This window comes from Episyrphus balteatus, chromosome 3 (assembly GCF_945859705.1).
Source record: "Episyrphus balteatus chromosome 3, idEpiBalt1.1, whole genome shotgun sequence".
Lineage (NCBI taxonomy): Eukaryota > Metazoa > Arthropoda > Insecta > Diptera > Syrphidae > Episyrphus > Episyrphus balteatus.
In genome coordinates, this window is record NC_079136.1 from 16732682 (window position 1) to 16804770 (window position 72089).

At 33.4% G+C, this 72089-nt stretch overlaps 4 protein-coding genes across 4 annotated transcripts in view; 1 reads left to right on the forward strand and 3 right to left on the reverse strand.

Moving 5' to 3' along the window:
* Positions 1-14150: 14150 nt before the first annotated feature.
* Positions 14151-16053, reverse strand: LOC129913255 (2-succinylbenzoate--CoA ligase-like). Its single transcript, XM_055991840.1, has 2 exons — positions 15610-16053; positions 14151-15548 (listed from the first exon to the last, which is right to left on the reverse strand). Exons 1-2 carry the CDS (start codon positions 15944-15946, stop codon positions 14239-14241), a joined length of 1647 nt encoding a protein of 548 aa, XP_055847815.1. The 5' UTR covers positions 15947-16053; the 3' UTR covers positions 14151-14238.
* Positions 16054-22027: 5974 nt separating this feature from the next.
* On the forward strand, positions 22028-27600 carry LOC129913606 (acetyl-coenzyme A synthetase-like). Its single transcript, XM_055992367.1, has 4 exons — positions 22028-22364; positions 22424-23517; positions 25824-26208; positions 26273-27600. The coding sequence occupies exons 1-4, from the start codon at positions 22028-22030 to the stop codon at positions 27577-27579; spliced, it is 3123 nt and encodes a 1040-aa protein (XP_055848342.1). The 3' UTR covers positions 27580-27600.
* A 564-nt stretch (positions 27601-28164) lies between these two features.
* On the reverse strand, positions 28165-34295 carry LOC129913607 (putative acyl--CoA ligase YdaB). Its single transcript, XM_055992368.1, has 3 exons — positions 33920-34295; positions 32563-33855; positions 28165-28334 (listed from the first exon to the last, which is right to left on the reverse strand). The coding sequence occupies exons 1-3, from the start codon at positions 34254-34256 to the stop codon at positions 28165-28167; spliced, it is 1800 nt and encodes a 599-aa protein (XP_055848343.1). The 5' UTR covers positions 34257-34295.
* A 37486-nt stretch (positions 34296-71781) lies between these two features.
* Positions 71782-72089, reverse strand: part of LOC129913254 (2-succinylbenzoate--CoA ligase-like) — a 2344-nt gene continuing 2036 nt past the window's right edge. Inside the window, exon 2 of the mRNA XM_055991839.1 lies at positions 71782-72089. This exon is cut by the window's right edge and continues 1005 nt beyond it. Within this exon, the coding sequence (XP_055847814.1) occupies positions 71788-72089 (302 nt within the window). The 3' untranslated portion in view covers positions 71782-71787.

Sequence of the window (72089 nt, forward strand, 5' to 3'; positions counted from 1 at the left end):
CAAATTAAACTTTTTTTGCCACAAGAACCAACATATACTTTTCCGAAGGTTTTTGGGTTGCTGAGCTCGAATCCGCAATCAGAAAAATTTTATTAGCCTTAGTTCTTGAAATATTACCGTTATAAAATGCAAAATAAAGGTTTTTTTATAACGGTTATATTTCAAGAACGGAGGCTAATAAAATTTTTGTGATTGCGGATTCGAGCTCAGCAACCCAAAAACCTTCAGAAAAGTATATTTTGGTTCTTGTGGCAAAAATTCTGTGACCAGTGACTTAATCTTTAAATTAAGTTTAGTTTGTCTTTGGCTTATTAACTGAAACTTAAGATTTCTCGAGCAATAAAAGGGATATCGGGAAAATTTAAACAGTTTTTGAAAGTAGAATATCAGTTCTTATAATAACCGTTACAAATTTGTTTATAATGAATTACCCCACATAAAAACAGAACCTCGAAAACAGCCAAAATGACGTTTTTTAGCATTTTATAACGGTAATATTTCAAAAACGGAGGCCAATAAAATTTTTCTGACTTCAGATTCGGATTCAGCACCCCAAAAAATACTAGAAAAGTATATTTTGCTTCTTGTGGCAAAAAAAAAGTCAAATTTTGTTGACCAGTGTTATTAATATTCGTATGCGACACAGGAGCTAGAACCAAAGTGCTCTTTCTACATCTTTATACATCCACGAAAAGCTAATTCACAAAGGATAAACACAAAAGTATGAAGATGGAGTGGGCTTACGCTTCTCATGTGTGTATGGTTTCAGATTAATGGAACATTATAGTGATGTGAAAAAAAAAAACTTTTTGTTAAAAAAACTGTGTTGGTGATTTACATTCGTTTAGACCTTTTGAATGAATCAATTCTAAGTTTTGGACGACCGAGCTGGTTTTGTCATGTAAGTATACACCAGAAAATTAACAAGTTAATACTAGAAATTAAGGAAGCAATCGCTACAGAACTTTAGTCGATTATAAGAAAACCTTATAACAAGAACACTTCCTGAGTCACTTTTTTTTTTTAATACGGGGTCATACATTTTTTTAAAGCACAAACAAAAGAAAAAAACACTACTTGTTTGCCAGCTAAAAGGCCATAACAAAGTGAAATGCTATGACTTTCTTAGTTCGGCCCAAACTCTATGTATCAAATAAATCAATGTCTTTCTAGTTGATAAAAGGTAGTTTTTCTATGTTTCAGTGCTCGATAAGTAATAAATTGAAGCAGTTTACTCTATAAGTTTTTTTAAACCTTTTTTTTTCCAAAATTTGACTTTGAAATCGATTATTTCGAAAAAAAAAAATTGAACTGGACTTCAAAATTATAAGTTAGTATAAAATTCTGATTTTTGGAAAAGTTACAACTGTAGGTTTTGCCATTGTTTAAATTTTTTTTTATTTACGACATTTAAGAAAATCGCCCCCTTTTCGTAGTGAAAAATTACACTGGTCAACAAAATTTAACTTTTTTTTTTGCCACAAGAACCAAAGTATACTTTTCTAGTAGTTTTTGGGGTGCTGAATCCGAATCTGAAGTCAGAAAAATTTGATTGGCCTCCGTTTTTGAAATATTACTGTTATAAAATGATAAAAAATTTAATTTTGGCTGTTTTCGATGTTTTTATGTGGGGTAATTCATTGAAAACAAATTTGTAACGGTGATTATTAGAACAGATATTCTTCTTTCAAAAACTGTTTAAATTTTCCCGATATATCTTTTATTGCTCGAGATATCTTAAATTTCAGTTAACAAGCCAAAGAGAAACTAAACTTAATCTAAAGTTTAAGTCACTGGTCACAGAATTTTGCCACAAGAGCCAAAATATACTTTTCGGAAGGTTTTTGGGTTGTTGAACTCATATCCGCAGTCAGAAAAATGTTATTAGCCTTCGTTCTTGAAATATAACCGTTTAAAAAAAACCTTTTTTCTGCATTTTATAACGGTTATATTTCAAGAACGAAGGCTAATAGATTTTTTCTAACTGCGGATTCGAATTCAGCAACCAAAAAACTTTCAGAAAAGTATATTTTGGTTCTTGTGACAAAAAAAGTTTAGTTTGGTTGGCCAGTGCTGTTTCTGAGTCAAAGACCGCAACTTAAATTTTAAATATCTCGGGCACCAAAAGAGATATCGGGAAGATTTAAACATTTTTTGACCGTTACAAATTTATTCACAATTAATTGCCCCACATAAAAACATAACCTCGAAAATAGCCAAAATGACGTTTTTTGGCATTTTCTAACGGTTATATTTAAAAAACGAAGGCCAATAAAAAAATGTCTGAATGATGAAGTGAACAAATTATGATGTCTACCTAAAACACTCTGCTCTTCAGTGTTTCTTATTTTCTAGGTTTAAAATATGAATTAGAACTTATCGTTTCTATATCATTATAGTCATGCAACGACACATATTTCTTTTTTTTTTAACCACTGTTTTATGTTATTATTGGAAATAGTCTTTTTCATTGTAAAAATTAAATGAAAATTTGTACCTCTTAAAAAAAAATCTTTCATTCTATCTTCAAAACTAGTTGAGAATTGCGTGAGAGAGGAAAATAAATTAAACATAAAAAAAAAATAATGGTAGGTACTTCCCATATGACAAAAATAAAACAGCTTGTATTTCTCAAAACTGTATTTACAATTTTGATTTAAGAAAAATCCTTAATAAAATTTAAAAATTTGTTACCTATAAGAAACTCAACTGATTTTATAATAAAAAAAAAAAAATTGAACAGAAATGTTTTAGTATTCATAATTTTAAGATTCAAAAAAAGAATTAGGTATTTTTGGATTGAAAAAAAAAATTAAAAATAATTATTTTTTTGAGAAATCAATTTTTTTCCAAAAACCGATCAATGCATATTTTCGAACTTTGTTTTTATCTGTCGATTAATATTTTCTCCTTAGGGCCAATTTTTCAATTATCAGATAAACGTCAGATAGAGCTTATTCGTAGGAATAAATTTTTTTTATATTGACATTTATTCTTTTGATGGTCTAACTGACGATTGAAAAATCAGGGTTAATAACATACCAAATTTTGTTTTGAATTAAAAAATTTTTGACGTGATAACGTCTTATAATTCGATGAACCATGGCAGCCACCACAAAATAGTGACGCCATTTTCTCCCGTTCCACTCTCGCACTTTCACAGTGCGGCAAAAATTTCAATTCAATATTAAAAATAAAAAACATATTAGAGATACAAAAATCTTCTATAGCTTATTTGAAAATAACCTAAAGTTGTAAAAAACTTGCGAAATACCTCAAAACACCTGTGCAGATCTGTTGATCATGAACAGCCACCAGTGTGGGAAGTACCGTAATCTCAGTTTGGAAATTCGACATGGTTGGCTTTAAAAAATTTTGGATTTTGGATCTAGGCATAGCAAAAATAAGATTGAAACGTCATTTGAAAGGTGAAATAATGAGCTTTCACATGATACAAAAGTTTTTATAGGTTGTCATTGAAAAAAATTGATTCAATAGCGTTAGAACATAACATTATATGTTTTTTTTTTGCTTTTTCTGATGAAAATTGATCGAGTTTAAAAAATTCTAGCTCTTTTTGTAGATGCCTAATAGACATGATCGATATATATATTTTGAGCTGAAGCAAGTATAAAATTGGTATAAAATTTATTATAGGTTGTTTTATCAAAAAAAATTAATTTTTGAGTGATGGAAATGATTTTTTCACTTTTTTCAAAAGAAATGATTGTTTTTAATAATTTATTTTAATACTTTTTGCACATTGTAAGAAATTAAAAATTGTTTTATATTTAGTAGAAATATTTGACTTTTTAATGGTATAATTTTTTTTGTAAGCTTTTAAAATAAAAAAAAATTAATATAATGAAAAAAGAAAAAAGGTAATTTTTTTTAGCTTTTTCTTTTAAATTATGATTCTTTGAAATAAATAAACGCTTCAATTGACTCATTTTAATAGCACACAACCTGTTTTCTTACGACGTTAAGTAAGTAAAATCATAGTCCATAAACCGGATTTACAGACAACCTCTTTTTTTTATTTTGAGTAATTCTTCAAAAAAAAAAAAAACCAGAAAATCTCAATTTATGTTCAAAAACAAACAGAAACTAAAACTAATTTCTACACAGCACTGTATAAAGTGTAGTGCACAAGCATATGAACACATATTACTCCCATATCCTAAGATTGTGTTCAACTTTTCTCCTTCTTTTTCCTACCTTCCTACATGCAATACAATTTACGTGCGTAACTCATCCTGTGGGATAAAAATAACTTCATCTAAGCTCAACATGTTCCACAGCATCCAATAGCAACAGCATCTATACAAAAGGCAGAAATATTAAAACGAGATGAAAGAAAGCAAAAAACAAAAAAAAAAAAACAAAAAAATATTCCACAGGATCTATCAGGGATTTCCTATTCTATTATTGGTATTAGGCCGGGTCTTGTGTGTTATGCATTTAAATTGCGTGCTTTTCTGGAACACGATTGCTTTTATACTTTATTAAGGTGGAAATCCATATTAGTCTAGGCTGTGGTGGCTCTTATATACGAATATAATGGTTTTTAGCTTTTGCTCATAATATACGTTACGAGTAGCTCATTTTGTTTTTTGTCAATGTTTAGCTTTGTGTTAAAAAAAAATTAATGTATTCTGAAGAAAATGTGCAAGTAAAATGAACTTTTTTATGACAAAAATGACAGAACGGATAATTGCAAATGATGCATCCATAATTGTTGCTAATATTTCAGGAACTTTATCTATTTATTTGTCCTTAGAGTTGTCCATTCAAAAACTTGGGTTGGGAATTTGTGTCATAGTACAAAAACAATTAGTAGAGTAACTAAAGCAAATTTAGGGAACCCGGCCGAACAGCTCTGATTTTGACGATTTTTTTTTTCAAACGTAGGTAATTAAAAATACTTTAAAGTCTATAGATTAAAAATTGCCGGTGTTGCCATATCGTTTTTTAAAATTAAAATTAATTTTTTTTTTTAACAAAACCATTTTTTTTGCTTAAATTCCATAAAACAAATGATAGCAAAAGATTCTCTAGGTAATTTAAGGAAAATGTATGTATAAAAGGCAGTAAGGGACAATCTTCCATCGTTTAAGCGATAAATGCAATTTTCTAACATTCTGACCTCAAACACAAAAAAAAATATTTTGAAAACAACGGCAACACCTACAATATTTTAAAATACATTTTTAAAAAGCCAGAAGCTCATTCTTATCTCTTAAATTTAAATCCACTAAATTTAATCAAGATTTTTTGAAAAAATGATCCTCAAACTCAGAATTAAAAAAAAAATGTTATTAGAAAAATTTAAAATGACTTTTTTCCAAACTTTTTCTAATAAAATATGAATTTATTTAAAAAAAATTTTTGGCCATAAATATTATCAGTTGAATTTCGAAGCAAAAAAGGTAAAATATATCACACTTTTGAAAAAAAAAAAAAAATGAAAAATTACTTCAATTTCAATGGTTTTTTTTTATTAAAACTGAATTTTTGCATTTAAATAATTAATTTTCTCAAAGACTGTGGTAAATAGGAACTTTAAATTTTTGCTATTTAACTTTCAACAGTTATTACAAGGGTTATTAAATGAATAAAAAATAATTTTATGGATGTTGAACTTTAAAAAAAAAAATAAGTTACATTTTTTTTTCAAAACTTTTATTAAAAAAAGTTCTTCGAAAATGAAATACTTTTTAATTTTTTTCATAAACCGTAATACATATTGACATTTCCTTTTATAATTTGAAATCATAAAAAATGCGGCCAAGAAAAATTTAAAATAAATGCATTTTATATTACGACCAAGTTTAAAAAACGACATGTTAAAATTTTTTCAATAATTTTTTTTTCAAAAATCTGAGTTCAATTACCATTCTTTCAAAAGTCGTTCATTCAATTAACTTAATTTTGGTTTTACATATATGACTAAGCTTCTAGCTTTTAAAAAATTTATATTTGAATATTGTAGGTGTTGCCGTTGTGTTCAAATATTTTTTTTTGTGTTTGAAGTCAATTAATAAGAAAATTGCATGGAAGATTGTCCCTCACTCACATACATTTTTTTTCCTTGAATTTCCTAGACAATCTTTTGGCATCAATTAATTTATGAAATTTTAGAAAAATGTTTGAAAAAAATTTGTTTTTGTTCACAAAAATCTTCAATTGAATTTAAAAAATCAAAACGGCAACACCGGCAATTTTTAATCTATAGACTTTAAAGTATTTTTAATTACCGACGTTTGAAAAAAAAGATCATCAAAATCTAAGCTGTTCGGCCGGGTTCCCTAATATTGCCAATTTTTGAGCTTTAGTTACTCCACTAAATAAGAGAGTTCAAAAAAGTATGAAAAAGAGCAAAAACAAAAATTTAAGCGTCAAACGGGGAAATCATTTATAAAATCAAACACCTGCAATGGATCCCAAAATTTATTTACTTTCCTCAATTGTTTTCATCACAACTTGGAAAAATGCCAAAGGGCCAGTCCAAGAATCACGAGAATAAGAATAGATTTTTCTTTTGTAATTCCTTCTGCAAAATTACAAAATAATCTTGACATGTGCACGCACTTGTCATGAAAATTGCAAAGCTAAAGCTGTGTAAAGTGTAGATACATGAGCAATCATCAGAAAGTAATTTCAAACTAATTACAAAAATTGCTTGGAGCTGGGAGTAAGGTATAGAACTCGAAACAATGTGTCCATAACTATATTTCCAAAGATATGTATAAGTACAAGCTATATCACTCAAAGAAGATAGTGCCTCGAGGGCATGAAAAAAAAGAGTTGGAATTCCATTCCATCGAACCGAATCACACACACCACCAAACTACAATAACTGTGGCCGCATTGATAAGCGCAGCGCACGCGACACTAATTGGCTCAAAGCCATATTCGCGAAGCATTTGTACCTAGAGCTGGAAAACTGCACAATCCACCTGGCAGGCTTCACATGCCAATCAAACCAGGATGCATGGCGCTAATTCATTGTTTTCCACGTGAAATGAGTGCGCTTTTAGCTTCATCATAATAAACTCTATATAAGCCTTGTTGTACACTATAAAACTCCAGGAATGAGAAACAATATATTCGATTGTGCCTTACAATCGCCACCATAATCATAATGCACCCAATTTATTATTATTGCACTCTCTCTTGATTCTAACAACAACAAAAACGGGCTCAAATTATTAGGTGATGTAAGCCAAAAACTCCACTTAACCTTTTCAAAAGAAAATTGTGTCATTATTGCACAATCGCACAATGCACCACATGCGACCAGTCCAGAATATATGGGGATGAAATTCCTTGACTTTCGTGTTTTGATTGCAAAATAGTAGTTTTGATTGTTTCTAACGAATATTAAATTAAAAAACAAAAAGTAGAAAAATAATGTTTGTTGGCGTTTTGGCTTAATCGCATGGGAATACCTGCAGAAGTTATAATCAATTATGTAGGTTGAGGTTGATTGAAGGCTTAAATAATTAATTTTTGTGAAGGTGGATAGAATTTTTTGTTTTTTTTCTTTCTTTCTGTATTAAAAGTCAACATGCGTTTGTTATTGTTTTCTTTTTCGTTTTACAACAAAGTAAGAAAAAATGATGGGGAAGGTGTCTTCGATGAGGACGTTGAAGAATGCTAAAAACAATAGTATATTGAAAATTGTTTAGGCATGTATGAATCTCGCTAAGGGCTCAATTCTAAAGGGCGATAGTTACAATAAGGTATAATGGAAATTGTATTGTTTGTCCGCTGGGTATAGGCTTTTCGAAAACAGTGATCTTCAAAGGCAAAAGTTAGAATTGATAAAAAAGCACTAATCTACGAAAAGATGCTGAGATCCAAAGACGAAGGGCCATATTTATTAATAAAAAGGTCTTGCCAAAGACTTGAAAGCCACGTTAGTCTAAATAACCTTCCAAAGCTCTTTCTCAGCAAATTTACCTATTTACTTCATGAATTAGCCCACTTCCCAAAAGTTCTTACATTATATTTTATTACATCAAAATTTAAAGACTTGAGACTGAAAAATTTTTATGAATGAGTTTAAAAAAAGTCTTTCCATTTCTGAAAAAAAGAGTGTGTGTACACATGTACCTACACGCGACTGAAGTTATACTTCTCATTCAGTTGGGTGAGCTGAGCTGTTGGGTGAGCTAAGGTAAAGTGAGCTGGGCTGAGTTGTGAGGGGATACATTGATTTTTATTTGGAAAGTATGGAAATTATAATGAAATATGAAGATATTTTAAACTTTTATAAAACACCATAGCTTAAGATGTTTGGTTCTAGTTATTAATGGAATTATTTATAAATAAAACAGATAATTTTCTGTGATCTTTTTTCTTGGTTTTTTAATAGTAAATATATTTCTATTTTTTTAGTAAAATATTTCTTTTTTTATCATAAAAAAAATTCCGGTACAATTGGGGTACATTTTTTTTTTCGAAAAATCCTCCAATCTTTGAACGCTCCTGGAAGCTAAACCGCTTGAGAGCAATTTTTGGGAGTGAGGCCAAATGATAGCTTGTGTCATAGGCCTACGCTTTGCACATTATCAGATTATTAAAAAAACGCCTTCCATGTTAAACCACCACATCATGCCTTTTTTTTCAGAATCGTGCCTATTTTTTTTTTTAGTTTTAAGTTCTCCCGGTTTGAGAACGCGTGGACCTACAGGGATGGGAGTTGTACCCAAATGTAGGTTAGAGTCCTCGCTACCTTTTGGCATCAAAAAAATTGTTTTCATTTTCTTCAAAATTCCGCGATATAGGCGTTCGAACGCTTTGATCTAGAGACAAGGGAATGGTGCCATATGAAAGCTTATATTCTCAGCTACCCGATAGTGGTTTAATCCGGTTTTTCGATTTTTTTCAAAATTCCGAGAAAATCGCCGTTGAAAGTTGGGGTAAATTTTTTTTTTCGAAAAATCCCCGAATCTTTGAACGCTCCTAGAATCTAAACCGCTTGAGAGCAATTTTTGGGAATGATGCCAAATGATAGCTTGTGTCATGGGCCTACGCTTTGCACATTATCAGATTTTTAAAAAATCGCCTTCCATGTTAAACCGCCACATCATGCCTATTTTTTCAGAATCGTGCCTATTTTTTTTTTACTTTTAAGTTCTCCCGGTTTGAAAACGCGTGGACCTACAGGGATGAGAGTTGTACCCAAATTGCATCAAAATTTTTTTTTTTCATTTTCTTCAAAATTCCGAGATATAGACGTTGGAAGTTGGGGGCGCTCATTTTCAGCTCACCTCACTTTCAGCTCAGCTCAAATGAGCTGAGCTATGGTACCTAGCTCAAAAGTGAGCTAGCTCAAATTTGAGCTGAGCTGAAATGTGAGCTTTTTGCAACCCTGGCAACTTGCCACATGGAAATTACCACATGCAACTTGTCACATGCAACTTCCCACATGCAACTTGCCACACGCAACTTGCCACATGCAACTTGCCACACTCAACTTGCCAAATGCAGCTTGCCACATGCAACTTGCTAGACGCAACTTGCCACATACAACTTGCCACATGCAACTTGCCACATGCAACTTGCCACATACAACTTGCCACATGAAACATGTAACTTGCAACGTGTTGTGTGTTTTATGTTTGCCGTACTGCGGCGTACTGCATTTTTAAATACTAAAGTACTGCCTACTCTAAAGGTGAAACGACAGCCCTGCTACCCAGGGTGATCGCGTCATATTCCCTTTGACATTCTTGTCAAAAAGTAAATTTTCATACTCACCCTTCCATAACTTCAAAAAAAAATATAAAATCAGCACACAAGAGAATTGACAGCACCAGTATTTGCTATTTCCAACGCCATGGAGATATTTGCAATAACTTAAAATGAAACTTTTCATAACGGTTATAACGGTTCTAAATTTCAAGGTATAAAGTGTTTTAACAGCCAAAACTTTTTCAGGAAAGTCCGATTGTCTTGTTTTAAATTCCATGAAATGCAGCATGGAAAAATACCCTAAAACCATGTGCCATAAGCTAAGGTTGATTTTTAACCCTGGATGGTTATGCTTCGTCGAATCGACGAACACATTTTTCAAATTTTGAAATTTCCCTAAAAACATCCCAAAATAATATTAACTTTTAGTGAATAAAACATTACGATATCTGCACAAAATCTGATTTTTTGATTAGAAAATATGTTGAAAGGTTTTAATGCGAAATTTCAGAATCAAATTCACTATAGTTTGAGTAGAGCGTAGGTGTTAAGATGGGCTTCGTCGATTCGACGAAGGATAACTTTAGTGTGCGTTAAATATGCATAACCATCCAGGGTTAAATGACGCTGTTAGCTTTCTTGTAGACCCAGGTGAGGCAACCCCAAAAATGAAGTGCATCAACACCGCCGTTTGTTTTAAATAAGGCTGGCACCTAGAAAAAAATTACCTAATCATTGATTTTTCTTGTCAGATACGACAAAGTAAAGTTCAAGATGGTTTAATTGTTGCCTTCTGGTCAAAAAATTCAAAACGCATGTATTGTGATTAGATGAATACATAAAAACTTTCAAAAACCACAGAATTTGGTTTGAGAAGGAAGATGGGAACAGTTTTTTTTTTCAATTTTTAAATGCACTTTATTATTTTGCACTAGGGGCTGCAAAAATGATATAAAGGAGATGGGGCGTTTTTGGGCCATGAGCGTACATTAATGAGACTAGTCTCGAATTGAAGCTGGAGCTTAGTATATTCAATATATGAAGTTTTTTTTTAAATCGAAAGTCAGGGTCCTGAGATATAAGGCTCCAAAGTTCGTTCTGATAACCATTTTCTGTCCCTTTTATATGCAAATATCATTAGAACTATAAGAGCTATATGTATGTTTTTGATGTCAAATGAAAGGTTGTTGTTGTGCCTTTTCAACAATATATAACACATATTACACATAAAAAAGAAACGGCGAAAAAATAAAGAAAAAGTAAAATATTAATGAAAAAGAGAGTAATCCTGAACAAGTTTAAGGTTGACCTGAAAAAAACGACAAAAACTAAGGATGAGGCTTTGTTCCTGAAAGCCTCTGCAATAATAATCCGCTTTTACAAAAATCGGATTAGATATTTTTTCGAGATATCCCCATAAAAGGGTTTTTTTTTGTGAAAAATTCATACCAAAGCAAGACACGAGTACGATAACTTAGGCGCCGAGAATTGACAACGGCTATTTGTAGAGGTGTTCAATACAATTATTTTTTCTTACGGGAGGGGGGGGGGGTCAATGTCCCTCCTTTTATGCGGGAGGGGCAATTTTCAAAAGAAATACTTGAAATCATAAAAAAATTTAAAAAACAACGGCAACACTTACAGTTATCAATGATACTTTTTTCAAAAGCTAGAGTTATACACTTGATTTTAATTTTTAAATCAAACATTTCAATCAATCGTTTTTGAAATAATCGATTTCAAAATCAAGATTTGGGAAAAATAAGATTAAAAAAATACATTGGATACTATTTTTGTCAAGTTTTTCAATGAGAAATTGATTGATGAGTAAATTGTATCAATAATTTCCTAATCAAACACTGAAAACCATATCTTCTTATGCCTTGCTTCTACTTTTTGAGAAAAATGAAAAAGAGAAAAACTAATTTCTTAATCAGATTTTTATTTTCTTGGCTGTTTACCATTATCAAAAATCAGAAAAGATCGATATTCATACATAGAGAAACTAGATTCCCATTGTACGCTCACCGCAGGAGAGCCCTGATGGTGCAGAGAATAGTCCCCAAAAACTTAATCCACTGAAGGATTTGAAAAAAGTTTTCTTATTTTACAATTTTCTCAAAAACTAGAAAGCATAAGAAGATATGGTTTTCAGTGTTTGATTAGGAAATTATTGATACAATTTACTCATCAATCAATTTCTCATTGAAAAACTTGACAAAAATAGTATCCAATGTATTTTTTTAATCTTATTTTTCCCAAATCTTGATTTTGAAATCGATTATTTCAAAAACGATTGATTGAAATGTTTGATTTAAAAATTAAAATCAAGTGTATAACTCTAGCTTTTGAAAAAAGTATCATTGATAACTGTAAGTGTTGCCGTTGTTTTTTAAATTTTTTTATGATTTCAAGTATTTCTTTTGAAAATTGCCCCTCCCGCATAAAAGGAGGGACATTGACCCCCCCCCTCCCGTAAGAAAAAATAATTGTATTGAACACCTCTACAAATAGCCGTTGTCAATTCTCGGCGCCTAAGTTATCGTACTCGTGTCTTGCTTTGGTATGAATTTTTCACAAAAAAAAACCCTTTTATGGGGATATCTCGAAAAAATATCTAATCCGATTTTTGTAAAAGCGGATTATTATTGCAGAGGCTTTCAGGAACAAAGCCTCATCCTTAGTTTTTGTCGTTTTTTTCAGGTCAACCTTAAACTTGTTCAGGATTACTCTCTTTTTCATTAATATTTTACTTTTTCTTTATTTTTTCGCCGTTTCTTTTTTATGTGTAATATGTGTTATATATTGTTGAAAAGGCACAACAACAACCTTTCATTTGACATCAAAAACATACATATAGCTCTTATAGTTCTAATGATATTTGCATATAAAAGGGACAGAAAATGGTTATCAGAACGAACTTTGGAGCCTTATATCTCAGGACCCTGACTTTCGATTTTAAAAAAAACTTCATATATTGAATATACTAAGCTCCAGCTTCAATTCGAGACTAGTCTCATCAATGTACGCTCATGGCCCAAGTCCCATATAATTTTGCCCCATCTCCTTTCTCATATGCCTCAAAATCAAAGAACCATCCAAGATACTAATCATTTTATGTTATCACTCACTTCGACTAACTTCTCTCACGGTCGGTTGATTAAATCATCACCATGTCTCAAGTTTGCGCTAAGTGCGACCAAAGTATAAAACGATCCAAAGAAATTAAATACGTACAATGCGAATATTTCTGCGGTCGTTTTTTTCATAAAAATTGTGTCGATATAAGTGATAACGATTTTGGTATAATTGCCGAAAAAAGATTATTCTGGAAATGTAATTCTTGTCAAAGTATTAATCTTTCCCAGTTTATTAACAGTTTTAATGACCTTTCCGAGAGTTTAAATGATCTCAAAAGAGAGTTCTCTTCCTTCAAAGTGTCTCAGTTAAATTCCCCACCTCGCAAATTAGCGAAAAAAATCATGTCTGACTCTTCACCAAGTCAAATCGACAATAGCAATGATTTGAATCGCGAAAATAGTGATATGCCTGGTGTCAATAACAATTTAACTGAAAATTCAGAAATGGAATTTATTTCAATCAATGACCCTTCATTAAATAATAATAATCCCGGACCTTCAAATAAAAATGATTCCAAAACCGCCGAGTTTGTTGTTGTGAGTAAAAAAAAAAACCCCCCCAAAAAAAAAAAGAGAAATGAAAATTATTGGCACCGATACGTCAACAGATTTAAGTGCTATACCAAAAATAAAATGGCTTCATCTATCTCGTTTTGCTAACACAACTACTCCCGATGACATTGTTAAATTCATATCTTCAAAAACAAACATTCCTACAAATTCATTTAAATGTTTTATGTTAGTAAAAAAGGATGCAAATGTTTCTGAACATAAATTCGTTACATTTAAATTGAGTGTGTCACATGAACATTTATCAACAGTCATGGACTCTTCGCTCTGGCCCATTCATGTTCAAGTTAAATATTTTTTAACTCTGGACAGGAAAGAGAAAACGCAAATAAATCCAATGGGTCCATTTTTTGACCAAAAACAAGCTTACAACGTCATTTAAAAATTAACCTCTGCTTATGGCACATGCATCTCATGGAACTTAGACCAAGACGAATCCAATATACTGTTTCACAAAAATTCTGCAAATCCATTATTCTGCTTTTCGCAATTTTATAATTTCAAACTTCTGCAACTGAAAAAATCAAAATTCTGTACCTAAATTAAAAAAAGAAAAATTGTTTTGATAATGAAAAAAAAGTACGCGCTTTTTATCTTTACCAAAACAATTTTGTGTTTCATCATTTACAGAAATTTAGAATACAGAATTTTGAAATCCATAATCAAAACACATATGTAATTATTCTGGTATGCAATGATTGCAATCAATAAATTATACTTCATACACAAATGATATTTTATTAATACTTAAATATGTTTTTGTTTTTGCTCAAGCCTATACATATATCAAAAATAAAAATTAAAACATTAAACTTTATTCTAAATTTTAAATTTCCAATCCTCCATCAATCAGCATTCTTTTCAAAGCTATTCTATCAACTTTAAAACAAGTTGTCCTCGGTAATTCTTCTAAAACTTTCAAATACTTAATAATCTTCAATTGTTCTTTACTTAATTTATTTCGTAAATAATCTCTTAAGTTATTTTCAATTTCAATTGAATGAGTTGAATTTTTGAAAACAACAAAAATTGTTCCAATATCTTCTTTAGAATTTTCTTTACTGGACTGTCCAACAAGAGCTGATGAATGAACACCTTCGAAGTTATTTACAATATTTTCAATAACATTTGGCATAAGTATTTTCCCATCAGCATAATGTAAAACATACTTTTCTCGGGTAAAAACATTTAAAAGACTACCCGAATCAACTAAACCCAAATCTCCAGTACTAAGCCAACCTCCTTCGATGAAAGTCTCTTCATTGGCTTTATTATTTTTCAAATATCCCGAAAATGGAGCTAATCTTTTTAAACAAATTAGTCCCATTTCATTTGGGCCAAGAGAATTTTGATTCCTGTCAATTATTTTCACCATAACACCTCTTGTCAAAATACCTCCATTCACATTCTTTCTGCTAGTTAACTCAGTTGTTGCAATAGCACCAGCCATTTCGGTCATTCCATATAATCTTTCAACAGCACAATTTGGAGTAATCTTTTTTAAGTAAGCAGCATATGCTTCACCAATACTTTCACCACCAAGCATTGCCATTTTAAGTGAACTTAAACTCGATGGGTCTTGAGATTGTTCGGCAGCTTCCAATACGGTCATATAGAATTTTGGTACTTCAAAGTAGTGCGTTACTTTGTGGGTATCTATCATATTCTTTACAAATTCTCCTGTCAGTTCATTTGGTGGAGTTGAGCTGTAGACACGTTTGACATCGAGAAAAGCTGGTTGCATCATTATCGACACCTGACACAACCAACGGATTTCACTAAGAATCATCACAACACTTCCTGGTTTTGCATACCATCGACTGTAGACACCTTCTCTCATCATTGTGTGCGAATGGATTATAATTTTTGGCAACCCTGTGGAACCTGATGTAAAGCCCAAAATAGCGGTTTGAGTATCTGGATCTCCAATTTTAGGAACTTGGAAGTTTACAATGTCGACATTTGGTCTAAAGATTAACTCATCAACAGATTCTTGACTTTCTCCGTCTAGACTCAGAACTAGTTTTAGATTTGATAGACTAACACCTTTAAGACCTTTCAAGACCATAGATTTGAATTTTTCTTCATAAATTATCACAGCTGGATCAAGCATTGCCAAATATTGTGGAACAAATTCTAAAACAAGAAAGATGATACTAAGCTTTTGAACTTTCTCAGAAAATACAATAGCTCTTACCTTCTTCGAGATAAGTTTCAAAGAAACATACCGGAGCTCCAATTGTGTAACAAGCAAATGTGAGTGGTGTAATTTTTAAATTTAGAAAAGTGAAGAATACAACAGTGTCATTCTTTTTCACACCAAGATTCAATAAGTTTTGTGCTGCAGTTATAGTCTGATCATAAGTTTCCTTAACTGTCACATGAGAATTACTATCATGAAGTATTTCGTACACTTTTTTAGGGTCACTTTGTTTGAGATTCTCCAAAATAGCTTCACCCAAACCAGCTTTTTTTATATCAAGCTTTGGGGCTCGCCAAAACTTCTCCGACTTAACGTACTCAATATTACTCATGTTGATTCCGTATCGACTAATTTTATTACAACTTACACCTGATAATGTTAACTCTTACAAATGTCATAACTGAATAAGATACGTTTATTTATAAGATTTCAAATTGCATTTATTTATATGTTTAAACTAGCAGATTAGAAAGAGACGGTGAGAATAAGATGTGACTCTTTTGACATAATTTGATAAATCATTCTGCTTAAACTAAACTTATAATATTTCCATATAATTTTTCTTGAGAAAATAAGATCGAACTGTGCAATAAAGTTGTTAATTCTAAAGCTATTTAGAAACAATCAAATGTCTAAAAAAAAAAATCCCCCACTTAGCTTGAAATTGACTTGTTCTTACTAAGGTGTAACGTGTTGTTTAAACTGGTTGGGGAAATATGTAAACAGAAATAAATAAATTTTTCAAAGAAATTGATTCAATTTACATTTTACTATGTATCGGACTTTTGTACTTTTCTTATGTTAATAAACTGCAAAATTGCATCACAGGTTTCTTTCTTCAATTTTGTACTTGTCAGCAAACGGCTCTGATATCTTACTTTAGTAGGTACAGGTAAAAAGGCATTAAAAAAAAAAAAAATTGTTACACTCATGAAACTTGGCAAAAAGTTTGCTTTTGGGTTAAGAACCAAGGACAAAAAAATTTGGGTGGAAGGGTGTTTTTTCGAGGACAAGAGGGAGGGGGTGAAGGTCAAAAATATACTAAAAAAAATTGTTAGTCGAATATCATCATATTACACATGTTTTCAAGGTATATTTTTAATGCTGAATCTAATGACATAAAAATAAAGTCAATACGATTGCTCTAAGAAAAGTTATTGCCGATTAAAAACAAGTGTGCTTGTTTTTTCACTAAAATCCATGTAAAAAACATGCTACAATGATGAAATTCGGGATAAAGGTTTAAAATAAAGCAGGGACAAAAGATTCATAAAGTTCTTAAAATAATTTTTGGTGAAATGGTGTTTTTTTGATAGGTTAAGTTGTGTGTGAGAAAGGTATCATAACAGTTAACTTAAATTTTATTAATTTTTAAAACTTGGTGAAAAAGTTTTTGTTGGTATAAGAATTAAGAATCTATAAAAAGTACAAAATTATCTTGAGTGAAAGGGTTTTTTTTTTTTTAAGAAATGATGAAATTCGGAATTAGTACCTAAAAAACTGGGAAAAAATTGTTACACCAATGAAAATTGGTAAAAATGTTTCGTTTATAACACAAACCAAGTACAAAAACAGTCTATACAAATACTTTAGGTTAAAGGGTGTTTTTTTTTTGGGAAAATAGGGAAAATCGTATTGACTTTATTTTTCTGTCATTAGATTCAGCATCAAAAAATACCTCGAAAACATGTGTCATATGATGATATTTGACTCTCCCTCTTGCTGGCGAAAAACACCCTTCCACCCAACTTTTTTTTATAGACTTTTTTTGTCCTTGGTTCTTATCCCAAAAGCAAACTTTTTGTCAAGTCTCATGAGTGTAACAATTTTTTTTTGTATTTCTTGACTTTATGTACTATTTTACCTGTACTATTTTGTTTGGCTCACTGTATATTAGCCCCCGGAATTTTTTTTTTTTGTATTTTCAAACTTTTACAATTACAATTTTTCCTTTCGGAAATGGTATCATTTATTACTGTAAGTGTTGCCGTTGTTTTTTAATAATTTTTTGTTAGAAAAATGCCCCTCCCACCTAAACGGGGGGAGATAGACCCCCCTCCCAAAGAAAAAAATGTTTGTATTGAGCTCCTCTACAAAAACCCGTTATCAAATCCTTTCGCCCAAGTTATCCTACTACGTGCCGAAACAACATGTTTGTTCTATACCTAAAAGTTCGAATTTCTGTATTTGGGTTGAAATCGAAAATTTTTTTTTTTTTGAGCCAATTTTGAAATGATTTTCATAAAAAATACCTCGATTGATTGAGAAATAGATATAGTTTCAGAATATATTTTTTAAATAGCATGTTGTTTTGAAAACATAGACTTTAAATTGATGCCGAAGTTGGGCAAATGACGAAAAAAATGGAATTTTTGAACTTTGACAGCTTATAAATTCTAAGTGGTTTAACCGAGTTACATGTTTTATACATTGTTGAAAAGATATATTTATCTTCTATCAGAAACTGTAAAAAAATCGAAAATGGGTAAAAAATTGTCGAAGCTAGAATTTTTTCAATGGGTGAAGGTCCAAAAAACCGTTTTTTGCCGTAACTCTAGATTTTGGGGGTGTTAGGGGATTTTCAAATACCGTTCCGTAATCAGTGCGACTAGCTCTACAAAACCTGATAGGTCTCCGCCCGCGTATATTTTGAAACCTCATTTTTGTAACACCGTGTAATAGAAGAAAATTGTTCGATCATATATTACTAATTTATTAGTTATTTAATATTTTTAATTAATTTCATTGCCAATTCACTTGAATTCTGTTGATTTTGTTAGTATGCAATGTTTTTTCTTATGAATGAATTAAAAAAATATTGAAAAACTAATTTATTGTAGTTTTAAGTAATCGCTGCCGCAGCCGTTTAAAGTTTTTATTTTACAACTTTTTGTATGAAAATGAGAGAGATTTGGGGAAAAAATCTAAAGATAATTTTTAAACTAATAGCTTTAGATGAATGCGGATATGTAATACTAAAATTTAATTTGTCATTTAACACTTTTATCCGCTTAAAAAAAAAACTTTTGGAATAAAAAAAAATTTTTTTCACCGTTACTAACGGTACCCGCCAAGAACTTTTTTTTGTTTTCTGAATATCTCGTACATATCTTATCCGATTTCAATTAAAATTTTTATGAAAAAGTGTTTATTAACGTAGGTAATATTAAAATTTTCAAAAAACACATTTTTGGATTTATTTAAAAATATTTCAATTTTTTTTTTTTTTTTTTAATTTCATGTTGAAGTGTTATTCAATTAGTTCTTCAAAATGGCATAGGTACCAACTTTTTTTTTCAAAAATTTTGGAAAATGTTTCTATATATACAAAAAATTATTAAAAAAAAAGAACATACTTCGTTTTGTGAACCAAAGTCATCAAAACGGTGTTTCATTTATTATAAAAACAGATTTTACGTATTTTTTTACATTATCAAAAAAACTTAAATAAAATAAAATTATAATTTTCTCAATTTTCTTTCATAAAAAGCTTTATGACAAGAGCTTCTTTTTGCATAAGAGCAAGTACGTGCTACCCAGTCGTGCATTTTCTTTAAATTTATATTTGTTTCCGCAAGACACTATATAATTTATTTTTTTAAATTACATTTTTAATAATTTTTTTTTTGTAACTATTATTAGTAATTTTTATATTTTTTCCAAATTCTAAAAATGTCAAATCAAATACTGTAGTTATGAAACAAAAGCACACATTTAAGGTAACACAATTTTAATACGTCGACCTCTGAGCACAACACTCTCGCCAGCTCTCGATTGTAGCAAAAAATGAAGTCGGAATTTTTGCTAAAAGCTTATAAAATTTGTTGTTCATTTTGACTGGACTACTAATAAGCGTGTTTTTTCTTCAACTCAGTGTATGTAGGTATACTAATTTTTTGATCTTATACGCAAAGCAAAAACAAAAGAAATACTTAGGTACTTGTGTACCTAGTTTGATTTTGTGTTTTGTTTAAATTTAAAAGTGAGTAAATACTGAATTGCAGAAAGACTAGTACAGCTAAGTTCAGACTTAATCGAAAAATCATGACAGTAGCCACTTGGGTGTTTCGCTTAACTTTTTTGTAAATGGTATAGCCCAGTCGAATTAAACATTTCAAATGAAAAAATTAGATTGTGCAATTTTTTTTTCAGAGAGGATCACTGAGAGCTTAAAACCAGTTCTTTGGGAAAATCGACCTTGAGCCAAGGCCGCCATCTTGGATCAAAGGTAAAACACGTTTTAGTGAATAACTCGGCCATTTTTGATTTTTGACAAAAATTATCTGGATAAAACTTGCAGAAAATTTTATTTTCTATAACTTTTATCTTAATAAAATTTTCTATATGACCCATATTTTTCGAGTTAATTTGAAAAAAACTATACCCCTACTCAGCTTAAACCTTAAACCCGTTTAGATTATAGATTTTTTTTAAGATCAACGCAATATGGGAGTGTTTTAATATGTTTTTGGGGATGAAAAATCTAGCTGCAAATTCCTGACATTTTATAAACAAAAGGAACTATCTCAAAATTATTATGGGTCATTTTAAACAAAGTGAGTAAATATTATAATTGATGTCTAGCAAGACAATTAACTATTTGAATTTTTTAAATCGGTTCATTAGAATGCCTGAGATATGACCAATTGTTTATAATAAATGATTAAAAGAGAGAGTGAGTTATAAATAATTGGTCATACCTCAGGCATTAATGAACCGATTTGAAATATTCAAAGAGTTAATTGTCTTGCTAGACATCAATTATAATATTTACTCATTTTGTTTAAAATGCCACTTACCAATTTTGAGATAGTTCCTTTGATCCAAGATGGCGGCTTTGGCTCAAGGTCGATTTTACCGAAAAACTGGTTTTAAGCTCTCAGTAATCCCCTTTACCGTATTATGAAAAAAAAATTGCACGATCTAATTTTTTCCATTTCAGCTTAATTTGTATGCTTGTATGGATCGAGACGAGCGAGAACAACACCTGTGGAGATCGTTTGCCGACAACAGCCAGTGAAGGAAGTACCGTAATCTCAGTTTTAATTTTGACATGGTTGTCTTTGAAAAATTGTATTTTTTTTTTGTAGGTGTAGTACAGATATGGTTGATGCATATTTCAAATGGTTAAAAAATTAACTTTCCAATGATATAAAATTTATTATAGGTTGTCATGTAAAAATATTGATAAAATATGATGTGTAAAGAAACAAAAGGAAATTTTTTTTTACTTACGAGGGAGGTAAGTACCAAAAAGCCAACGGTTACACCAACAACAATGTACTGTATCTTTTTGTAAGGTCAAAGACAGACTTGTTCTTATAAATTGATTAATCAATTAATAATAATTAATTAAACAAAACAAAATATATGGCTTTAAAAAAAAGGAGTTTTGGTTTTTAATCAATTTTTTTTGTTCAAAATTTTGATTTTGAAAATTAATTTTTCTATCTATTACCTAAACATCAAAAGACATAGTTTTCGGCCTTACAAAAAGACACAGCACGTTATCACAGGTACAATCGTTGATTTTTTATCATTTTTTTTCCAAATTCCAAATTCAATACTCTAATTTCTTTTTGAACATAAACAAAAAATAGGATTCAAAAACGTCTTGTCGTTTTCAATAAATTAAAAAATAAAACTACTTTCTTTTAGAAAGCCCTATATTTGTGTTTTGAAAATTAATTTAAAAAAAAAACTACTCCATCAAACAGCTTTATTCAAAAACAAGATACAAGAACAAGTTTCTGACCTTACAAGTTTTAACCTAACCAACATCCCATATATCGTTCCTCTCTATGGTTGCTAACCCAAAAACCACGTTTTATATCTTTGGTGTTCATGGCTCTGGTTTTTCATAACTTCGGTTGTTCATAACTTTGACGCGCATAACTCTGGTCTGGTATTCATAACTTTGTCGGTTTCCCGAATTTATGCTAAAGGTTTATAAAATTTGTTGTTCATTTTGACTGAACTACTTAACTTATACTAGTAGGCTCATTTTTTCTTCAACTCTTCACAAAGCAAAAACAAAATAAATAGCTACTTATTTTTGTGTACCTAGTTTGTTTTTGTTTTTTTTTTTTGTTTAGAAGAAAAAGTGATTAAATATTGAATTGCAGAAAAAAACAAGTATATCTAAAGTTCTAACTTTACTTTGGAGAAAATAGTAAAAGAACAGACACATTTATCTTGAAAAAAAAAACAACACCTTTGTTTGATGAAACGTAAAACGTGCAAATAAACTAAAAGATAAAAAAGTGTCAACATTAAACAACACACGCATTGAAAAACTGTGATGAATTCCAACGTCTATAAAAAATGTGTTCCTTTAAAAATTAGGAATCATTCACTAATTGTATTCAAAAGTTTTAACATTATCAAAAGAAAGTAAAAGTACGAAAACAATATGAATAATATTGAATATGTAGAGTCAGAGAAGTTTTGGCGTGCTCCAAGGCTTGATGTGAAGCCTACTGGTTTGGGTGAAGCTATTTTGAAGATACTCAAGGAAAAAGACCCCGAACAAGTTTATGAAATATATCACGATAATGGTACTCATGTAACAAATAAGGAAATCCGTGAACGAACTATAATTGCCGCACAAAACTTATTGAATTTGGGAGTGAAAAAAGGTGACGTTGTGGTGTTTTTAACTTGTTCGAATTTAAATCTCACACCACTATCATTTGCTTGCTATACAATCGGAGCTCCAGTATGCTACTTTGACACACATACCGAAGAAGGTAAAAGAGATCCAAGTTAAAGGTTCGAAAAGTCTTCTAATATAATTGTTTGATTTCAGTTAACGTACCTGAATATTTTGTAAGGCTTGATCCAACTGTGATAATTTATGAAGAAAAATTCAAGTCGATGGTTTTTAAAGGTCTAAAAAGTCTCACTTTACCAAAACTGAAACACATTCTAAATTTTAATGGAAGAGAACAAAATTCTATTGACGACTTAATTTTCAAACCACCTGTTGACATTGAGAACTTCCAAGTTCCCAATATTGGAAATCCAAATGATCTTCCAGCCAATCTAGCTTTCACATCAGGTTCAACAGGGTTGCCAAAAATTGTAATGCTTTCTCACTCTATGATGATACGAGGTGTCTATAGCCCTGTTCAACCAAACCCAGGAAATGTGTTAATAGTTCTAAGTGAAATTCGTTGGTTGGCCCAAATAAATAGTATGTTGCGACCAGCTTTTACCAATATCACACGAGTTTACAGCTCAATTGTACCACCAGAGCTGACAAGTGAAATTGTTCGAAACATGATAGACACCCACAAAGTTACACATTACATTGGAGTCCCATCATTATTTTTAGGAGTATTAGAAGCTGCCGAACAATCTCAAGAACCATCGACTTTGAGTTCCTTAAAAGTGGCATTTGCGGGAGGCGAAAATATTGATGAAGCATTTGAAGCTTATTTAGCAAAGATAACTCCAAATTGTAGAATAATTAAATTCTATGGCATGACTGAAGTTTCTGGTGGTATTGCTATATCAGACTTGGGCAGAGATAATGTAAATGGAGGTGTTTTGAAGACAGGCTTGAAAGTGAAAATAATCGATAAGAATCAAAATCCTCTTGGCCACTATGAAATAGGACAAATTTGTGTGAAAATATCATTTCCATTTTTGGGATATTTAAAAGATAAAAAGGCTAACGAGGAGACTTTTATTGAAGATGGTTGGCTCAATACTAAAGATTTGGGTATGTTCGATTCGAATAATCTTTTAAATGTTTCTACCAGAGAAAAGTATGTTTTGCATTATGATGACGGGAATATACTTTTGCCAAATATTATTGAAAATATTGTGAATAATTTTGATGGAGTTCATTCATCAGCTCTTGTTGGACAAACAAGTGAAGAAAATCCTAAAGAAGATGTTGGAATTATTTTTGTTGTTTTTAAAAATTTAACTCATTCAATTGAAATTGAAAATGATTTAAGAGATTATTTAAGGAAAGAATTAACTAAAGAACAACTTAAGATTATTAAGTATTTGAAAACATTAGAAGAATTACCAAAGACAACTTGTTTTAAAATTGATAGAATAGCGTTGAAAAGACTGTCGATTGATGATGCATTAGAAATTTAAAATAAAGTCATTTAGAACCATTCATAAGTTTTCTTATATAAAAAAATAAGGTCCGAAGTACAGCATTTTCTAACGGTAATATTTCAAAAACGGGAGCTGATTAATTTTTTTTTGACTTCGGATTCGAGTTCAGCACACCGGAAACCAAATTGACCTCCAAAACAAGTATGCAGTTCTTATTGATACCTATATTAAGATGCATTTTTAGAAAAAATATTTTCAAAATTGTTAGAGGCGTTTTTAAAAAATCTAGTTTTTTATAAATAATTTTTTGGAAAAAAAGTTTTAAAATAAAATTGGTACCTATGCCATAAAATCGGTTTTTTAGATCAATGAAACACCGTTTTAAATAATTTTTATCACAAAAAATAGAATGCCATCTTATTTCTTGTATGAAAAGGGTTTTCTAGAAATACATATTTGAAAATCGTTAGAGCCGTTTTTTTGTTTAAATAATTTTTTAAACTAGGTAGGTACATCTACCTACCGGAATAACAAAATTTTCGAAGATTAAAAAAAAATGGTAGGTTTGTCATTTTTGAAGTAATTAATCAATACTTAAAAACGAAATATTTCACTGATCCGTTTTCAAAAATTGGCTTTAAAACCGATCAAATTAGACTAAAAAAAAGGGGGTGAGGTTACATAAATTCCCAGCAACCTGAAAATTGGTAGGATTGTTGGAAACAACATCATAAATTAAATCTAAAAAGTCCTCATCGATCCGCAACCTGGAAAAAAATTAACATGGGGTCAAAGGTTACAAAAACGGGTTTTTCATAATTTTTAACAAAACGGTAAGGCTTATCAAAAAAATTTTCATACAAAAATTGTAGACCAGATTATTATCTACAAAAAGTGTCGTAACACCTTTTTCCTAAGACAAACCGTTTTTGAGATAATAACGATTCGAAAAAGGTGAAGTTGGGTTGTAATCATCATAATATACACGTTTCCACGCCACCTTTGAGGTAGTGTACCTAGCGCATTTTTTTTGATGGGGTTTCCCCATGGGGCCTATTCCACGGATTTATTCGGGTTCATAAAAAAATAAATACATTTATCCATCTGTGTCATAATTCTCTTCTGAGTACAACGCGACACAACGCTACACAACGCTACACAACGCGACACAAAGCGACACAACGCGACACAACGCTACACAACGCGACACAACGCTACACAACGCGACACAACGCGACACAACGCGACACAACGCGACACAACGCGACACAACGCGACACAGGAAAGTTTCAATTAAAGGGTGAAAATCTCAAACGTGTTGGTACGTTACGATAATTTTGCTCGATATGACTAGTATTGTTAATTTTGTTATTTACTGCAAATTTTGAAGCTAGTGTTTTGACTATCAGAGATCTTTATTTGATTAACATTATCTAACTTATTTCTTAAAGCCAATTTAATTAAATTGGTTTGGTTTTTAAATATAGTCTTTTGGTAAAAAAAACTCTTACGTTTGTGAATAATAATTATTAACGACATGTACAAATTTTAATTAAAATGTAATAAAGAATTTTAATATACCTTATATACGATTATAATTGTTCAATTAAATAATAATAGTTTTTAACAAATTTTATAATAATAGGTATTATGAAAATATGATACTTTTACTAAATCTGAAAGCCAAAAACGTGCGCATTCAGTTTTTTTTCGATGAACTTCTACTTTTATTTAATATTGAAACAAATTAAAATGCTCCACTGGGTCGTACGTATGTACTTTTGTAGATAAAAAAAAAATTTTTTTAAATGACAAGGTCATATTTTTGTTCTTCGTTTAGTTAAAATCACAAAAAATCATAACATACACCATTTTAGATTGAAATCATTGAAGTCGTTTTCGAAAAAATTGCAATGAATCGAAAACGTTATATCTATTTGAAGTAGCTATTCGTTATAGGTATACAAGAAATTAAAAAAAAAAAAACGGGCCCTAAAAAATTAGTTAAAAACCTTTTTTTGGCATAAAACAAATACTTGCCCTATTACTATAGGGCAAACAAACAAATAGTACTGAGTTTAAAATCAAGAGATCCTATAAATACACGAAGAATTTGATGATTATATACAAAAGTAATAGAATTTTCGAAACAAATAGTTGATCGATACAGAAGCATCATGAATGATATTGAATACGTAGAGTCGGAGAAATTTTGGCTCGCCAAAAGGCTTGATGTTAAGCCTGTTGGCCTAGGTGAAGCTATTCTGGAGATACTCAAGGAAAGAGATCCTGATCAAATATATGAAGTACTTCACGATAGTGGTTCTCATGTAAAAACTGGTGATATCCGTAAATGGACTATAACTGCTGCACAGAATCTATTGAAATTAGGTGTGAAAAAAGGAGACCTTGTATTGTTCTTTACTTTTCTGAACTTAGAAATCACACCTCTAACATTTGCTTGCTACACAATTGGAGCTCCAGTATGTTTCTTCGAAACGTATCTTGAAGAAGGTAAGAAGTCATGATTTTTCCAACAAGGACTCAGAAGTGAGTTAAACAATTTTTTTTATGTTAGAATATGTGCCTGAATATTTGGAAAAGCTTGATCCAACTGTAATCATCTATGAAGAAAAATTCAAGTCTATGGTTTTCAAAGGTCTTAAAGGACTAAGTCTTCCAAAACTGAAACATACTCTCAGTTTGAATGGAAGAGAACAAAATTCAATTGACGACTTAATTTTCAAACCACCTGTTGACATCGAAAACTTCCAAATTCCTAATATTGGACATCCAGATGATACCCCAGCAGTTCTAGGTTTCACATCAGGATCAACAGGGTTGCCCAAAATTGTAATCCATTCCCACTCTCTAATAAAACAAAGTGCATATGGCCGATGGCAGGCAAAGCCAGGAAGTGTGGTAATGGTTCTAAGTGAGATCCGTTGGAACTGCCAGGTATCGTGTATGCTCCAACCGGCCTTCCTCAATGTCAAACGAATTTACAGCTCAATTCCACCAAAAGAGCTAACAGGTGAATTTGTGAGGGAAATTATAGACACTCACAAAGTCACACATTACTTTGAAGTTCCAGCTTTTTATATAAATGTGATAGAATCTGCTGAACAATCTCAAGACCCATCCAGTTTGAGTTCATTGAAATTAGTCCTGCTGGGTGGTGAAAGTATTGGAGAAGCGACTTTGGCAAATATTGCAAAAATAACTCCAAATTGTGAGATCGGAAGAAATTATGGAATGACCGAAGTTGGTGGTAATATTGTTTCCACAGAATTGGCCAGTAGAAAAAATGTAAATGGAGGTGTTTTGCGAAAGGACGGAATGGTGAAAATAATTGATAGAAACAACCAACCCCTTGGCCCAAATCAATTGGGTCGAGTTTGTTTGAAAACACGTGCAAAATTTTTCGGATATTTGAAAAACGAAAAAGCCAACAAAGAGACTTTTATCGAAGACGGTTGGATAAATAGTGGCGATTTGGGAATGGTCGATTCGGATAATCTTTTAATTATTTCTGCCAGAGAAAAGTTTGTTTTACATTATGCTGATGGAAGTATTCTTATTCCAAGTGTGATTGAAAATATTGTTAATAGCTTCGATGGAATTCATTCATCAGCTCTTGTAGGAAAACCCAGTAAAGAAAATCCTAAAGAAGATGTTGGAACAATTTTTGTGGTTTTCAAAAATTTGACTAATTCAATTAATATTGAAAATAATTTTAAAGAATATTTGAGGAAGGCATTAACTCAAGAGCAATTGCGTATTGTCAAATATTTTAAGGTGCTGGAAGACTTACCGAAGACATCTTGTTCAAAAGTGAATATGATAGTGCTGAAAAACATGTTGCATGGAGGTTGTAGAATTTAAAATAGGTTGTAGAATTTACGTTTCAATAAAATAGTTAAAAAGAAATTAGAGCTTCATAATAAATTGGAACTCATGAATTCGATCTTATGAGGTAAGTAAAAAAGCGCTTGACTCATCTAGTTGGTAAACAAAATAAAAATCAGCCAGCAAAAACATCGCATTAAATTTCATAATAAGAGGGGTAAAACATTTGGTATCTTGTAACTAATATTTAATACATGTAAGTATTTTCCTTAAAAGCTATGTAAATGTCCTTAATCGCTCATAACACTTTTCTATTTAATCCCCAAAAATAATAAAAACATTTACTTAACACTATTAAATCCTTCCAATTAAAAATCCTTTTTGTTTTTTTTGTTGTATAAACTGTTGTCCTGCCATAAACCATTATACAAATTATCATCTGCTGCTGCTGCTGCGAGAGTGATATGCGTTGCGTTTGTTAAATATGACTTTCATTTACGCACAACAGAGAAGTTCTTCGAGTCTGGACGGAGTACATAAAAATATGTGTGTAACCCAATACCCCATTATTGTGCTGTGTGCTTGCGTTGTACTGTGCGTGCTCGAAGAAGAGTTCGTCAATTAAGGACATCCGTACAGTGTCATCAATGTCATAAACCAAAACAAAAGGGTTGACGGCCGTTTCGAGTCTGAGCAGAGCGCTTGCTGCTGGCCATTGTCGTCCAAGTCTTCGTCATCATCATCATCATCATCGTTGTCGGCAAGTGTACTTAAAAAAGGTTTACGGTGCTCTTAATTAGAGTTCAACTGTAATTCAGATTGTCTCTTATTTCCCCCCAAACGATGTTTGTCCTTAATTGAATATAATATACGAAAGGACATTTTTTTCTCTCAGCCCCCATAATATTCTGTGTGTAATAAGGGCCGACCGAAGGCACACATTTATACCAACATATTCGCCTTATATATGAAATCTGAGGAAGTTAAACAAAAACAAACAAGACTTACACACCCCAGTGGCAGAGTTTATATAAGCGAAGAGTCGCTCGATAAAGGATTTACGATTCCTGTATGAATATGATGGGTCGCCCGGTCGATCGGTTCGTTTTGACTTGGATGGAATTTTTTGCTGATTAGAAATTATTATGAAGTATCTCTGCAAAATTCCCTCAGATGCATCCTGCTCTGGAAACGATTTGTTGTACACAAGAAAATCGGCGGCGGTGGCGGCACAATACATCCCGCACTAAAACACAGTTGACCACCTTCACCACTGCCACTGCTGAAGATCGCCACCGTTGCAACATTGCCGACTGTCCTGTCCGATGGTGGAAAATTATGCTTGAAGAAGAAGTATCTATCGAATGGCTCAAGGAACCATCATCGGACCAGTTTTGCTTTTAATATAATATATTTTTTTTTAATGTTTTTGATATTTTCTTTTCATCTTCTTTTGTTCCGGCAAATGGTGGGTTTTTTTTTTGTTAGTGGATTTGTATGAAAAAAGTTAAGGTCCGAAAGCCGCGCGAGGATTATGTTTTATTTATGGTACCCTAAGAAGTTATCTCCAATAAATGTCCGGCAAGTATGTGGAGCATGTGTTTGCTTTGGTCAAGATTTTTGTCGTAAATTTTTATATCATTTCAACCGGATCAGTGTTGTTGATACACTGTGAAAAAATGATAGAAATTGATTTATCAATTCTACTTAAAGAAATATGCACGATTGACCCGCATTCACTTGGTCCGGTTTTTAAAAAAATTAGTTTTTGATAAAAAGAATTTGGACTTTTTTTTTAAATCCAAAAATGATTATTTGAATTTTTTTAAATTTCATTGAAATATATTTTGTCGTTTACGATAAAGTCAGGCATGAAGACAACAGTTCTGGGGTAAGCACCGTTAACTTTGGTCCTGCAAAAATTCAATTTCTCTTCTAGGGAATCACTCAACTACAAATTTTGAAGTAATTCCCTTAAGTAGTTTAGGCTACAGATCGAGAGACAGACAGATACAGATACAGATACAGATACAGATACAGATACAGATACAGATACAGATACAGATACAGATACAGATACAGATACAGATACAGATACAGATACAGATACAGATACAGATACAGATACAGATACAGATACAGATACAGATACAGATACAGATACAGATACAGATACAGATACAGATACAGATACAGATACAGATACAGATACAGATACAGATACAGATACAGATACAGATACAGATACAGATACAGATACAGATACAGATACAGATACAGATACAGATACAGATACAGATACAGATACAGATACAGATACAGATACAGATACAGATACAGATACAGATACAGATACAGATACAGATACAGATACAGATACAGATACAGATACAGATACAGATACAGATACAGATACAGATACAGATACAGATACAGATACAGATACAGATACAGATACAGATACAGATACAGCATTTTCATCAACACCAAAATTCCAGCCTTAACACATTAAAGACTACCAAAATCGAGATATTTATTTCTGTCAGTGTCGATATTTTTGTGCCCACTATAAACTTAACCCTCAAGATGTCGTGATTTCCGAAGCTGGTGTCATTGTTTAATATATTTTAGTGCAAACTTGAAAGTGGACATTGGAGTTAAAGATATAGCGCATATGTGATGGAGTTTGCTGCTGCTGCTGCTGCTGCTATCATCATCATCAACATCCAACGCAACGTCATCGTTGGTCGCACTATACTGCCGCGCATCATATCAGTGGCAGAGTGCATAAAATGGGACGGAATCGAATGACTGAATGTGGACGACGATGATGATGATGAGAAAGAGTCTATATAGACACACAATGTGAAATAATATCAATGACTTTGGCGTATATATCGATAACTATTTCTCAAATCCGACTTGGAAACATGATGTTTTGTGAGTCCGCGCGTTTATAATTCGTTTGTCGGTAGATTTTACCAAAGAGGTTCCACCGCCACCGCTGCAATGACGAGGTGGGTGCAAAAAAATGCCTCAGGAGCGTATAATAATCGCATAAGCGTAGAGTATACAAAAAAATGAGCTTCCCATCGAATATGTTTGTGTGTGTGTTTGTATAATAGTTTGTGGGGCAAGGACAGTACAGAAAACCAGTCAAGTCAATGAATGATATGATGTGATCGAATTGATGCTGAATTAAGATCTGGATTGGTAGGTTTTTTGTACGCTATGTGGTTTGGAATTTTAAGAAGCTGGATGGTCATGATGACAACAATTTAATGGAAATTAATCTAATAATTACCAATGCTTTGGATTATAGGATTTATCTATGTGTTTATAGCAACTTCTCGTCAAATTTGACCTCATGGTCTAAGCTGTTTACATGAAGCAATGAAGATTGTCATTTGTGTTTTGGTCCGATTTTCTAAAGAAAGTCTCGAGGGTAAATGAACCATAGGAAGGATAGCAACAAAATATTAACATAATATAAACCTAGTTTGAATTCGCTAAGTTTTATATAAACTTAGCGAAACACTAAAAAAAAGCAAAAACTAACGGAACAACAAAATTTAACTTGACGTTACTATCCAGCAACAAAATATAAACTTATTTTGGATTCGCTTAGTTCATATAAACTGAGCGAAATAAACAAAATCAAAATTGCCGTAACTAATTAGCAACAAAATATGGACCTAGTTTGGATTTATTCCAGGGAGTAATGTTGGACAGATCTAAAATGCCAAGATAATAGGAATTTCTGCAAAAGTTGTGTGGAGAAATTTCCACAAGAATAACAAGTTTTTACGCAGGTGTATATTTTATTTGATTGGTATTCAATCATTTCTTGCAATCAAATTAATTAAAATTGGTTTTAAAAATAGTATTCGATTAACTGACTTTATAATCCAATGTTCCTATAAATAAACGAGTCATTAGCGAATAACAATCAACACCCTGCCATCTAATCTTCAACTGAAGAAAATGTGCCGGTAGATATGAAAATAAAATGCACGACTGGGTCGCACGAACTTGCTCTTAGAGTTAAAGTTGCTTTAATTTGTAAGACTTTTTATATAGAAATTTGGAAAAAAAAATTTGTTTTTTTTTTTTAAATTAAATAAAATCTGAAATCAAATTGCCCTCCAAAACAAGTATGCAGTTTTGATCGATATGTTAAGATGCATTTTTAGAAAAAAAATTTTCAAAATCGTTAGAGCCGTTTTTTAAAAAACTAATTTTTTATAAACAATTTTTTGGGAAAAATATTTTTAAAATAAAATTGGTATGCCATTTTGTAGAAATCACTAATCAACATCTAAAAACAAAATTTCAAAAAAATTCAATGTCCCGTTTTCGAAAATTTGATTTTAAAAAAAAAAAAAAATTTCAAAATTTTTTTAAAAATCCAAAAATTATTTTTTTGGAAATTTGTTTTTGGTTTATATTTAAATTCTATAAATGCTTCCTCACAAAAAGTTTCGTTGAAATCGAATAAGCAGTTTCGGAGATAATCGGATTTGAAAAAAAAAAACGGTTCTATGGCAGGTACCGTTAATATAATGATTTTCAAAAAAAAAATTTTCATTAGAAGATAGACAATAGCTTAAAATTAACATTTGAATTTTTTAAACAAAATCATTTTAGCCGATTTTGAGATATTTCAATTTTACTAAAATCGGTATATAAATAACGCTACATACCAAGTTTGACATTAATCGGTCCATCCGTTTAGGCTGTAGCTCCTTATACAGACAGACAGACAGACGGACTTCCGGGACCCACTTTTTTAACATTCTCTACCATCGTAATGTCATGGAAAAATGTTATCTCAACTTTTTTTTTTGTACGAATGCATAACTTGATATATAGTCCATCATAAAAGATTATTCTTAAGGAGTTCCAATAAAAATGCAGTAGGTATATATTTCATTTTGATTGTTTTATTTAATATTTAATAGATTATACATTAATAAGTTCTTATACTAAAATACCTAACTATATTTTATATTCTATAACCTCCATCCACCATTTCTTTCAACGCTATCCTATTAACTTTTAAACAAGATGTCTTTGGTAAGTCTTCCAGCACTTTAAAATACTTGACAATTTGCAATTGCTGATGAGTTAATTTTTTCCTCAAATATTCCTTAAGATCATTCTCCAAATAAATAGAATGAGTAAAATTTTTGAAAACCACAAAAATAGTTCCAACATCTTCTTTAGGATTTTCTTTACTTGGCTGTCCAACAAGAGCTGATGAATGAATTCCCTCGAAGCTATTAACAATATTTTCAATCACACTTGGAATAAGAATACTTCCATCAGCATAATGTAAAACAAACTTTTCTCTGGCAGAAATAATTAAAAGATTATCCGAATCGACCATTCCCAAATCGCCACTATTTATCCAACCGTCTTCGATAAAAGTCTCTTTGTTGGCTTTTTCGTTTTTCAAATATCCGAAAAATTTTGCACGTGTTTTCAAACAAACTCGACCCAATTGATTTGGGCCAAGTGGTTGGTTGTTTCTATCAATTATTTTCACCATTCCGTCCTTTCTCAAAACACCTCCATTCACATTTTTTCTACTGGCCAATTCTGTCGAAACAATATTACCACCAACTTCGGTCATTCCATAATTTCTTCCGATCTCACAATTTGGAGTTATTTTTGCAATATTTGCCAAAGTCGCTTCTCCAATACTTTCACCACCCAGCAGGACTAATTTCAATGAACTCAAACTGGATGGGTCTTGAGATTGTTCAGCAGATTCTATCACATTTATATAAAAAGCTGGAACTTCAAAGTAATGTGTGACTTTGTGAGTGTCTATAATTTCTCTCACAAATTCACCTGTTAGCTCTTTTTGTGGAATTGAGCTGTAAATTCGTTTGACATTGAGGAAGGCCGGTTGGAGCATACACGAAACCTGGCAATTCCAACGGATCTCACTTAGAACCATTACCACACTTCCTGGCTTTGCCTGCCATCGGCCATATGCACTTTGTTTTATTAGAGAGTGGGAATGGATTACAATTTTGGGCAACCCTGTTGATCCTGATGTGAAACCTAGAATTGCTGGGGTATCGTCTGGATGTCCAATATTAGGAATTTGGAAGTTTTCGATGTCAACAGGTGGTTTGAAAATTAAGTCGTCAATTGAATTTTGTTCTCTTCCGTTCAAACTGAGAGTATGTTTCAGTTTTGGAAGACTGAGTCCTTTAAGACCTTTGAAAACCATAGACTTGAATTTTTCTTCATAGATGATTACAGTTGGATCAAGCTTTTCCAAATATTCAGGCACATATTCTAAAATAAAAAAAATTGTGTAACTCATTTCTGAGTCCTTGTTATAAAAATCATGACTTCTTACCTTCTTCAAGATATGTTTCAAAGAAACATACTGGAGCTCCAATTGTGTAGCATGCATATGTTAGTGGAGTGATTTTTAAGTTTAGAAAAGAGAAGACCACCACAACATCACCCTTTTTAACACCCAAATTTAATAAATTCTGTGCGGCAGTTATTGTCCTTTCTCGAATGTCTTTATTTGTAACTTGAGACCCACTATCGTGATGTACTTCATAAACTTGCTCGGGATCCCTTTCGTTTAGTATTTCCAGGATAGCTTCACCCAGACAAACAGGCTTTACATCAAGCTTTGGTGCACGCCAAAACTTCTCCGATTCTACATACTCAATATTATTCATCTTGCTTCCTTATATTGACCAATTATTATTTTCACTTGGTAATGTTAACACTTTTGATTGTAATTCGCTAATGACTCGTTTATTTATAGGAACATTGGATTATAAAGTCAGTTAAATTTTGTTTTTGTTTTAGATTAGATAGAGGTAGAAGTTCATCAAGGGGGATCTAAATGCGTAGGTATTTTTGTTATTGACACTTTTAGATTAGTAATTTGCATAAATAATCTTTTTTTTTTCAAAAATAGTATAATAAATTCGATAAGGACTTTAATCGAATACTATTTTTAAACGAATTTTTATTAATTTTTGATTGTAAGAAATGATTAAATAACAAGCAAATAAAATAATCACCTGCGTCAAACTTGATATTCTGGTGGAAATTTCTCCACACAACTTCTGCAGAAATTCTTGTGGAATACGCCGATTATTACTGCATTTCGGCCATTCCATTTGCATTTTTTGGACATTTTCACGCTTATAATTTAGTTTATCTCGTCGAAGAAGCAATCTTTTTTCATTGTATATATATTCTTATAGTACTCTCATGAAGTATAATTTTCTGTTTTGCGTCGCCACCGCTGGGATCGCTAGTTTATTTTATGTTTGAACCTTATGCAGAAAATTGAAGTGCAGATCTACCAAAAGATGTCGCTAAAGTATTTTCATGGATTGATAGTACTATAGAAATATATATACAATGCTTTTTTCTTGAAACTTGGTAGGTCTAAAGGATTCATTATACCTAAAGTTAAAGTTGTATAAGTTTCGCCTCGAGGTATGTATATTAGGGTGGAGCGATTTTATTTTTGTTTTTTTTTTTTTTTTTATTTTCGAATTAGCATACCTAGTAATAAAAAACGAACAAAATTGTATAGCTACTTAAAATTTTTAAATAATTTCATTTTATGGTGCCCCAATACCTCTGAATGCTTAAAAAGGGGACTTTTCACCTTAAAATTAAATGAGAAAAATTTAAGTATACAGTTGTGTTCGTTTATGAAGAGCAACGGCGGATCCAGGGGGGCACGTTTCGATTTAAAAAAAAAGTGAATTTTCTAAGTGTTTTTTTTTTTTTTACTTCAAAGTGATTTTGGTGAAAAATTTTGATATGGACATCGACAATCAAGGTATGAATGGTATTCTTAAAAAAAATTTTATTGTATTATATACAACTCTATTTTTTCGTTTTTTTTTTTTTTTTTTTTTAAACATTAGTGTTGTTAAAATAGCGCAACACGCCACAACATTGCATAACCTATATATTTTTGAACTGCTGGATATGTAGAACACTCTTGCATTTCTAAAGTTTGCCAAAGTTTGCACCCAAGAAAATAAAGACCCCTTGGAAAAAAAACCTATACTTATAGATTTTTATAAATATTATGTGTTTGGGTATGGTTCGGAGAGAAAAAATCAAGTTGAATAAGAAAAAATGAGTAAGAAATTGGGTTGAGTATTGAGTTTTATTTCTAGGTCTTACCTTTATGGGTTTTATAAAAGTGAACTAAATTAAGTTAGTAAAAGTAGGATATGGGTTCGATAAGGGAAATTTAAAGGGATATTTTTATGGGAACATAAACTCTTGTCAAAAGAAATTAACTTAGCGCCATCTAGTTTCTCAGAATTTTTATTTCACCTGAACATTATGTTTTTGAGAAAATTTCTCCAGGGATACCTTCGAAAATATGGAAAGAAGTAGTGTTCCAAATTTCAAAAGAATCGGTGCAGTAGTCTTGAAGTTATTAAAATACTCATAACTTGGTCAATTTGGCTCCAATAGACCTACAATTTAAAAACAATATTTCGAAGATATAAAAAAATTGTAATGCAAATAAAAAGAACTGGGTTTCCCGGGAAAAAAGTATGTTTCAGTTTTTTTTTTTTTTTTTTAATTCTTTGGAACTTTAATATATGTATTTATTAGAATGTAGTATTTGACTAAAAACGGCCAGGTCATTAAATAATGGTATAAATATGTCCATAATATTGCAAAATTGTATACAAAATCAACTAAAAAACGAAACATTTAATGAAACAACTTGAGTCAAACAATAAAATAAAGAATAAATTACTAACTTTAAGAAAAGTTATAACACAGGATTGTACGTGCATTTTATGATTTTTAATATTTTTTTCTCCCGACTTAAGTGACTTTTACTGTACCAAGAAAATGTAAATTTTTCCTTCCGAATAACTTTTTTGTCATTTGGTACCTATTTAATTTGGAAAATGTGCCCAAATGTTTTTGGCCAGGTTTTAGACCAAAATACCGAACTGTGAGTCGTTAAAATTCGTTGCTTGTCAGTCAGGTATGATACTTCACTTTATTTCTAACTGTTATTGCTGATTTTTTTTTGCCAATCCGTTTTTTAAATTAAATTACATTTGTTAGATGGAATTTAATTTAGGAGCCCCAAAAAATATGACTTCGGGGCTCCAAAAATATTATATGAAAAAATAATTTTTCAGGAACCCCGTTTGTTTAGAGCCAATCAAATATTAATTTGGGGGCCCCGAAATCTATTACTAAGGAGCAAAAAATATTCATCAAATTTTCTGATGGCATGACAAATATTATTTGAGGATCCTCAAAAGCTATTACTTCAGTGCACTGAACCACTGCAGTGGTTCAAAACAATCAAATGGAAAGTTAAATATCAATTCAGGGGCCCCAACATAAATACATCAGGGCCCAAAATAAAAATATTATGTTATTGGTGGCATTCCGAACAGAGGCCCCAATACCTATTAATTCTTGGCTCCAAAAAAATTATATTATAATTTTAGGGGCCTCTAAGCACTTAATTTTGGACCCCAAAAATAATTTTGCAAGGGCCTCAAAATAAAAAAATTATGTAAGATGATAGAAAACCAATACCTATGTATTTATTACTTCAGAACAGAGGCCCCAAGAACTATCAATTCTAAGCTAAAAAAAAATTTATTTTAGGGGTCTCTAAATATTTAATTTTGGGGGCCCCTAGTACAAGTATTTAATACTTTTATGATAGAAATTTTAAGTAAGTATAGCAAAGTGCATTACGAACATATTAAAACATTAAAATAAACCTAAAAATAAATAAGCCATACAAAAAAAAAAATGTATGGCGTATACGTACTTTTGTTTTTGTATCTAAGCGGCCCCCAAATATCAAAGGGGCCCCAAAATTTAGTCTTGCCCCGGGCCCCCGGCGACTCAACGTACGCCACTGGTAGGTACGTACGAGTCGAGTACGTACATCGATGAGAAATGCTACCCGAGATCCCAAAAAATCAAATCCACCATCTACTAGATCTAAAACTGAGGTTCAGTTTTCCAAGTATTCTCCGTATCGATGGCAATTTGTGTGACCCACGCACAGTGCGGTATTTTGACTTAAAACGTGGTCACAAATCAATTTTCTTAAATTAACTTCCAAGGATTAAGCTCATGTCCCATAACAGGTAGACAACCTGGCTACCCTTTAGTGGAGTATATCTATAAAATAAACAAATACACCAACGGCAGACATTTTAAGTTTTTAGACTTTTGGGTAACCACTTTAAATTAGTAGTATTCATTAGCCGTGAACTCCCTGATAACCAAAATACCCATGGCAGACATTTTAATTGGGGCCAAACTTTTGTTAGAAGGTCCCTAAAATGCATTATTTCTTCAACTTTTGCCTCACCACTTGAAAATAGCCGCATCCTGTAGCCCTTGATTGAAAATTTACCTAGCCATGAAAGAAATTTTAAACGTTAACGTGGTCCAAAAGTGCATTTTTTTTGGTCTGATGTCTTAAATCAGACGCATCCTCTTATAGGCGTTGAGGCGTTTGCAGTTTAGGTATTTATATCACAATTGAAAAGTTTTTAGGGCTACAGAATGCGATTAAAGTTTAAAAAAATAATGCATTTTTAGGACATATATTCCACCTACTTACATATTTCAAGTGGCTTGCTTTTTTTATTTTTGAAGTCTTGGTATATCTAGGGATGTTGGGCTAGTGAGTCATGATCTTGCTCACGTTTTGCTGACGTTTTTTACTGACGTAAGAAAGCGATAAAGCGATAAGATTCAATAAATTCTTAAAAGACAGAAAAACAAAAACCGTGATCCATGGCAACCTTGACTAATTTCTAAATGCGTAAACACGTTAGTATAATAAATTATTGTTCTATTTTTAATCTTTAATTCTTATAACTGGCATTCACCAGTCAAGTACAATATTCAATTGATCGGTTAGAAAGATATATGAACATTCTAGTCCTAATTTGATTTAACCATTGAACTGAACTCCAGTTTCTACTAGAAATTTGTTTATGGTTTACGATTGACGATAAACAATTTATTGGTTAATGATGTATATCGACACTTTTCCAAGAGCTTGATGTTGTCAGCTTTTTCCGGAAATTCTCATTAAATTAAATAGTTAATAATAGATTGGAGTTTCTGATAGTATTTAAAAATAGAAACTGAGGAGAGGACCCATAGCCAATTAATATTTATAAAAGTAAAGCCCTTATCTTTTAAATTGTCAAAACAGTTCAAGTGTTCTCAAAGAAATTTAGATTTTAGATAAGTTTAACACAATTAACATGGATTTGATAATATTTTTGAAAAACGTGACGTTATTTTGTTGCAAAATCGCTTGCGATATCCGTTTAACAAAATTTGAATCTTATCATGGAAAAAATTTAAACAAACAAAAATAACTCTCTAAACCACTTATGGAATTTTTGTTTGGCATTATCAGATCTTCGGATATCATAGAAATAACTTTTGGTGATTAATAAATTTATGGATTGCCTAAAAATAGGCAATGATAGACTGATTTTCATGTTATTGGTTTTGTTTGATTCGTGTTTTCTCCAAATAATAGAATAACCATTAAAATTACGAAAAAAATTGCAAGGAACAAATTTTAAGAAAACTAAATTTCTAATAGATTGGGATTTTTGATATCTTCTAATATTTTGTGGACCACGATTGAGTGATTTCTGTGAAAAATAATTGCTTAAAGATTCATCGAACGAACATGTTTGCAAGCCACCACCATTCTCTTTACTTATTTAGTTCTTTTTAATTTGTTTTTACCTTCAAAAAACACTAAAAAGTGCCGAAACGATAATCATCCGCAAATGACTTCGTACTCGGTGTAAATGGACCCCAGCGCGTGCGGTATCTGGGGGGGGGGGGAAAGAGGGGTGGGAATATTAAAATAAGCAATTACGATCAACGTATTTTTTGTTTGTGATATTTGTTTATAAATAACGATTATACACGGTTAAAAATTCTGGAGTATTTTTTAATACAGAAATTTTCAATACAAAAAATGTTATATTTTAATACTTCCAAAATATTAAAATTATTAATACCTAATCTTTTTTGTATTAAATTTCAATATTTAAGTATTAAGTTTACAACTTGTAATACAAAAATTATTAGAAAATAACCTCCTAAATTCAAATCATGTATAATTTTTAACACCGCTGTATTACATTGTAATATTTTTGTATTAAATTTTAATATATGTATTAAAATATAATACAAACTTATTAAAAAATAATATAAAAAGTATTAAATTGTAATACAAAAATTGTAAATTTGTACTAATTTGAAGGCGCTTTATGTTTTATCGAAGCAAAATGCATAAATTGCGATGCATTTTGATCGGCAATAATATTTTACGTGCCATAGTTTGTGAATTGTGAAACACATAAAATAGAGACAATATTATTAACATTATTATATTATTTATGATTAATATTCATTTTCAGTAATGAATTTTTTAAAAAGAATATTTTATTAACTTTCAATACATTTGGTATTAAATGGAAATATTTTTGTATTATCTTTTAATAAAATTTGTATTAATAAATTAATATCAAAGATTAAATTTTAATATGCAATACTTGAAAATGAATACATTTGGTATTAAATTCTAATATAAACTGTATTATTTTTTAATACAACTACATATATTAAATTTTAATACATTTCTGGTGTAGACTTATAAGCAGTATTGCCGCTGGGAAATTTGAGAAGGTAGCAAAAAAAGGGGTCACCAGGCAAAACAAAAGTCGCATATAGAAATTTTTTAAAAAAATATCAACATCAGACGAAATTCGTATAGAATTGCCAAAAAATAAAGTATTGAGGAGCATTTCAAAGTTTTTTGCGTAAATTTTTTCGATTTTGTTTAAAAACTTTTCGTTCAATTTTGAGCAATTCTTTTTAGAAACGTAATGTGTAACGTAAAATATAATATTTTCAACGTTGATTTAATGTTGAAAAAACTAACATAAAACATATTTTAATTAAAATTGAAATAACGTCAGATTTTTTTTATTTTTGTCGGACTTCAGCTTTTGTTCTATCAATCAATTTCCAACAGTGAGATCAAGGGGCACGGTAGTGCCCAGCCAAGTTCTCTAGCAACTATGGCACTACACCCTTATTTACAGGAAACAACTCAGGCCATTTTCGACCCCCCCTCCAACTTCTATACCAAATATGTCAGAAATTTGAAAGTCACTCCATTTGTTGAACTAGTCAAAAACAAACTCCTTACGAAATTTCAGCTACCTAGGACGAGTAGTTCCTGAGATATAGGGCTTCGAAAATCTCAAAAACCGTAACTGACTGACTGACTGACTGACTGACTGACTGACTGACTGACTGACTGACTGACTGACTGACTGACTGACTGACTGACTGACTGACTGACTGACTGACTGACTGACTGACTGACTGACTGACTGACTGACTGACTGACTGACTGACTGACTGACTGACTGACTGACTGACTGACTGACTGACTGACTGACTGACTGACTGACTGACTGACTGACTGACTGACTGACTGACTGACTGACTGACTGACTGACTGACTGACTGACTGACTGACTGACTGACTGACTGACTGACTGACTGACTGACTGACTGACTGACTGACTGACTGACTGACTGACTGACTGACTGACTGACTGACTGACTGACTGACTGACTGACTGACTGACTGACTGACTGACTGACTGACTGACTGACTGACTGACTGACTGACTGACTGACTGACTGACTGACTGACTGACTGACTGACTGACTGACTGACTGACTGACTGACTGACTGACTGACTGACTGACTGACTGACTGACTGACTGACTGACTGACTGACTGACTGACTGACTGACTGACTGACTGACTGACTGACTGACTGACTGACTGACTGACTGACTGACTGACTGACTGACTGACTGACTGACTGACTGACTGACTGACTGACTGACTGACTGACTGACTGACTGACTGACTGACTGACTGACTGACTGACTGACTGACTGACTGACTGACTGACTGACTGACTGACTGACTGACTGACTGACTGACTGACTGACTGACTGACTGACTGACTGACTGACTGACTGACTGACTGACTGACTGACTGACTGACTGACTGACTGACTGACTGACTGACTGACTGACTGACTGACTGACTGACTGACTGACTGACTGACTGACTGACTGACTGACTGACTGACTGACTGACTGACTGACTGACTGACTGACTGACTGACTGACTGACTGACTGACTGACTGACTGACTGACTGACTGACTGACTGACTGACTGACTGACTGACTGACTGACTGACTGACTGACTGACTGACTGACTGACTGACTGACTGACTGACTGACTGACTGACTGACTGACTGACTGACTGACTGACTGACTGACTGACTGACTGACTGACTGACTGACTGACTGACTGACTGACTGACTGACTGACTGACTGACTGACTGACTGACTGACTGACTGACTGACTGACTGACTGACTGACTGACTGACTGACTGACTGACTGACTGACTGACTGACTGACTGACTGACTGACTGACTGACTGACTGACTGACTGACTGACTGACTGACTGACTGACTGACTGACTGACTGACTGACTGACTGACTGACTGACTGACTGACTGACTGACTGACTGACTGACTGACTGACTGACTGACTGACTGACTGACTGACTGACTGACTGACTGACTGACTGACTGACTGACTGACTGACTGACTGACTGACTGACTGACTGACTGACTGACTGACTGACTGACTGACTGACTGACTGACTGACTGACTGACTGACTGACTGACTGACTGACTGACTGACTGACTGACTGACTGACTGACTGACTGACTGACTGACTGACTGACTGACTGACTGACTGACTGACTGACTGACTGACTGACTGACTGACTGACTGACTGACTGACTGACTGACTGACTGACTGACTGACTGACTGACTGACTGACTGACTGACTGACTGACTGACTGACTGACTGACTGACTGACTGACTGACTGACTGACTGACTGACTGACTGACTGACTGACTGACTGACTGACTGACTGACTGACTGACTGACTGACTGACTGACTGACTGACTGACTGACTGACTGACTGACTGACTGACTGACTGACTGACTGACTGACTGACTGACTGACTGACTGACTGACTGACTGACTGACTGACTGACTGACTGACTGACTGACTGACTGACTGACTGACTGACTGACTGACTGACTGACTGACTGTAGGTCTTACCTTTATGGGTTTTATAAAAGTGAACTAAATTAATTTAGTAACCCGAACATTATGTTTTTTGAGAAAATTTCTTGAGGGATACCTTCAAAAATATGGAAAGAAGTAGTGTTCCAAATTTCAAAAGAATCGGTGCAGTAGTCTTGAAGTTATTAAAATACTCATAACTTGGTCAATTTGGCTCCAATAGACCTACAATTTAAAAACAATATTTCGGAGATATAAAAAAATTATAATGCAAATAAAAAGAACTGGGTTTCCCGGGAAAAAAGTATGTTTCAGTTTTTTTTTTTTTTTAATTCTTTGGAACTTTAATATATTTATTAGAATGTAGTATTTGACTAAAAACTGCCAGGTCATTAAATAATGGTATAAATATGTCCATAATATTGCAAAATTTTATACAAAATCAATTAAAAAACGAAACATTTTTTTTTCTAAATTTCATCTTTAAGACTTAACTTCTCAAAAACTATTTAATGAAACAACTTAAGTCAAAAAATAAAATCAAGAATAAATTACTAACTTTAAGAAAAATTATAACACAGGATTGTACGTGCATTTTATGATTTTTAATACTTTTTTTCTCCCGTCTTATCAGGAGGTAAGTGGGTAAGCACTTAAGTGACTTTTACTGTACCAAGAAAATGTAAATTTTTCCTTCCGAATATTTTTTTTGTCATTTGGTACCTATTTAATGTGGAAAATGTGCCCAAATGTTTTTGGACAGGTTTTAGACCAAAAAAACCGCACTGTGCGTTGTTAAAATTCGCTGCTTGTCAGTCAGGTATGATACTTCACTTTATTTCTAACTGTTATTGCTGATTTTTTTTTGCCAATCCGTTTTTTAAATTAAATTACATTTGTTGATGGATTACCAAATATTAATTTAGGAGCCCCAAAAAATATGACTTCGGGGCTCCAAAAATATTATATGAAAAAATAATTTTTCAGGAACCCCGTTTGTTTAGAGCCAATCAAATATTAATTTGGGGGCCCCGAAATCTATTACTAAGGAGCCAAAAAATATTCATCAAATTTTCTGATGGCATGACAAATATTATTTGAGGATCCTCAAAAGCTATTACTTCAGTGGTTCAAAACAATCAAATGGAAAATTAAATATCAATTCAGGGGCCCCAACATAAATACATCAGGGCCCAAAATAAAAACATTATGTTATTGGTGGCATTCCGAACAGAGGCCCCAATACCTATTAATTCTTGGCTCCAAAAAAAATATATTATATTTTAGGGGCCTCTAAGCACTTAATTTTGAGCCCCCAAAAATAATTTTTCAAGGGCCTCAAAATAAAAAGTTATGTAAGATGATAGAAAACCAATACCTATGTATTTATTACTTCAGAACAGAGGCCCCAAGAACTATCAATTCTAAGCTAAAAAAAATTTTATTTTAGGGGTCTCTAAATATTTAATTTTGGGGGCCCCTAGTACAAGTATTTAATACTTTTATGATAGAAATTTTAAGTAAGTATAGCAAAGTGAATTACGAACATTTATTAAAACATTAAAATAACCCTAAAAATAAATAAGCCATACAAAAAAAAATGTATGGCGTATACGTACTTTTGTTTTTGTATCTAAGCGGCCCCCAAATATCAAAGGGGCCCCAAAATTTAGTCTTGCCCCGGGCCCCCGGCGACTCAACGTACGCCACTGGTAGGTACGTACGAGTCGAGTAAGTACATCGATGAGAAACGAGACCCGAGATCCCAAAAAATCAAATCCACCATCTACTAGGTCTAAAACAGAGGTTCAGTCTTCCAAGTATTCTCCGTATCGATGGCCCTTTGTGTGACCCACGCACAGTGAGGTATTTTGACTTAAAACGTGGTCACAAATCAATTTTCTTAAATTAGCTTCCCAGGATTATTCTCATGTCCCATAACAGTAACAGGTAGATAACCTGGCTACTCTTTAGTGGAGTCTATCTATAAAATAAGCAAATACACCAACGGCAGACATTTTAAGTTTTTAGACTTTGGGGTAACCACTTTAAATTAGTCGTATCCTTTAGCTGTGGGCTCCCTGATAACCAAAATACCCATCATGGCAGACATTTTAAGTGGGGCCAAACTTTTGTTAGAAGGTCCCTAAAATGCATTATTTCTTCAACTTTTGCCTTACCACTTGAAAATAGCCGCATCCTGTAGCCCTTGATTGAAATTTTAAACGGGGCTCAACGTTAACGTGGTCCAAAAGTGCATTTTTTTTGGTCTGATGTCTTAAATTAGACGCATCCTCTTATAGGCGTTGAGGCGTTTGCAGTTTAGGTATTTATACCACAATTGAAAAGTTTTTAGGGCTACAGAATGCGACTAAATTTAAAAAAAAATAATGCATTTTTAGGACATATATTCCACCTACTTACATATTTCAAGTGGCTTGCTTTTTTTATTTTTGAAGTCTTGGTATAGGGACGTTGGGCTAGTGAGTCATGCCCTTGCTCACGTTTTGCTGACGTTTTTTACTGACGTAAGAAAGCGATAAGATTCTTAAAAGACAGAAAAACAAAAACCGTGATCCATGGCAACCTTGATTAATTTCTAAATGCGTAAACACGTTAGTATAATAATAATTATTGTTCTATTTTTAATCTTTAATTCTTATAACTGGCATTCAACAGTCAAGTACAATATTCAATTGATCGGTTAGAAAGATATATGAACATTTTAGTCCTAATTTGATTTAACCATTGAACTGAACTCCAGTTTCTACTAGAAATTTGTTTATGGTTTACGATTGACGATAAACAATTAATTGGTTAATGATGTATATCGACACTTTTCCAAGAGCTTGATGTTGTCAGCTTTTTCCGGAAATTCTCATTAAATTAAATAGTTAATAAATAGATCGGAGTTTCTGATATTATTTAAAAATAAAAACTGAGGACACATAGGCAGTTAATACTTATAAAAGTAAAGCCCTTATCTTTTAAATTGTCAAAACAGTTCAAGTGTTCTCAAAGAAATTTAGATTTTAGATAAGTTTAACACAATTAACATGGATTTGATAATATTTTTGAAAAACGTGACGTTATTTTGTTGCAAAATCGCTTGCGAATATCCGTTTAACAAAATTTGAATCTTATCGTGGAAAAAATAAAAACAAACAAAAATATCTCTCTAAACCACTTATGGAATTTTTGTTTGGCATTATCAGATCTTCGGATATCATAGAAATAACTTTTGGTGATTAATAAATTTATGGATTGCCTAAAAATAGGCAATGATAGACTGATTTTCATGTTATTGGTTTTGTTTGATTCGTGTTTTCTCCAAATAGTAGAATAACCATTAAAATTACGAAAAAAATTGCAAGGAACAAATTTTAAGCAAACTAAATTTCTAATAGATTGGGATTTTTGATATCTTCTAATATTTTGAGGACCACGATTGAGTGATTTCTGTGAAAAATAATTGCTTAAAGATTCATCGAACGAACATGTTTGCAAGCCACCACCATTCTCTTTACTTATTTAGTTCTTTTTAATTTGTTTTTACCTTCAAAAAACACTAAAAAGTGCCGAAACGATAATCATCCGCAAATGACTTCGTACTCGGTGTAAATGGACCCCAGCGCGTGCGGTATCTGGGGGGGGGGGAAAGAGGGGTGGGAATATTAAAATAAGCAATTACGATCAACGTATTTTTTGTTTGTGATATTTGTTTATAAATAACGATTATACACGGTTAAAAATTCTGGAGTATTTTTTAATACAGAAATTTTCAATACAAAAAATGTTATATTTTAATACTTCCAAAATATTAAAATTATTAATACCTAATCTTTTTTGTATTAAATTTCAATATTTAAGTATTAAGTTTACAACTTGTAATACAAAAATTATTAGAAAATAACCTCCTAAATTCAAATCATGTATAATTTTTAACACCGCTGTATTACATTGTAATATTTTTGTATTAAATTTTAATATATGTATTAAAATATAATACAAACTTATTAAAAAATAATATAAAAAGTATTAAATTGTAATACAAAAATTGTAAATTTGTACTAATTTGAAGGCGCTTTATGTTTTATCGAAGCAAAATGCATAAATTGCGATGCATTTTGATCGGCAATAATATTTTACGTGCCATAGTTTGTGAATTGTGAAACACATAAAATAGAGACAATATTATTAACATTATTATATTATTTATGATTAATATTCATTTTCAGTAATGAATTTTTTAAAAAGAATATTTTATTAACTTTCAATACATTTGGTATTAAATGGAAATATTTTTGTATTATCTTTTAATAAAATTTGTATTAATAAATTAATATCAAAGATTAAATTTTAATATGCAATACTTGAAAATGAATACATTTGGTATTAAATTCTAATATAAACTGTATTATTTTTTAATACAACTACATATATTAAATTTTAATACATTTCTGGTGTAGACTTATAAGCAGTATTGCCGCTGGGAAATTTGAGAAGGTAGCAAAAAAAGGGGTCACCAGGCAAAACAAAAGTCGCATATAGAAATTTTTTAAAAAAATATCAACATCAGACGAAATTCGTATAGAATTGCCAAAAAATAAAGTATTGAGGAGCATTTCAAAGTTTTTTGCGTAAATTTTTTCGATTTTGTTTAAAAACTTTTCGTTCAATTTTGAGCAATTCTTTTTAGAAACGTAATGTGTAACGTAAAATATAATATTTTCAACGTTGATTTAATGTTGAAAAAACTAACATAAAACATATTTTAATTAAAATTGAAATAACGTCAGATTTTTTTTATTTTTGTCGGACTTCAGCTTTTGTTCTATCAATCAATTTCCAACAGTGAGATCAAGGGGCACGGTAGTGCCCAGCCAAGTTCTCTAGCAACTATGGCACTACACCCTTATTTACAGGAAACAACTCAGGCCATTTTCGACCCCCCTCCAACTTCTATACCAAATATGTCAGAAATTTGAAAGTCACTCCATTTGTTGAACTAGTCAAAAACAAACTCCTTACGAAATTTCAGCTACCTAGGACGAGTAGTTCCTGAGATATAGGGCTTCGAAAATCTCAAAAACCGTAACTGACTGACTGACTGACTGACTGACTGACTGACTGACTGACTGACTGACTGACTGACTGACTGACTGACTGACTGACTGACTGACTGACTGACTGACTGACTGACTGACTGACTGACTGACTGACTGACTGACTGACTGACTGACTGACTGACTGACTGACTGACTGACTGACTGACTGACTGACTGACTGACTGACTGACTGACTGACTGACTGACTGACTGACTGACTGACTGACTGACTGACTGACTGACTGACTGACTGACTGACTGACTGACTGACTGACTGACTGACTGACTGACTGACTGACTGACTGACTGACTGACTGACTGACTGACTGACTGACTGACTGACTGACTGACTGACTGACTGACTGACTGACTGACTGACTGACTGACTGACTGACTGACTGACTGACTGACTGACTGACTGACTGACTGACTGACTGACTGACTGACTGACTGACTGACTGACTGACTGACTGACTGACTGACTGACTGACTGACTGACTGACTGACTGACTGACTGACTGACTGACTGACTGACTGACTGACTGACTGACTGACTGACTGACTGACTGACTGACTGACTGACTGACTGACTGACTGACTGACTGACTGACTGACTGACTGACTGACTGACTGACTGACTGACTGACTGACTGACTGACTGACTGACTGACTGACTGACTGACTGACTGACTGACTGACTGACTGACTGACTGACTGACTGACTGACTGACTGACTGACTGACTGACTGACTGACTGACTGACTGACTGACTGACTGACTGACTGACTGACTGACTGACTGACTGACTGACTGACTGACTGACTGACTGACTGACTGACTGACTGACTGACTGACTGACTGACTGACTGACTGACTGACTGACTGACTGACTGACTGACTGACTGACTGACTGACTGACTGACTGACTGACTGACTGACTGACTGACTGACTGACTGACTGACTGACTGACTGACTGACTGACTGACTGACTGACTGACTGACTGACTGACTGACTGACTGACTGACTGACTGACTGACTGACTGACTGACTGACTGACTGACTGACTGACTGACTGACTGACTGACTGACTGACTGACTGACTGACTGACTGACTGACTGACTGACTGACTGACTGACTGACTGACTGACTGACTGACTGACTGACTGACTGACTGACTGACTGACTGACTGACTGACTGACTGACTGACTGACTGACTGACTGACTGACTGACTGACTGACTGACTGACTGACTGACTGACTGACTGACTGACTGACTGACTGACTGACTGACTGACTGACTGACTGACTGACTGACTGACTGACTGACTGACTGACTGACTGACTGACTGACTGACTGACTGACTGACTGACTGACTGACTGACTGACTGACTGACTGACTGACTGACTGACTGACTGACTGACTGACTGACTGACTGACTGACTGACTGACTGACTGACTGACTGACTGACTGACTGACTGACTGACTGACTGACTGACTGACTGACTGACTGACTGACTGACTGACTGACTGACTGACTGACTGACTGACTGACTGACTGACTGACTGACTGACTGACTGACTGACTGACTGACTGACTGACTGACTGACTGACTGACTGACTGACTGACTGACTGACTGACTGACTGACTGACTGACTGACTGACTGACTGACTGACTGACTGACTGACTGACTGACTGACTGACTGACTGACTGACTGACTGACTGACTGACTGACTGACTGACTGACTGACTGACTGACTGACTGACTGACTGACTGACTGACTGACTGACTGACTGACTGACTGACTGACTGACTGACTGACTGACTGACTGACTGACTGACTGACTGACTGACTGACTGACTGACTGACTGACTGACTGACTGACTGACTGACTGACTGACTGACTGACTGACTGACTGACTGACTGACTGACTGACTGACTGACTGACTGACTGACTGACTGACTGACTGACTGACTGACTGACTGACTGACTGACTGACTGACTGACTGACTGACTGACTGACTGACTGACTGACTGACTGACTGACTGACTGACTGACTGACTGACTGACTGACTGACTGACTGACTGACTGACTGACTGACTGACTGACTGACTGACTGACTGACTGACTGACTGACTGACTGACTGACTGACTGACTGACTGACTGACTGACTGACTGACTGACTGACTGACTGACTGACTGACTGACTGACTGACTGACTGACTGACTGACTGACTGACTGACTGACTGACTGACTGACTGACTGACTGACTGACTGACTGACTGACTGACTGACTGACTGACTGACTGACTGACTGACTGACTGACTGACTGACTGACTGACTGACTGACTGACTGACTGACTGACTGACTGACTGACTGACTGACTGACTGACTGACTGACTGACTGACTGACTGACTGACTGACTGACTGACTGACTGACTGACTGACTGACTGACTGACTGACTGACTGACTGACTGACTGACTGACTGACTGACTGACTGACTGACTGACTGACTGACTGACTGACTGACTGACTGACTGACTGACTGACTGACTGACTGACTGACTGATTCACTCACTGACAGATCATCAAAATTATGGAGAACTTCCCGATATCGTAGAAACTTGTAATTTGGCATAGTGATGGGGGCTGAGGTGCATACAAAGGAAAAAATCGAAAATCTGAGAATTTCAATTCAGGGGGCGTTGTAACCGCCCATTTTCGCTGAATTGTCATCAAATATTTTAGAGCACTTCTAACTATGGTAGAGTCTTGAAACTTGGTAGATTGATAGAGCTGGTGGTTTATACAAAAGGAAAATTTTTTAATTTGAGAATTTTGGCCAGGGGGCGTGGTAACCGCCCATTTTTACTAAATTTTATCAAATTTTTTAGAGCACTTCTGACTATCGTAGAATCTTGAAACTTGGTAGAAGGGTAAAGCTAGTAAGTTATACCGAGGAAAAAATTTAAAATTTGAGAATTTTGTATAGGGGGCGTGGCAACCGCCCATTTCTGCTGAATTTTCATCAAATATTATAGAGCATTTGTAACTGTCGTAGAACCTTAAAATTTGGTAGAATGGTAGACCCAGTAGTTTAAACAAAAGAAAAAATTTAAAATCTGAGAAGTTTAGACAAGGGGCGTGGTATGGTAACCGCCCATTTACTCTGAGTGTTCATCAACTGTAGAGATTTTAAGTTCTACAGCAATACCTTGTAAAAAGTAGTGAAATCACAACAAAAACATTACTGTTAAAAAAAGAGCCAAGTTCTACTATGTTGAAGTTATGCTGGCACAAAAAGTACTGAGATGTAAAAGTGTACCAAGTTCTAAAGTTTGGGTTCAAATTTGTATCAGTAAAATTTTGATTGTTTACTTGGCAATTTTTGAAATAACTTAAAAATCGGTAATTTAAAGAAAAATTGTCAAGAGAGCAATCAAAATTTTATTGATACAAATTTGAACCCAAACTTTAGAACTTCTTACACTTTTACAACTCAGTACTTTTTGTGCCAGCATAACTTCAACATAGGAGAACTTGGCTCTTTTTTTAACAGTAATGTTTTTGTTGTGATAGCACTTTGTTAAATCACCTAGTGACCCAAGAGTTGTAGGTTCGATCCCCAGTGATTGCCAATTTTTTTTTCTTTTTTTTTTTTAATAAATTGATGGTTTTTTCAAAGTTGAAACAACGATGATTTAAAGATGTTTTATAACGGCGAACCACTTTAAACTAATGATGTTCTACTTTGATTTTAAAATTTTTGTCTTCAATGCAAAATCATTCCGAAAAATAGTTTAATCAACGTGGTTTTCATTGATTTTAAGTTGTTTTTTTCCCTCAATGAAGCTATATAATTTTTTCTCGCATTGAATGTTGTATAGCGTCAAATATTCAATGGTATTGTTTTGAAGATAGTGCGAAAATAGTGCCAAAGGTACGGAACTTAAAGGCAAATGATACTAAAAAAAGGCTGAGAGTGTTGGTTATGTTTATATGATAGGTATGAGCATTTAATTAGTATAAGGAATTTTCTACAAAAATTATTTTTGATCGGAAGATCGAGTTAGATTTACAGGCAAATAATTTTTGTATTATACCTATTCCATTAATTCTTTTAGAGATAGGGTCAAAAAAGTCGCAGTATTTTTCAAAAAGGGTCAAAATAGACAGTTTTTCAAAAGGTCGTATCATCGTCGCACGAGTTAAAAAAAGGGGTCAAAAGGCGACTAAAGTCACACAGCGGCAACACTGCTTATATGTAACAAAAAGTATTAAAAAATACTCCAGAATTTTTAACCGTGTAGGTATCAAAAAGCATCAATTCCGAGTTAGTTTAAAATACTTCGTACGAAATAACGAAATCAGAGATTTATAATAAAACGGTAAATTGATGTTCTTTCTGACCGGGGTTGTAAAAATATCAATTAAAAACAATTATTTGAAATTAAAAAAAATATATGTATTGCAACTGAAAAATATTTGCAATTAATGCAAATAAAAAAAATAATAATAATTTAATTTTCAATGCAAAAATTGTTCAGTGGCAATAACATTTATTTTAGTGCAAAATTTTTGTACTTTTAAAAAATATTTTATTTTAATGCAATAATTTTTCAGTTGCAATAAAAACAATTTTTTTAACGCAAATTTCAGTTGCCGCATTTATTTTGTTTAATGTTAAAATTTTGTATTTGTAATAAATAATTTTTTTTAAATTTGTAATGGAAAACAAATTCATTAAAAAAAAATTATTTCTTAAGACCCTGATCATAATAGATCCTTCTCCGTAAGTCACAGTCAGAGGCGGCGGAAGAGGTGTGCGGAGTGTGCCCCCGCACACGGCCCCGCGCTTGGAGGGGCCCCGCGGGTGCCAAATGAAAATGTCTTTATTTATAACAATCAAACAAAAATAAATAATTGAAATTGGCTTGTTTCCACTCGATAGAAAAAGAAAATTAAACAATTTAAGATTATTGTTTAACTTTTTTTTTCTAAATTGAAGCACATATTTAGTTTGCAATCACCTTGGATTATCTAAAATGTTTGCCTTAAGATTCCCAATTCAATTTAAAACATAATGAAATGTATAGGGTAGGGCGAGGAGGTTTTGACACGTTAACGGACATGTTAAAAATTAAGAACTTCCTTTTATAAATAGCCATCTTTTTACATAAAATGCTTTTTATTAAGGTTTAAGCTCATTCAAAAACAAATTTTAGTAAGTAAATTACTAACCATATCGAAGTTTATTGTAAATTAGTAAATAAAGAAAAAGTGATGAAACATCCTACCTTGTAGGAGGTTCCGACTTTTAAGTAGGAGGTTTCATCATGCCATAGGAGGTTCCGTCAGTTCGAAAAATTATTTATCGACGAATCACCAGGAACATAAGAAATTCAAATTAGGGGCCTTTTTGGCTAACCACACAATAGGTGGGGCCCGTAACATTTATTGGGTTCTAAAAAAAAAATAAATGAGGAGTCAGAAAAATTCAATCTCAAGAACTCTAGGTAGTTATGCTCATTTGACGTGCCAAAATTATTTTTTTCCTTCTACGAGTAAATTTTTGTTGCAATAAAATAATAGTAGCAGCGATTCAAGTTTGCTTAAGCCATTTGAGAAATTAAAAAAAATATCTTTTTTTAATTTGCTTTGTCATTTGAACGTTTTTTAAAATATTCAAGCTTTTGTAAAAAAAGGTGCTCCGGTGAAAAAAAACGCTCCACAAAGTTTTAAATCTTTCTACATTGGTAAAACGAACCAGAAGTGCACTTATTAAACTTTAAATTGATATAAAAACTGGCCGAAACAAGGTACAAAATGTTGAATACCTAAGGTAAACAAAAATAAAAGTAAACCTACATTGTCTTACAAAGAAAAATAAAGAGCAAAGGGGCCCAAATTTAGTTTTGCTCCGGGACCCCAGCAGCTAAACGTAGCCTCTGCTTCTAGCATGGCTAACTTATCAAATGTCTTCTTAGGATAAGGATACCTACTTTTTTATTTTTTTCTTATTTTCACTGAAAGATTATACAGGTTTTAATATGAAAAAAGCTAAAACGTACTATAAGAATAAAATAAGGATGTTCCTACATTTTGACTAAACCTCCTACGCAAAACATGCCGAAACCTCCTTCAACACAAGACAATTTATAAATTTATTTAGAAAATTTACACATTGATATTCACGTTAAATGAATACAATTATTAGAATACTATTATTTACCTAATTTATTTATCAACAAATTCAAAAACTTAAAACAAAAAACGTATCGCTTAAGAACTCACCAAGAAAAATTACGGGATCGGGTCAAAATTCTGGCTTCAAAATTCTGCTTTTCAAAATTCTGCTTTTTCAGCGAAAATTCTGTTTTTCAAAATTCTGCTTTTTTTCTATTCTGTTTTTCAAAATTCTACTTTTTAAAATTCTGCTTTTCAAAATTCTGCCAGCATTATATTTGAACAAAAAAATTCTGCTAATTCTGTTTTTTTTTTTATAGCATATGCGCTGGCTAAAGAAAAATACACCTCATTAATGTAATTCAACATTGATACTTTCCTAAATTTTTTTATTTAAGTGTCGCGAATATTTTTTGAAATGCATATACTGACTTTCTTTCAAATAAAATATGTATACTAATTGGAACCGATGTTGTATATTCCTTTTCTTATTCAAATTTTTGAATATTCATCTTTATTTGATAAATTAATAAATTTTTAGTTATTTTCGGAAATGTTTAGTATTAAAAACCTTTTCTTAATATTTTCAAATTTATTCATTTATAAAACAAAAATTAATTCGCATTTAAAAAATGACAAATTATGTAGGTAAGTAATCAAATAAGCAGATAATTTTTCAAAAAGATGATTTTACAGAATTCTGCAAAAAATTAAAAAAGGGTTTGGAAAATGTTAAAAAGCGCGCGCTTTTTAACATTTTCCAAACCCTTTTTTAATTTTTGCAGAATTTTGAAAAGCAGAATTATGAAAAGCAGAATTTTGAAAAACAGAATTTTGAAAAACAGAATTTTGAAAAGCAGAATTTTGAAAGCAGAATTTTGTAAAGCAGAATTTTGAAAGCAGAATTTTGACAAAAGAATTTTGACCCCGGCAGAATTTTGACCCCAACCCAAAATTACATCTGCACTTCACAAAAAACAAAATACGAAATAATTTGTTGCGCAATTACAGTAATTGAACAAAATAAAGGAAAATAAAATTATATACTTCGAGGCGTTAAATATAGGACGTAATCGTTTCAATCAAATTTAAAGGAAGGGAGAAATTTGAGTTTGATGAAACCTCCTCCTCGCCTTACATTTTTACATTTTTTCTTACAAAATCTCAGTGATAAAAACTTTTTTCTCTTTTTTCTATTTTTCAATTTTGTAAAGGTATTTAAAATTGGATAAAATAATTTTTTGTACAGAGCTTAAGAATGGGCCAACTTTATTTCCTGTAAAAAAAATTGTTTTCTCGCTATGGCTCGCAATTAATATATACTGTTTACACTTTTTACCAATTTAAAATTAGGACTTAGAACTTTTCTGGGGTCGAACTACGGCATACGTTCGTTAACGTATGGTTGCTATGTGTCCCTTTCTTTTTCTGCTGATTAAATAGAGAGAGCAATAGTCAAAACGTTAACGTATGATCGTAATCGTGTGCGGTGTTTCGACCCCTGTTTTCCGCCGCCAATTTGTTGATCTCCTGAAAAATGATTAAAAAGGACAATCTTATTAAGTGGAATTTTTCGCTTTTCGAAATTCCGTATTCGAACACGTTTTGCGGAATCATTGATGTTTTAAAATACGGAGGGATTCACAATCCACCAAACTTTTCCCGTTTTATATCAACAATTTTGCTCAAAGAAAAATGTGAATAATTTATGTATTTATAAATTATTTCTTAAAAAACAAATATTAAATTATTGATAAGTATATCTAACAGAGGAAAGCAAACATCAACAAAAAAAATTCCCATTAGTCATTATAACTTCATTGAAAAACTTCCAACTAGATGATGAATAAAAACAAACGTATTCAGGAGATTCAGGAGTAATGTGCCAAAAAGCTTTAGCGGGGAGGGGCAATTTAAAAAAAATTTACTTATTTTGGAAAAAAAATTATTAGAAATCAAAATCAATACGTGCTATACCTTTTTGTAAAGCCAAAACCCTATTCTCTTACAAAAATTTTAAACAAAGCCATAAAATGGAACAGTTTTTGAAAAATTAATTTTTAAAATCAAAATTTTGAAAAAAAAAATTGGGAAAAAAAAATTTAAAACTAATTCTTTTCAAAATTTTATGTAATTAAGTACTAATTTAGTTTTTAAAATTCGATGCTCTTATTTATTTTAAAACAAGAACAGAAAACCAGATTCAAAAATCTTTGCTGCCGGGTACAAAGGGGTTAAGCCAAAAAAATCGATTTTCGGATTTTTATTGGACTTTAGTCAGTTTTTTTTCTATTTCGTTTGGTCCTATCGCCATAGCTCTAGCGTATCTCCTTCCATTAGAAATGATGTGGTACAAAGGGTTTAAGTCAAATTTTTTTTAAATTGTATGGAACTAAGGGCGTAAGTTGACTTAACTCCTTTATTTTTGCGTTTATTTTTAATTTTTAAATGAAAAATTTGATCCTAGGGCGTTAAGTCAAGAAGAAGACAGAAAACGAAAAACTATTTTTCTATGGTATTAGGTATATTATTTCAAAAAGAATTCTCACATTTGGTAATTAATCACATTGATATTTCCAACCTTCTTTTATAAATTAAACTTTGTTATCAATGTAAACAAAGATTTTTCTTGACATAACACCTTTGGACCAAGTTTATTTTTGAAGACTAAATGGCTCTAAAGTGTTAAGTCAACACAATTTTTTTTAAGAACGGTCATTTTTTGCTTAACAGCATATGGATATTAGAAAAGATTTTATAAATGATGTTTCTGCATCATTACTTTTTCAAAATAATCGTATTCAGATTTACAAACAAAAATTGAAACTTCAATTTCACTTTTTTTAAAATCACCTTTTCTGACTTAACACCTTTGTACCCGGCGCCAAAGAAATATCTTGTCAGTTTCGAGAAATTAACAAAAACCCAAAAATTCTTTTTACGTGGCTGGACTTGCTGATAAATTAATTTACGAAACATTAACCACTAGCCAATTATTTTTTAAACATTCAGACTTAAATAAGGATGCAATAAAGTGATAGAGTATTGGATTCACCCTGAGTTGATCAACTTTTTTCATTGATAACACCTGAAAACTTACCTGAGAATTTTTCTTTTTATGTCTGGGGTGCTCGCCGCCCCATACGATTTTTTTCTTGTCTCGACTTAACCTACACGCTCTAGCTTTTTGGCACATTACTCCTGAATCACAATGTATATCTTCCTGCATCTAGAAAGGAAAGCCCCTTGGTTTTTTCCGGCCTCTTTTTACTTGCGATATAGGTACTATAGGGCAAGTTTAGGATTCGTAAAAAAAATCGAACTCGAGATAACAATTTTACATGACATTACGATGATGGAGAATGCCAAAAAAGTGGGTCCGGCAATTCTGTCTGTCTGTCTGTCTGTCTGTGTGTCTGTCTCTATCTGGAGCTGCAGCCTAAACGAGTGAAGTGATTTTCTTCAAACTTGGTAGTTAGCAGTTTTTGGTGATTCCCTAGAGGGGAAATTGAAATTTTTTTTTATGACCAAAACTAACGGTACCTGCCATATAACGGAAATAGAAAAGTTAATTTTTTTCAAAAACGGCTCTAACGATTTTGATTAAAATTTTTGTGTGTAGTACTACACATAAGAGCCAACTTTTTAAATAAAAAAAATATTTTTTGTACCGTTATTAACGGTACCTGTCATAGAACGGTTTTTTCGTTTCTGAATATCTCGTACAACATTAACCCGATTTAAATTAAAATTTTTATAAAAACGTGTGTAAGTAAAGATAATATTAAAAATTTAGAAAATTTTCAAAAAACGCATTTTTGGATTTTTAAAAAATATTTCAAAATTTTTTTTTGAAAAATCAATTTTTTGAAAACAGATCAATGAAAAATTTTGAAATTTAGTTTTTATGTGTAAATTAATTATTTCTTCAAAATGGCATACCAACTTTTTTTTTGAAAAATGTTAGAAAAATTTTATACATAAAAAATTATTTTTTTAAAAAACGGCTCCTACAATTTTCGAAATTTTTTTTCTAAAAATACATTTTTAAACAAGAAATAAAATGGCATATTGGTTTTTTTTTTTAAGATAATTTAAAACGGAGTTTAATTAATTATAAAAAACAGATTTAATTTTTTTATACTACTTATGAAATTTCTTCAAAATATCAAATTTTAAATTTCTTGAATAAAAAGCTTTAACATTATAGTTACTTTAAGCATAAGAGCAAGTACGTGCGACCCCAGTCGTGCAATTTATTTTAATGGAAATCATAAGCAAGTGATTTTAAAAAACAATAGTTTAAAGAAAGAAACAATTTCCTTCTTCCTACTGATAAATTTTAATGTTGTAAGTCAATATAGCACTCAGCGATATTACAGGTTGTTTGAAAAGTGTCAATTTTCAAATTTTAAGACTAACGTGAGACTAGCATAACCACATTCTTAGAACCGTCAAATAAAGAAGTTATGCAGTTATTTGCGTTTTGCCAATAATAAGATGAGATGGATTTATTCCCTTTTTCCAATTATTGATTCAATTGATATTTTTATATTCTAAAAAGTGAAGGGTGGGTGTATGGATCTTTGGGACCATGGAAGAAAACGAAGGCAAAAACGCAAAAACCTCCTCTGTATACCTTCAAGTCTATTTATATGAACAGAATAGTAAGGAGCCCATATTACGCAGCCGTATTCAAGTACAGGTCTAACAAAAGAAATATAAAGAAGCTTGAGGACATAGGGATCACAGAAATCGTTTGATAAAACCAAGAATCTTATTAGCTTTTTTTACTATAAAGTTATAATGGTCAGTAAACGTCAACTTAGTGTCAAGAATAACTCCTAAATCAGAGAACTCGGAAAGTTTACAGAGAGAAGAAGAATCTAAAATATAATTATAGGTAAGTTATAATTGTTTTTTTGCGTGAAAAACACATAGTTTTACATTTGTCTTTATTCAAATAAAGTCGGTTAATATTGCACCATTCTCTAAATCTATGTAGATCTTCCTGAAGCTGTGAGCAGTCATTAATTGAGTTTATAATTTTGAAAATTTTAATGTCATCAGCGTAAATTAAAACAGACGAGTTGTTTATAATGGATGTTATGTCATTTATGTACAAAATAAATAAAAGGGGACCTAAATGGCTACCTTGTGGAACACCAGAGTTGACATGAAATTGGTCCTATTGCTCATTTCTGAAAGTAACAGTATAACTTCTATTCTTTAAATATGACGAAATCCACAGTAAAAATTTGTCATTAAATCCTAAGGCCTTTAGTTTGTGGACTAAAGTCTTGTGGCACAATTTGTCGAAGGCTTTACTAAAGTCTGTGAACACACAGTCTACTTGCTTCCGGTTTTCAAAGGAATCAAGGCAAAAAGAAGTAAAATGGAGCAGATTAGTAGTAATAGTTTTTACATTATAAAATAAATATCCAATTTTAGAAAAGCAAAATTTACTCAAAAATAACTAACAATCTTATGAAAAAAAACAATCAAGTGTTAGTTTTTATTAGTTTCTATATTTTGATGAAGAAAGTTTGATTTTTATTTTTTATTTAAATAGTCAAATTTTAGAAAATGTTACATTTAAATTTTTCTGAAATTTGGAATGTAGATAAATAATTTCTGCAAAATTTCATACCAATTTCACTTAAAATAGTTTTTTCCGAAACATGTTTATAACGGTTTCTAACGATTTTGATTTTTTTTCTACAAATGCGCCTTAATAAATCAAATTGCTCAAATTCATTCAAGATTTTGTTAGGCAGGGCAGCCACTGCAGAAACGTGCATTGTGTCAAATTAAAGGTAATGCCATCTTCTCAAATTCAGATGTTTTTCGGGTCAAAGGTTGTCAGTTTCATAAAGCAGCCTGCTTTAAGGTTAGAAGCGATGGAAGTGCGTTTTTTGGTATGTTGGTCGACAGTTAAGGAATTAGCATTAAAATACAAAATGGTGTTTTGGAAAAAGCTTGATAGATTCTTAACAACGACCCAAAGTATATGCAAAACTACGAATAAAATTCAGGAAAAAGTCTCATATAATACGCTGCGCCCCGTTGAACTTATGGAGTTAAAAGGCAAATTTTTAATCTCGAATTAAAGCTAATAATGTCTTCTTTTGAAAACCAGAGGTCTTTGACGTCAGAAATTGTAACTTAGGTCATGCAGTCTGTTTTAAAGTTAGGAGCATTTTTCACTTCTAACGTTCCCACAGGCTTGAGGGTGAAATGCCAAGCTTCGATCCGGCAGACCTCCCAATTTTGAAAGAATATGTTATAACCTTTATTTTGACATCACTGAGTCATTAATTCCTATTGTTATTAAACATTTGCATAACACCTTTTGTCTAATTTTTCCTTGTATTGTAATGATTTTAAAAATACTTTGTATGGATAAAAAAAATTCGTTGATGAACGAATTAATTTTTTTTCTGATATCTACATACGTATATTTAACGAATCTTATTTATATAAAAAGTTTAAAAAATTAAATCAATTTGAAATTTAAGAACAAGTTCGTGAGATCGAGTCGTGCATTTTGTTTTTCATCTACATTGAAATGATACACCTATAAGTTTATTATAACAATTTTTTACTTGAACTTGGACGGAATATTTGATCCTTTTTTTCAAAATGAAAATCATTTTCCTAGGGGCCCCGCAAATTTACTCTCTCACACGCCTCATTTTGGTCTAGCGCCGCCTCTGGCTCTACGCATTGTACTTTTGAAATAAAGGTCTCTAAAGAATTGTGATAAGATTGCTTAACGAATATAAACAAAAAATTATCAAAGTTTTTTCGAAAAATGTAGCTTAGATTATACAAATTGTTTTTGGTTTTTTCAAAAAAAAAAATTTACACCCTTATACCTACCAACGCACATAGGAGTATTGTCATCAAAAACCTGGCCATAATTATTTTTCGTGGTTTTTGTTATTATTTCTGTTTAAAATGAGTATTCCTACAAGAAAATACAATATAAACCTAGTTTTTGTTATTTTTATTTTTTTACCAAAAACTAAAAAAAATTTATTAATGGCCTGTACTCCACCTGTCGACATTATTTTTCTCAAATTTTTTTCCTCATCCCTAATACGCAATTCTCAGTTTCTTTTCTCTCTTCCCCAACCTTAATTAAGATCACCCAAAATAAAATACACTAATAACATAAATAAATTTAATTTGAAAATAAAAAACATTGCATAATGTAAGGAGTATTTTCTATCAGATTCTCTAAAGAGCACCTAAGAGCACCCAATTTTTGTTGCATTGTGTTAAAGAATATATAAACTAACTCATAAGTTTCAATTCATCGCAGAATAAGGGGGTATACTAAAACAAAATCATTAAAGTTCAAATAATAACTTACCAAAAATATCAAGTTTTTAGATACTAGTTCTAAGCCCGAATTAAAATAGAAAAAACCATCTAACATTTTCAAAACTTTATTAATATCTTTAATAAATAACTGAAGAAGAATTCTCCATTTAAATTTTTTTAGATTTCTATCACAACACTTCGATATCGCAAATAGAATAACACTTACCAAAATACTTCGAATTCAAATAAAAATGAGGTAGATGTAACAGTTAACTTTGAACTCATTTTTTAACAAGAAACGATCGAAAAACAAAAAACTGAGTGCAGCATATTGACACAGGTTTATTTTGCACCCACTTTGCCAAACTTTTTGGTGTCAATTTTGATTTTCAGAAAATCGACTTATGACCAGGTTTTTACTGCAAATACTCCTATGTGCAACGTACGAAAAATACTTTAAATACCAAATATACGAAACGTATCAAATACATGAAATATACGAAATGTAAGAAACACACGAAGCATGCGAAAGTAACGAAACATGCGAAACACAGGAAACATACGAAATATACGAAAAATGCGAAACATACGAAAGTAACGAGTAACGATATTATTGATGCGGGTACTAGTATCAAAAGTAACGTATAGGTACATGCGGGTACTCATTTTGTCGTTACTTTAGGGTTTTTTCCTTTTTTTTTCAAGTGACTTGTGAACCCTTTAAAACTTCTTCGATCGATCGGAAAATTTTTTGCAGTTATTAAAGTTCCAAATGGCACCCATCCTGGCTATGTATATCAAAAAATAGGACCACTTTTTTTTACTCCACCCTAGCGTTCACATCATTGGGGCAGCAACATAAAATTTATTCTGAAAAAAATATTACCTTAGGGTCCCAATGAAATAAATTTTTATTTCTTAAAGAAAAATAACATAATATCTTGAGGCCTCAAACAATATTACTTGAATAATCTTAGCGACCAACAAATGATAGGTACAAAAGGGTGTCTAAAAAAAATGAGAGCGTATACGTACATTTTTGTCCGTTCCCTAGATATCAAAGGGTCCCCAAAATTAAGTCTTGCCCCGGATCGGAGGCCCCGACAACTCAACGTACGCAACTGAGGAGTAGGAAGATATTATGTTCATTAGTAAAACCATGGAAAATATTTTATTTGTCTCTTTTGATGAACAGTTTGTTTGTCATTTATCATTTATTACTCAAAATATATGTATAGCGTACATAGTACACCGCTACACAACGCTTCACAACGCTACACAACGCGCCATAACGTGAAACAACGCGATACAAAGCGAACAACAAAATTAATTTATTATTTATTTTTATTATTTAAATATTTCTCTGGAGGGTCGCGTCATGTCGGGTTGTGTCGCGTTGTGTCGCGTTGTGTCGCGTCGTGTCGCTTTGTGTCGCGTTGTGTCGCGTCGTGTCGCGTTGTGTCGCGTCGTGTCGCGTTGTGTCGCGTTGTGTCGCGTCGTGTCGCTTTGTGTCGCGTTGTGTCGCGTCGTGTCGCGTTGTGTCGCGTCGTGTCGCGTCGTGTCGCGTTGTGTCGCGTCGTGTCGCGTTGTGTCGCGTTGTGTCGCGTCGTGTCGCTTTGTGTCGCGTTGTGTCGCGTCGTGTCGCGTTGTGTCGCGTCGTGTCGCGTCGTGTCGCGTTGTGTCGCGTTGTGTCGCGTCGTGTCGCGTTGTGTCGCGTTGTGTCGCGTCGTGTCGCGTCGTGTCGCGTTGTGTCGCGTCGTGTCGCGTTGTGTCGCGTTGTGTCGCGTTGTGTCGCGTCGTGTCGCGTCGTGTCGCGTCGTGTCGCGTTGTGTCGCGTTGTGTCGCGTCGTGTCGCGTTGTGTCGCGTTGTGTCGCGTCGTGTCGCGTTGTGTCGCGTCGTGTCGCGTCGTGTCACGTCGTGTCGCGTTGTGTCGCGTCGTGTCGCGTTGTGTCGCGTTGTGTCGAGTTGTGTCGCGTTGTGTCGCGTTGTGTCGCGTTGTGTCGCATCATGTCGCGTTGTGTCGCGTCGTGTCGCGTCGTGTCGCGTCGTGTCGCGTTGTGTCGCGTCGTGTCGCGTTGTGTCGCGTTGTGTCGCGTCGTGTCGCTTTGTGTCGCGTTGTGTCGCGTCGTGTCGCGTTGTGTCGCGTTGTGTCGCGTCGTGTCGCTTTGTGTCGCGTTGTGTCGCGTCGTGTCGCGTTGTGTCGCGTCGTGTCGCGTTGTGTCGCGTTGTGTCGAGTTGTGTCGCGTTGTGTCGCGTTGTGTCGCGTTGTGTCGCGTCATGTCGCGTTGTGTCGCGTCGTGTCGCGTCGTGTCGCGTCGTGTCGCGTTGTGTCGCGTCGTGTCGCGTTGTGTCGCGTTGTGTCGCGTCGTGTCGCTTTGTGTCGCGTTGTGTCGCGTCGTGTCGCGTTGTGTCGCGTTGTGTCGCATCATGTCGCGTTGTGTCGCGTCGTGTCGCGTCGTGTCGCGTCGTGTCGCGTTGTGTCGGGTTGTGTCGCGTTGTGTTGCGTTGTGTCGCGTCGTGTCGCGTCGTGTCGCGTTGTGTCGCGTCGTGTCGCGTTGTGTCGCGTTGTGTCGCGTCGTGTCGCTTTGTATCGCGTTGTGTCGCGTCGTGTCGCGTTGTGTCGCGTCGTGTCGCGTCGTGTCGCGTTGTGTCGCGTTGTGTCGCGTCGTGTCGCGTTGTGTCGCGTTGTGTCGCGTCGTGTCGCGTCGTGTCGCGTTGTGTCGCGTCGTGTCGCGTTGTGTCGCGTCGTGTCGCGTCGTGTCGCGTTGTGTCGCGTTGTGTCGCGTTGTGTCGCGTTGTGTCGCGTTGTGTCGCATCGTGTCGCGTTGTGTCGCGTTGTGTCGCGTCGTGTCGCGTCGTGTCGCGTTGTGTCGCGTCGTGTCGCGTCGTGCCGCGTCGTGTCGCGTTGTGTCGCGTTGTGTCGCGTCGTGTCGCGTCGTGTCGCGTTGTGTCGCGTTGTGTCGCGTCGTGTCGCGTTGTGTCGCGTCGTGCCGCGTCGTATCGCGTTGTGTCGCATTGTGTCGCGTCGTGTCGCGTTGTGTCGCGTCGTGTCGCGTCGTGTCATGTCGTGTCGCGTTGTGTCGCGTCGTGTCGCGTTGTGTCGCGTTGTGTCGAGTTGTGTCGCGTTGTGTCGCGTTGTGTCGCGTTGTGTCGCATCATGTCGCGTTGTGTCGCGTCGTGTCGCGTCGTGTCGCGTTGTGTCGCGTCGTGTCGCGTTGTGTCGCGTCGTGCCGCGTCGTGCCGCGTCGTGTCGCGTTGTGTCGCGTTGTGTCGCGTCGTGTCGCGTTGTGTCGCGTTGTGTCGCGTCGTGTCGCGTTGTGTCGCGTCGTGTCGCGTTGTGTCGCGTCGTGTCGCGTTGTGTCGCGTCGTGTCGCGTCGTGTCGCGTTGTGTCGCGTTGTGTCGCGTTGTGTCGCGTTGTGTCGCGTTGTGTCGCGTTGTGTCGCGATGTGTCGCGTTGTGTCGCGTTGTGTCGCGTCGTGTCGCGTTGTGTCGCGTTGTGTCGCGTCGTGTCGCGTCGTGTCGCGTTGTGTCGCGTCGTGTCGCGTCGTGCCGCGTCGTGTCGCGTTGTGTCGCGTTGTGTCGCGTTGTGTCGCGTCATGTCGCGTCGTGTCGCGTCGTGTCGCATCGTATCGCGTTGTGTCGCGTCGTGTCGCGTTGTGTCGCGTCGTGTCGCGTCGTGCCGCGTCGTGTCGCGTTGTGTCGCGTTGTGTCGCGTCGTGTCGCGTTGTGTCGCGTTGTGTCGCGTCGTGTCGCGTTGTGTCGCGTTGTGTCGCGTTGTGTCGCGTCGTGTCGCGTTGTGTCGCGTCGTGTCGCTTTGTGTCGCGTTGTGTCGCGTCGTGTCGCGTTGTGTCGCGTTGTGTCGCGTCGTGTCGCGTTGTGTCGCGTTGTGTCGCGTCGTGTCGCGTTGTGTCGCGTCGTGTCGCGTCGTGCCGCGTCGTGTCGCGTTGTGTCGCGTCGTGTCGTGTCGTGCCGCGTCGTGTCGCGTTGTGTCGCGTCGTGTCGCGTTGTGTCGCGTCGTGTCGCGTTGTGTCGCGTTGTGTCGCGTCGTGTCGCGTTGTGTCGCGTTGTGTCGCGTCGTGTCGCGTTGTGTCGCGTCGTGTCGCGTTGTGTCGCGTCGTGTCGCGTTGTGTCGCGTTGTGTCGCGTCGTGTCGCTTTGTGTCGCGTTGTGTCGCGTCGTGTCGCGTTGTGTCGCGTCGTGTCGCGTTGTGTCGCGTTGTGTCGCGTCGTGTCGCGTTGTGTCGCGTTGTGTCGCGTCGTGTCGCGTTGTGTCGCGTCGTGTCGCGTCGTGCCGCGTCGTGTCGCGTTGTGTCGCGTCGTGTCGTGTCGTGCCGCGTTGTGTCGCGTCGTGTCGCGTCGTGTCGCGTCGTGTCGCGTTGTGTCGCGTTGTGTCGCGTCGTGTCGCGTCGTGTCGCGTTGTGTCGCGTCGTGTCGCGTCGTGCCGCGTCGTGTCGCGTTGTGTCGCGTTGTGTCGCGTTGTGTCGCGTTGTGTCGCGTCGTGTCGCGTCGTGCCGCGTCGTGCCGCGTCGTGTCGCGTTGTGTCATGTTATGTCGCGTTGTGTCGCGTTGTGTCGCGTTGTGTCGCGTTGTGTCGCGTTGTGTCGCGTCGTGTCGCGTCGTGTCGCGTCGTGTCGCGTTGTGTCGCGTTGTGTAACATGTAACATGCAACATGCAACATTCCACATGCAACATGTTACATGCAACTTGGAACATGAAATATGCAACATGCTACATGTCTCATGAGACATGCGATCACTTACCGATCCCCAGGAGCTGCTTACCGATGTGCACTGGTCGACGACCACGGACAGACTGAATATTTTGTGTGTGGTGTGGCCCTTTTTATAGGGAAATATGACCCCTCCCCCCAGAGAAATATTTAAATGTTTAATTTAATTATGTTTTTATTTTTGTCTAGTAGTCCTCCGTTCCTAGGTGTGGTGTTTTAATTTTGTTGTTCGCTTTGTATCGCGTTGTTTCACGTTATGGCGCGTTGTGTAGCGTTGTTTAGCGTTGTGAAGCGTTGTGTAGCGTTTGCGTATACATATATTTTGAGTAATAAATGATAAATGACAAACAAACTGTTCATCAAAAGAGACAAATAACATATTTTCCATGGTTTTACTAATGTCCTCAGGGGCGTACGTTGAGTTGTCGGGGCCTCCGCTCCGGGGCAAGACTTAATTTTGGGGACCCTTTGATATCTAGGGAACGGACAAAAATGTACGTATACGCTCTCATTTTTTTTAGACACCCTGATGTACCTATCATTTGTTATTCAATAAGTAATATTGTTTGAGGCCTCAAGATATTATGTAATTTTTCTTTAAAAAATAAAAATTTATTTCATTGGGACCTCTGAGGTAATGTTTTTTTTTTTATTAAATTTTATGTTGCTGTCCCAAATGATGTGTACGCTAGGGTGGATTAAAAAAGTGGTCTTATTTTTTGATATACATAGCCAGGATGGGTGCCATTTGGAACTTAAATAACTGCAAAAAATTTTCCGATCGATCAAAGTAGTTTTAGAAGGTTCACAAGTCACTTGAAAAAAAAAAAATGAAAAAACCCTAAAGGTGAATATGGAGTTTTTTGTATGTCAGTAGATTTTCTATTTGTTTTACTCAGTTTTTTTGATTCGAAAAAAATTTATATTTATTATTTGTTGTTCAATTTTCATTACAATATTGCGATTTAATTTACTTAAGGCCTTTACAGCAAGAATCCATGGGCGGCTAGCACCCCAGACATAGTAAGAAAACTTCTCAGGTAAGTGTCAGGTGTTATTAATGAAAAAAGTTGACTCTGTGTTCGCTCCAAAATCTACTGCTAAAATTTTGTAATCTACTTTATTTTGCAAAAATTTTTTGAAAGTGGCAACACAACGCTCTTTCAACCAACGCAAGAAAGTCCTTTAATATTTTGGTTTAAGTAGAAATACGCTAGTCTTCTATACAAATAACTTTTAATTTGTACCATTTTTTACTTTATAAAGTAACTTTTGCTTTGAAAGGTCACGTCTCTTAAAATGCGCAATAAACAAATAAATTTTAGGGGCGGCAAAATCGGTAGCAAGAAGCAAATTTAAATAACTATTCATTAAAGATAGTTATCAAGTCCTAATGATTAAAATTTAAAAACTTATTTTAAAAAATATTTAAAAAAAAAATCAAACTAGGGTATTAAAAAGCCACTACGATACCTATATGTAAAACCAAGTCACAAACGGAATGCCAACAAATATGGAAAAATCAAATTTCCACGCAGTATTAGGAACGCTTTTGGTTTTTATCACATTCCCCGGAGAATGAAAATGAAAAAAATTGAGAAAAAAAAGTATATGAGACCAAAATTCAAGTTGTCGTTCGACCCCTTTATTCTATGAAAAAAAAAATAAAGATTTTCAAAAATATCACTTGAATTGAAGTTTTGAGAATGAGAAGTGGCCCATTCTCCAAAGCTTATCACTGTTTATTAAAGCTGAATTGGTCAAGTCCAAAGGCTAATTTGACACCTTCCATTTTTGTTCAATGGAGAAATATGTTATTATTACTAGCATATGCGAACATCGTAAAAAAATCATTGGTGGTATGTAGAACCACGAAATACTTTTTTTAAGTAAAAACAAACAATAATGGGGTTATTAGAAAAAAAGTAGTTTTGTTTTCTTTTTAATTTCTCGAAAACGACAAGACTCTTTTGCATACGGTTTTCTGTTTTTGTTTGAAAACACATTACAGCATTGAATTTTGAAAACTTAATTAGTGCTTAATTATATAAAATTTTGAAAAAAATTAGTTCAAAATATTTTTTTCGTATTTTGAAAATTATTTTTTTCAAAAGCTATTCCATAAAACAGGTTTAATTAAAATTAATATAAAAGAAAAGGTTTCGGCTTTACAAAAAAAAAATAACACGTTAAAATGGGTGTAATCGTTGATTTTCAGTAATTTTTTTTTCAAAAGTAAGACATTTTTTTTAGAAAATTGCTCTCCTGACTAAACGGTACGGAATGGACCCCCGTACTTTGATTTTTTTCTTGTTTCAACCCAACCTACATATCTTTTTGAATCAGTCTGTATTGAAGTAAAAAAAAATAAAATAAACACATAAAAGTACGAAAATAAATTGTTACCTTTTTCCGGTTCGCATGTTGCATATCGATAAAAAACAGTTAACACCCCTTTTTCCAAGATGGCGGGCAAATGGGGGGGGCTTTCAACCCCGAAAACTGGATTGTATACTCAGATTAACCTCCCCTACAGATCAAAACAAAAAAATATATATATATCTTCCTGCATCTAGCAGGGAAAGTCCCTTGCCGCCCTTGTTTTTTTCCGGTCTCTTTTTTTAATAGAAATCATAAACAAGTGATTTTAAAAACAATAGTTTAAAGAAAGAAACAAATCCCGGCTTTATTACCTTCTTCCTACTGATAAATTTTAATGTTGTATGTCAATACCTATAGCAATGACACTCAGCGATATTACAGGTTGTTTGTAAAGTGACAATTTTCAAATTTTATGACTAACCTGAGACTAGCCTAACCACATTTTTAGAACCGTCAAATAAAGAAGTTATGCAGTTATTTGCGGTTTGCCAACAATATGATGAGATGGATTTATTACCTTTTTCCAATTGGTGATTCAATTGATATTTTTATATTCTAAAAAAGAAACCGAGAACAAACTGGCGAAAACAAGACTTTTTCATTATAAAATAAATATCTAATACCATGTATATTAGGGTGGTCCTTAGGAAAAAAAAATTGGACGCCCCCTAGAATGTTTCCAAATCAGGAAAAAAAAATGCCCTAATGCCCTTCCTGACCCTATTTCATTAAGAAGTTTATATCAAATATTTGCAATTTACCCTACACTGGACACAGAATATCGCTCCCGCTATAGTAACTTCTTATCAAAATAGGGCCAGCAAGGGTCAGAGATAAAAATTTGAAAAAAATAGGGTGATTTGGAACCAATCTAGGGGCCGTCGCACTCAATTTTCGCAAAAGAGTAAAATAAGGACCACCCTAATGTATATTATATTATACCAATTTTAGAAAAGTACCTAGAATTTACTCAAAAATTACTTACGATTTTATGCAAAAAGGAATCAAGTGCTAGTTTTTAATAGTTTCAATATTTTGATGAAGAAAGTTTGATTTTTTTTTTAATAGTCAAATTTTAGAAAATTTTTAATTAATTTTTTTCTGAAATTTGGAATGTAGATAAATAATTTCTGCAAAATTTCATAACAATTTCACTTAAAATAGTTTTTTTCCGAAAAATGTTTATAACGATTTCTACACCGAAAAAAAAAAATTGATAATAACAGCTATCAAATTAACATATTTCAGTGACAAAAGTCGTCCAACAATTAAAATATCAATTTTGATATTTTATCATATCATTTTGACATTTCATTTTTATTATTTTTATTATTTTAAGAATTTTCTTTCTTTTTTCAAAACATTACTGAAAGGGAATATTCTTTACAAAATAATGGTGATATTATTTTTTCTATTATAGGTGATATAATTGTTTTGTTATTTTCTCCCAAACTATATGAAGTAAAATCTTATTGCCGATCAAATTTTCTCAGTAAATCATACGTTTTACTTCGAAAAAACACAAAGCGCCTTTAAATTAGTACACATTAACAATTTTTTATTTTATTTTTTCCAATAATTTGGAATGAGAAATTGATATGAAAAAATGATAATAAAATATCAAAAAAAAATTCCAAAATGTGACATTTAATTATCATCCTGATAATAAAAATATTGTTTTAACACTTTAAATATCATTAAACACATTTTATAGAGCATTTTTGGCTGATATTTAAAAAATGTTAATTTGATATTTAAAAAATGTTAAATTGATATTGGTTTTTTTTTCGGTGTAACGGTTTTGATATTTTTTCTAAAAATGCGCCTTTAATCAAATTGCTCAAAATTCACTCAAGATTTTGTTGGGCTACTGCAGAAACGCTTAACTTATCGAGCTAAAGAAAATTTCAAATTTGAAGTGAAAGAGGGCTATTAGTAGTTACGAAAACCACAGGTCTTCCCGTCTGCATTAGGCACTGTTGGGCGTTGGCTTAATAAAGTGCATGGTGTATCTCATAGGTAGAGCTTAAAGACGATATTGGTGTTAAATTAAATGTAATGCCATCTTCTTCTCAAATTCATACGTTTTCCGGGTCAAAGGTTGTCAGTTTCATAACAGAGCTGGTTTTAAGGTTAGAAGCGATGGAAGTTTCATAAAGTCTTGTTTTTTTAATTTGTTGGTCGACGAGTTAAGGAATTATTTCACAATAAAATAAAAAATAAAAGTCATTAGCATTTTAATACAAATGATAGATTCTTACGACCCAAAGTATGTATATGCGCAAACCTACGAATAATTCAGGAAAAAGTCTCATATAGTACGCTGCGTCCCTTTGAACTTATGGAGTTAAAAGGCAAATTTAATCTCAAATTAAAGCTAATAATGTCTACTTTTGAAAACCAAAGGTCTTTCAATCCAGAAATTGGAACTTAAGTCATGCAGGATGTATTTGTATTTTAATGATTTTAAAAATACTTTGTATAGATAAAAAAAATTCGTTGAAGAACGATATCTACGTACATTTAACAAATCTTATTTATAAAAAAAAAATTAAAGCAATTTGAAAGTTCGTGAGATCGAGTCGTGCATTTTGTTTTTCATCTACATTGAAATGAAACACCTATAAGTTTGCTATAACAATTTTGAACTTGAACTTGGACGGAATATTTGATCCTTTTTTAAAATGATAATCCAAAATCATTTTCCTAGGGGCCCCGCAAATTTATTCTCGCACACGTCTCATTTTGGTCTAGCGCCGCCTCTGGTCACAGTTTCGGCAAAATAGCGTTCGGCAAACCGCTCAACACATCACAGATCTTCAATATTAAATTCATCAAAGATATTCTTATATCGTACCTTTTAAAATGTAAGAGGGAGTGATTTCCTACTTTTGTTAAAAAGTGTGGTTCAAACATTAAAAATACTTACCAATATCCATTGAATATTTTAAGTGTCTTATTTATCAATAAAAACTTATTGAAAATAATCGTTATCTAAACCACTTAATATTTTAGATATTACCACCGGACTCTCGTGATTGTCGATATTGGTGATTGCTTATATTTATAATCTCCATCCGCAAAATCTTAATTAAAAAGTAAATGAAAATACATATTTTATTTATTTTTTTTTTTTATAGTTATTTTATTAAATTAAATTCTATAAAAAAACGTATACAAATTGAAACTAACATTTATCTACTACCTACATTATGTAATTTAAATTCTATAACCTCCATCCAACATTTTTTTCAACGCAATCCTATCAACTTTAAAGCAAGTTGTCCTCGGCAATTCTTCTATTACTTTAAAATACTTAACAATCTGTAATTGCTCTTGAGATAATATTTTCTTTAAATAATCTTTTAAATTATTTTCAATATAAATTGAATGAGTTAAATTTTTAAAAACTACAAAAATAGTTCCACAATCTTCTTTAGGATTTTCTTTACTTGGCTTTCCAACAAGAGCTGATGAATGAACTCCTTCGAAATTGTTTACAATATTTTCAATAATATTTG

Coding starts and splice junctions, on each gene's coding strand:
- LOC129913255 (XM_055991840.1), bottom strand. CDS start 15,946: ATGAGTAATATTGAGTACGTTAAGTCGGAGAAGTTTTGGCGAGCCCCA. Junction 15,549..15,609: donor TGAAACTTATCTCGAAGAAG/GTAAGAGCTATT, acceptor TTCTTGTTTTAG/AATTTGTTCCACAATATTTG.
- LOC129913606 (XM_055992367.1), top strand. CDS start 22,028: ATGAATAATATTGAATATGTAGAGTCAGAGAAGTTTTGGCGTGCTCCA. Junction 22,365..22,423: donor TGACACACATACCGAAGAAG/GTAAAAGAGATC, acceptor GTTTGATTTCAG/TTAACGTACCTGAATATTTT. Junction 26,209..26,272: donor CGAAACGTATCTTGAAGAAG/GTAAGAAGTCAT, acceptor TTTTTATGTTAG/AATATGTGCCTGAATATTTG.
- LOC129913607 (XM_055992368.1), bottom strand. CDS start 34,256: ATGAATAATATTGAGTATGTAGAATCGGAGAAGTTTTGGCGTGCACCA. Junction 33,856..33,919: donor TGAAACATATCTTGAAGAAG/GTAAGAAGTCAT, acceptor TTTTTATTTTAG/AATATGTGCCTGAATATTTG. Junction 28,335..32,562: donor GAAAGAAATGGTGGATGGAG/GTTATAGAATAT, acceptor ACTCTAATTAAG/AGCACCGTAAACCTTTTTTA.